This window comes from Calliopsis andreniformis, unplaced genomic scaffold (assembly GCF_051401765.1).
Source record: "Calliopsis andreniformis isolate RMS-2024a unplaced genomic scaffold, iyCalAndr_principal scaffold0001, whole genome shotgun sequence".
Lineage (NCBI taxonomy): Eukaryota > Metazoa > Arthropoda > Insecta > Hymenoptera > Andrenidae > Calliopsis > Calliopsis andreniformis.
The window spans coordinates 76501-148589 of record NW_027480422.1 but is presented as its reverse complement, the minus strand read 5'-3'; the positions used below and the strand labels follow the sequence as shown (position 1 = coordinate 148589).

Here is a 72089-nt window from a genome sequence, read left to right as displayed (position 1 = left end):
AGTTACTCCTCTGATGCCAATATGCAGAACATTATCAGCAAATTTAAATGCATCAGAAAATGTAGTTTCTTTATTTGCAACTCTAAATAAATTCTGATTTGGAATGACAATAAGTGTATCCACGTAGTTTTGCAGTTCTTCAAGTCCAAGCTCTGCAATGCGCATGCGGTGCACACCTTCAAAACCGATCGGTTTAGCTACTACCCCAACAGTCAATATCTTTTTTTCTTTTGGCGCTCTGTCCTTAACTGCAGCTCTTGCTTCTCTGGCTGCTTTTGCAATTACCGGTGCTGCAACGGTTCTAGTACCACTGCCCATTCCTGCTGTGATAAAAAGCATGTGACTATCTTTTATATACTCCATAATTTCATCGATTGATTCTTCTGCTGCACCTTTACCAATATCAGGCAAAGCACCAGCACCAAGAACCTAAGTTAAATTAATGCCATGCTGAATTTTTTTATCATATAACGACTTTTCTAGTGCTTAAGCGTGGGTATTTGCGAGAACAAAGTTCACTCCTTGCAAATTAGATTGGATCATGTTATTCACAGCATTTCCACCAGCACCACCCACATCCATAACGATAATCTTTAGGTGTAATGTAGGTAAATCTGGCAGACTAAGGTCAATAGACATTTAAATTACTCAAATTTAGCGAATTCATTTGATAATAAGTTACCGTTTTTTTAATAATATGCAAATACTTTTCACTTCTATAGGCGTAAACGGGATTTACTTATTCTTAATATTTATACTAATAAGTACTTTACTAAACTTTTAGATGATATTACTTCAAAAAAATAAAAAATATTTATAAATAAAAGGACAGAGACCTATCCCTTTTTATTCTGTTTAAGCTGCTTTATTATGCTGTTCATTCTGCTTCTTTTGGTACCAGGTCAACCACTTTTGCAGTGTTAGTCAAGAACGTTGGTGCATCACCATTTATTTTAAGTTTACTATCATTAACCTTAGGCTTATCACCGTCTTTTTCACAGACCTTAAGAATCTCTTCTTCCACTTTATTAATTTAATCTGCCTTACTATTGTCCTTATATGCAAGCACAGGTACAGCTATTAAAGCTGGCGCCGCAGCAACAACTATCAAGCTAGCAAATAGTGGATCAGCAACTAAAAATACAGATAATGCAGTAATGGCAGGACTAACGAGTGTTGCAGCTTTCGTTCCAATTATACCAACGAAAGCCGCATAAGCTGGGCTCAAAAAATTGCCAATTTGCTCTAGCAACTCCCTTAGTTGTATTCAAGAACCCTTTCTCAGACTTATTATATCCCTTTTTATTAGCTCCAATGACAGAATCTTCTGCTGTAATATTTATTGTCATAACTCTACTCATTAAATAGAATGTTAAAATTTCATTAAGGTCAGTATACAATGAAGCGAATTATCTGTCAAGTAATCTAACTTCCTTATATACCCTTATTCTATAATTCTGCGCTTCAGCCATGTGTCCTCTTTTTACTTTTTCAGTCTTTGCAAGGTCTGCAATGGTTCTTGCAACTTTTAATACACGTGTGTAGCCTCGATTGGAAATTCCTTTCAGTACGTATTTTAGCAATTCTAACCCTGCCTGATTTGGTTCAGTGAATTTATAAAATGCTTCACCGCTTACTTCTGCATTTCAACGAACATTCAATTTACTATAACGCTCAGTTTGAACTTTTCTCGCTGCTATCACTCTTTCTCTTATGCTCTTACTCCCTCGACACAGATTTCAGGAGAAAATATGCTAACGTTTGGCATTTCAATGCATATGTCTATTCTACCAGGCAATGGTCCTGATATTTTGTTTTTGTAATCTGTGCCACACTTTGGCGCTTTGTTGCACGATCTACTTGTAACACCTAAATAACCGCACCTGCAGGGATTCATTGCAGCTACAAGTTAAAAATTGGCAGGGTAGGTTATCTGAGCATTTGCCCTTGCAATTGTAACTTTTCTATCTTGAAATGGTTGGCGCAGAGAATCAAACACAAGTCTCATCAAGGAACAACACGCCATTATGAGCCATGGTAATTTCTCCAGGTTTTGCATTCTTTCCTCCCCCTATCATTGCTGGCATAAAGCATGAATGATGAGGTTCACGAACGGGACGAGTTACTTTGAATACTTCATTACAAGTTTTCGTTATGCTGGAATGATATTAATATCAATCATCTCCTGTTCGGTAAAATTAGGCAGCAATCCTATAAAGCGCTCAGCAAGCATTGATTTTCCAGTACCAGAGTAACCAACAAGAAGCATATTATGCCCACCTGCTGCTGCAATTTCACCTGCTCTTTTTGCAACCACTTGGCCTTTGATATCCTTCATATGGGGAAACAATCTTTTTTTTTTTTTGGGTGCATCACTATAATTAAGAATTACTGGCTTAATTAATTGCTCACCCTTAAAGTGTCTGATAATATCAGTTAATTTCTTTATAGCTAGAATTGAAACATTCTTTACCCATGAAGCCTCTGCTCCATTTCCCCTTGGGCAAATTATTCCTTTATTTGCCTTTTTTGCATTGGCTGCTGTTGGCAGCACTCCTAAAACTGGAATAACTCTGCCATCAAGAGCCAGTTCACCCATGATTATATAAGACAGAACTTTTACAATTGGTATCACATTCATTAAAACAAGTAGTCCAATAGCGATAGCCAAGTCACAATGACTGCCTTCTTTCAGCAAATCCGTAGAGGAGAGATTAACTGTAATTTTTTTGGAGGTAGTAATAGATTGAATTTAACACTGCTCTGATGCGCTCTTTGGATTCGGCAACAGTTTTATCCGGCGACCCAACAATATTACAAGCTGGAATACCATTTGCCGTATGAATTTGTTCATTGACATTTAATGTGCTAATTCCCTGAAGCGCAACGGCATTTATATTTGCAATTATAATATACGAAGAAGTGATGAAGTAAAGGCTACAGCAATTGAAGATGGTTTAACTTAGCAAAAGAGTGCATAGTATTCTATCACTTTGTTGATTATAAAATGTTTATAAGGATAATAACTTTTCGTTTGCTATACTCAAACGCGGTTTTCTGTGGTGATTGTAATTTTAATTTACCATGCTGTGGGTTTAGTTGTAATCTGGATCTATCATATAGAAACTTAAGTTATATAAAAAAATTGTTGAACAACGACGATTAGTTTGTTGCACTTACGTTTGATGATGGGCCTTCCAACAATAGAGTAAACGATATTATTGATGTTCTGGAAAGCTATGAAGCAAACGCAACGTTTTTTATGCTTGGTGAACGTACAAATAAAAAACCATACGAGATGGTAAAGAAAATCCAAGAAGCAGGTCATGAGTTAGGCAATCACTCTTGGTCGCATAGGAAGTTGAAATCACTTTCAAGTGAGGAACAATTGGAAGAATTGGAAAAGACAAATACAGCAATTAAAAGTGCAATAAAACAGGATGTAAAATGGTTTCGCCCGCCATATGGATGTCATGACGATAATCTGAATCGAAATACTAATAAATTGGATATGTATTCGACATTATGGACAGTTGATTCGCTAGAATGGCAAAGGTGATAAACCAGAAGCTTTAGTTGAAATAGTTTTAAGTAATGTACATAGTGGAGCAGTTATACTATTTCTTGATCACAATAACAGACCAAACACAATTGAAGCTTTACCTCATATTATTAAGATACTAAGAAAATCAGACTACAAGCTTGTTACCTTAAGTGAGTGTGAAAAAAGGGTTTGTAATACGGTAAAAGACAGAAGTGTAACAATAAAAGAGGTGGAAAAAGTGCGTTTTGAAGGAATGTTATGTGAACAAAAAACAAAGTCTTTAACCGCAGAGCATTTATATTAGGTGGCATTTAGCTTACCATTTCCGCCATTTTTAGCTATAGATTATATAATTTACAAATACGGAACAGACAAAAGTACGAAGCACTATCTAATAGTAATAGAATAAGGGTCGCTACTATTATGCCTCAGCGGGGCAGAATTTTAGATAGGAATAGCACTGAACTTGCGGTAAACAAAATTTCGTATGTTGTTCTGTTTGATAGGCAAAAAACTTCTGGTGAGGAGGTCGATTTGCAAACAGTATCAGAAGTCGAGTCTAAAGTAGCAGGATCGTCAGAAACAAAAGTAACTGCCCTTTATAAACGTTATTACCCGTTGGGTTCAATATGTTCTCATGTAATCAGATATACAAAGAGACAGCAAGGCATAAACGAAGTAGGAATAAGCGATATTGAATATACATATTATCATACATTAAAAGGCAAGTCAGGAAAATCTGAGCAGGAAATAAATTCTAATAAACGCGTCATAAAATAATTATCAAGCATACTATAACAAGACGGACAAGATATACAGCTAACAATTGATATTAATCTGCAACAGAAAATCGCAAAGGTATTTAAAGATCACCAAGTGTTGGTTTTTATATAAACTTACATTTATTTAATGAATTAGTACAAAAATACTTTTAACTTCTAGAATACAAAATATGTAATAATAATACTGTTCCAAAAAAAGTGAACGCCAGGGGCGCTGCATGTCGCTGAAAATTATAACCAACACCAAGGCTCCGTAGTGGTAATTGATGTACGTAACTGGAAATTATAGCATTATTTAATTCACCTTTTTACGATAATAATCTTTTTGCAAGCAGACAATAAAATGAGACTTGGGAATGCTCGAATGCTCCTTCATTACCACCTGTGAATCGTGCATTGTCGTATCAAATTCCACCTGGTTCAATATTTAAAGTAATAGTTGCGCTTGCGGGTTTAAAAGACGGGATAATAACACCAGAAGAGAAATTCTCGTGTAAGGGCTATATGAAAATAGTTCAGGGGAAATTTCGTTGCCTGAAAAGCAAAGTCCATGGGTATGTATCTTTAAATGAGGCAATGGCATTATCATGCAACATTAACTTTTATAACATAGAAAAGAAGTAAGTGTAGACTCTCTGGTGGAAATGGTCAGAATATTTGGTATTGGCGGTGGGTCGCTGATTGGAACGTTCAAGGAAGAAACTCCGGGATTATTGCCCGATAGAGATTGGCGCGCATGAAAACTATATTCGCAGTGGTATTTAGGTGACACTATCAACTTAGTTATAGAACAAGGGTATTTGCTTATAACACCACTGCAACTTGCAGTTCTTGCAGCGAGGATGGCAACAGGAAAAGAGGTAATTCCCCACATTGAAATGAGTAATACAGTGCAAAATTTCCCTGACACTGATATAGACTATGAGCATTTTAGCATAATTCGAAAAGCTATGTTTGACGTGGTGAATTCTGACTATAGAACAGGACTAAGCGGCATACAAATTGCCGGCAAAACTGGTACACCAGAGATAATTTCTAAGGGTGAAAGACGTAAGTTATTCATCGCTTATGGTACTTACTATAACCCGCACTACGCAATCTCTGTGTTTATAGAACCCGGCAAATTCCCGCGCCTAGATGTTGCTATAGCTAATGACTTATTTCAATATATGTCTGGAAGGTGATCCCTATGAGTATTAGACTTCTTCCATAACCATATAACGAACTTTTCTTGGGAATAGAAACGAAAAAACTTGCTTGACAAACTCCGCCAGCCCTCTTACCATGAAACTGAAGCTATTTATTTATATTCGCAATCTGTGCAGGTTAATGACAAAAAACTTAGCGTATTTGGCGTCTGATGCTTAATCTTTCGCATTACGTGTATCGCATGACTTCATAAAACTTTAGGTTTCCACCTACACAAGCCGTAACGCGCTTGTAAAGCGTTTAAGACAGTAAAAGACGTCAAATAGACAAGGGAAAATTTGAATACTAGCTACCCAGGGATTCTTTTGCCTTGTTTTCCGTTCAGTACGTTTATAATTTGGGTTAGTCGCATTTAAAAGCTGCTAAATTGCAGCCTTTAGAGTAGAAAACGCCAGTATTTTGGAATACATATAAATAACTAACCAACCATGGGGCTTCTTTTGCCTTGTTTCTCACTTGGTAAATTTTTTAATGTTTGTAGCTAAAGCAATTTAAGAGACCGAAAATTGTGTCATTCCAGGGCGTGACGCTGGAAGCTAATCTTTATTATGCAGCCACTTATTTAAAGTTAAGTTTTCTCTATCCCAGTGTCACGCACTGGGATGACACCTTGACAATCGTCATCCCGCTACGTGTTAGCGGATGAGTTACCGCGACGGTATGACGTAGGGGTTGCCGAGAACCTGTTATTGCAGTCTGGAATCCAGTTTTCTTTACAAATTCACCACATGTGCTTCATTCTATAACGCAAAACCCATACTCACCAAACCCAATGCATTACTTGCAATTAAGTTTCCCGGATTCCAGACTAGAATGACACCGTCATAAAAGAACAAGTGTCAACTACTTGCGTGATACCTTCCTGATAGACAATGTTCATACAGTGTCAGCTACTCAGATAACAGGAAGAAGGTCCTGAGATGACTGGAGAAGAAGGCTACTTAAATGACAGGGAGGAGTTACTTGAATAACGGTTCTTATCGTCGGCAAATTTAGAGCTATATTAACTATTTACCTTTCTTCTAATTAAGTTCGGGTTAGGCAAGAAGTCTAATAGAGCGAAATATGGAAGGCAGAAGATAAGTGCATGCTACGCAGCATCGCTAAATAATAATACCTTTATTACTGTATGAGATAGGTGATTTGTCATTATGAATTTGTTATGTGTTGCGCATAGCACAATGAAATAAGGTTTACTGGTTACACGCTGCAGCCAATGCCACAACACTAGGATCTATGTTTGTTTGCATGCTAATACGCGTTGTGATTTTATGGAGGTCTTCTGTTACCTATGCTAGTGAAAATTTGCAGATACAGAGCGCCTTTGATTGTGTTGTCAAGCATATAGGAGCTCATAAGAAGTATAAAGATCTTGGTGCCATAGAGAGAAGAAGTGAAAAATTTAATATCGAAATTGCGCAGAATTCTGACAGGAATTTTGACATATACTCTACTTCAAAGAAGCAAAAGGTTCTGTTGAGTGAGGAGATAATGAAACAGCTATTTCTGTGCTTAATCAGATCATCACAAAGTTTCCTTATCATAAAAATGGTTTAATTGGATTAGGAAATATTTATTACGTTAATAAAGAATACATAAAAGCTGTAGAGATTTACACAAGACTGTTAATAGCATATCCTAGTAACCCTTACATATTGAAAAATCTTCCGACGATAATCTCACAATATGATTCTGATCTGGCGTTGAGTGAAATGTTCGAATTGTATGATATACATAAAAATCATGAGATAAACTTTCAGATTTTAAAAATGCTACAATATTCTACTTCAAGTTGTTGAACATGGCTACAACTTCGGAAGATGTGAGTGAAGAAATACCTTTATACAAAGTGACAGCAAGTCTAAAGTTTATAAGACTCCACAGCACGCAGCCAAAGATATCATAAAAGCTTATAGCCTACCTAAATCTAATTTATCGCTATCTTTGTTTACAATAATAATATTGAGCTATAGAATTATATCTAAACGGACAGTTAGCTCAGCTGGTAGAGCATCTCGTTTACACTGAGGAGGTCGGCAGTTCAAGTCTGTCATTGCCCATTTGCTTAACTGAATGTTAATACTATTAATTACTTCAATCAAAATATAGAAAATGTAGGATAATATAGTACCGATCTCAATAGTAAAAGGGTTGGAAGATTCTTCTCTCTTACGCAATGAGCGTTATCATAAACCGGGCTATACCAGACGTGCGAGATGGATTTAAACCTGTTCATAGGCGCATATTATATGCAATGTCAAGGGCTGGATACGATGCTGGTAAGTCATATAAAAACGCGGCTCTTATGGTAGGGGATGTAATGGGGAAATATCACCCACAAGGTGATGCAGCTATTTACGATTCCTTGGTTAGAATGACCCAAGAGTTCCCTCTTCCTCTACCACATGTTGATGGACAAGGTAACTTTGGTTCGATAGACGGAGATCCACCCGCTTCGATGCGATATACGGAAGCAAGGCTTCACAGAGTGTCGCACTTCCTACTAAATGATATTGACAAAAACATAGTTGATTTTAGGCCAAACTATGATGGAAATGAAACAGAGCCTATTGCACTGCCTGCAGAATTTCCGAATCTATTGGTAAATTTTGAAAGCGGTGTTGCAGTTGGTATGGCAACCAATATTCCTTCTCGCAACCTTGGAGAAGTAATAGATGCTTGTATGTTATATATAGGTAATCCTGAAGTTACTTTGGATGAGTTACTTGAAGTGATGCCAGGGTCGGATTTCCCAACTGGGGGAACGATTCTTGGAAGGTCTGGAATGAGATCAGCATTTGCAACGGGTCGTGGATCAATTGTTGTACAAGGCAAGACTCACATGGAAGACCTGCCACAAGATAGGCAAGCAATAGTGATTGATGAAATACCGTACCAGGTAAATAAAGTAAAAATAAGTGAGAATATAGGTGAGCGTGTAAAAGAAAAAAGAATTGATGGCATAACAGAGATCAGGGATGAGTCTGATAAGTCTGGTATTAGAGCAGTAATTGACCTTAGAAGAAATGCTGCAGCAGATATTGTACTTCCAAGGGAACTACCCGAAGTGATAATCTCCGATTTTGATGCAACTTTGTAGGTTGGTAGAGAGGCCAAAAACATTCGGCACGTATTTTTTTATTTCGGCTATATTCGATGTTAAAGGGGTGAAAACAGCCCCCAAAGTCGGGGGTTGAAACCATATTTGATCTCCAATCTCGAAAACTATTAGCTATAGAAAAAAAGTGTAAACTGGGCAATTACGTATTTCTTAGCAACGAATCCATTTGCATAAATAGTTTTTAAAAATACCTATTTGCTTAAACAATATATTGAAAAATGTCATATTTTTGTTAATTTCTCAGGTAAAATGTTAATCGATTTTCTCGCAAACTTATGTGTAGATACTATATATCAAAATGCAAGATACGGATATTTTGGAATTTTGAATTTTTTGATATTTGAAAAAAGGTGCATACATTGATGTTTGCTGAATTCGTCTTGAAACGTACTATCAATTGATAAAAAAATATATATATAATCCCATTTAAAAAACCAAACTTAACTTTCATATTTCTGTAAACAATAATGATAAAAAACAATTGTTACGGCCAATAAATCAGCCCCCTCTTGCCATTCAATTTCATATAAAAACTTTTTTCGTATATTTAATAGGTTAGCAAATAATCGACTGTCCAGGATTTCGTGGAACATACTGTATATACAGAGTGTAACGAAAATGTCGCAGTTCCTTAAAAGGGGTGATTTAGGGGGTGATTTGAAACAACTTTTTCCTTAGCGAAAACGTAAGATGAGGTTCCGTTAACGAGTTATTAACGAAAAACACCGGCCAATGAGAGTGCGAGTTTGCCGCCCGAGCGACCGCGGTAGCGTTGGGTACGCGCGCTAGATGCTACAGTCGTACTCCGAACAAGAATGTCGTCATACATCGAAGAAAATAGCATTAGTATGAAAACTGAAAGCGACATAATAAATAACACCGAGTCCTTTTTTTGTTTATCACTTGAAGTGAATAATTACTTAAAACTGAGGAAAGCTACGTGCAACGTAAAAATACGAATATGTAAATCTCCTATTCGCATAACGTATAAACGAAAAAGCAATACAACGAAAAATAAAGGATGAAGAGAACAAACTTCACTTGTAGTTTGTAAACCTGTGTCACTGGGTCACTGTACCGATCCTGGTCATCGACCGTCGAAATGGTTTATGCTATGGCACGCGTTTAGGTAATTTATGGCTTTATTGCTTTGTTTTCGAAGGAGACATGATCTCGGAGTGTCCGAACAAAGAAGGTCTGAGGTGCTTAAACTACGTGGGGGGTACAAGGAGCTTATTTGGAAAAATTCTACCCTGCCATAAACCATTCCTGAGGTCGATGACCAGTATCGGTACAGTGACCAAGTGACACAGATTTACAAACTACAGATGAATTGCATTTAATTCATTAATGATTATTATTTTTTAAATCTAACGCAGAATACTTTCAACGTTTCTATCTTCAACGTTAATTCTCCAATTCTCCGTTCATTTCTTTTGTCGCATTGCTTTTTCGTTTATACGTTATGCAAATATTTTCACAATAATGCTATTTCCTTCGACGCATGTCGACTTTCTTGTTCGGAGTACAACCGTAGCGCCCAGCGCGTACCCAACGCTACCGCAGTCGCTCGGACGGCAAATTCGCGCTCTCATTGACCGGTGTTTTTCATTAATAACTCGTTAACGAAGCCTCATCTTACATTTTCGCTAAGGAAAGTGTGGTTTCAAATCACCCCCTGAATCACCCCTTTTAAGGAACTGCGACATTTTTGTTACACCCTGTATATATATTAGATTGCGATCTTGAGCTTAGATGAAGTGATAAAAATCATTCTCGGTGCAAAAGATCCTGCGGAAAAAAGTAGAGAACTTTTAAATAATGAATGGAAAACTTCGAATGAAGTCAACACTGTTATTCAGTTGATTTTAGATAGCGCAAGCTTTTTGAAAGATGGAGTGTATAGATTAACTGAACTACAAATTAAGGCTATCCTTGATATGGAACTGCAGCGTTTGACAGGCCTTGAAAAAGACAAACTGGAAGTTGAGCTAAGTTCAATAATCAACTTGATAAAAGAATATATCGCTTTCCTTGGCTCAGAAGAGAAGTTGATGAAGGAAATAAAAAACCATTTACAAGAAGTAACGAACAGATTTGCTGTGCCGCGAAAAACTGCAATAGAGGAATCAGATACGGACATTGAAGCTGAAGATCTAATTCCACAAGAGGCTATGGTGACAACCGTAACTATGAATGATTATATCAAGCGTGTGAAGCTTTCTCGCTACAAAACTCGGCATCGTGGTGGAAGAAGATAGCTAGGACAGGGGTTAAAAGAAGAGAATGTAATCACAAAATTATTTGTTGGGATTACCCACACTAGTCTCTTATTCTTTTCTAATATTAGCCAAGACTATAGATTAAAGGTTCATACGTTGCCTCTTGCAGAACCAACTGCACGTGGAAGAGCGCTTGTTAACATATTTCCGCTTAGCGATGGTTAAACTATAACTAATATAATACCGTTGCCAAGTGAAAATGACAAAAATCAAAACATAGTTTTTGCTACTGCCTATGGAAACATAAGGCGTAACTCTTTAGCGGACGTTCACTATATTCCAAGCAATGGAAAAATAGCAATAAAGCTCGATGAAGGAGACAAACTAATATCGGTTATATTATGCAATGAAATTGATCATGTTTTACTTTCAACAACGCTTGGAAAAAGTATCAGATTTGTTGTAAGTTATGTACGTCAATTTAAGAGTCGCAATTCAGATGGCGTAAGAGGTATCAAACTTGTAAAGAATGATAGCGTGATATTCATGACCATATTAAAAGGGATAGGTGTAGTAACAGAAACAAAAGAAGTTTATTTAAAAGTTCCACTTGCAAAAAGACTGGGGTCTGCAATTAATAACTCCATTGATTCCAAATTGCAAATGACCTTGAATGATTTAGAAATAAATAACGCATTATTTATATAATTTGCAGTGAATGAGGAGTTTATATTAACTATTACTGAAAATGGTTTTGGTAAAAGAACTTCTGCGTATGACTATGCAGTAACTAACAAGAGTGGTGTTAGTAACACCAATATTCTTACTAAAAACAGAAACGGTAATGTTGTTGTTAGTATTCCAGATAAGCAGGGTGATAATATAATGCCTATTACAGATGATGGAAAGTTAATTCGCATTTCGGTCAATGAGATTAGAATTGCAGAACGCAGCACTCAGGGGGTCACTCTGTTTAAAACAGAGAGTATAGAAAAAGTGGTGTCAGTAGCGAAAATTGAAGATCCTGATTCCACTGAAGATAGTATTTTTGAAGATGAAAACTCTATCTCTTCTCAACCCTAGTACAGGTTAAACAAAAAGCGTAAGTTTTTGTTGATTAATACGCAGTATATAAATTAAAATATATACGTATGCCTATGTAAAGTTCAATGGACAAAAATTGACTAAAAATAAAAAAAACCACTGGCAAACAAAGAGGGTTAAAAAGACACCTCCCCTCAAAGATATTAGTAAAAATAAGAATAGCAGAGATTTTATAACATTAACTACATGCGCTACGGCGGGTATAGGAGCTGCAAGAGGACTTTGGCCACTGTTTAAGTCTATGAATCCTTCTGGTGAAGTTTTAGCAGTTTCCACAGTGGAGGAGAATTTGTCTGAATTCCAGGAAGGACGCCAAGTGAAAGTAAAGTGACAAGGTAAACCAGTATTTATTCGTGGACGCACAAACCAAGAAATTGAGGTTCCAAGTGCTGTGAATGTAAAGAACTTGAGGGACCATGAGTCAGATGAACAGAGAGTACGTGAAGGGAAAGATGAATGGTTAATCATGATCGGAATATGTACACATCTTGGGTGTGTACCGGTTAACCATGCTACAAAAGATGCCACTGGTTGGTTCTGTCCTTGCCAGGGTTCATATTATGACACATCAGGCCGAGTGATTGGGGGTCCTGCACCAAAAAATATGGTTGTACCTAATTATTTTTTTCCCAGTGAGGATGTTGTGGTAATTGGCAAGAAGGCTTAACGGATACAATAATCTCGTTAAGAAAAACTCACAGGATCAACATCTATTAGCACTGCAATACTCGAATTCAAGTTACAATTTTTAATCCAATATTTCAGCATTTTTTGTATAGATAGACTGTGCTTATGTAACGTGCCTCTTCCCTCTCAGATAGCACATTATCGATTGAATACCTTGTGCTTCGAATGACATCATCCCACCGAAATATTGGATACTTTCTCACATGAAACGTGCATCGGATGACATCTCATCTGGACAATAGGATACCTTTGCACACGTTCCCACCTGAACTATTAGACACCTTTGCACACGGTCCTACTGAAATCACAATCCCCTTAGTATAAATATCTCTCGGAGACGCACTCCTGAGTCAGTGATTATTTAATTGTCAATATATTAAGAACATAGGTTTTTGTTAATAAATCAAAGCTATTCATATTCCGGTGTTACGATTATTACGGCCTCCAGTCACTCTTTTTAAAAAGACCTTTCGACGAAAACTTGCCACATCGTGTTTTACGTGACACTTATTATGTATTTTTAGGAACACCCTATACCGATACTTATTATTTAAGAAATTTATTGCTGCTGGTCATGGACCAAGAATTCCAAATTCCTTTTTGTCTGCAACTACATTTTTTTCGTGGATACAAGTAGTTGAGCTACTTAGATGACAGAGAAGAGATTTTACTATTTTATTCGCTTCTTTTTGTGTCGCAATCTGATTCTTACCACAAATTACATTTAAATAATAGCAATCGATATGGATTATATTATCGATATGGATAATATTAATCTGTTAAATCGTGGCATTTTGACTTCGCATCTTGACTTAAGTTCAATTTCATAAAATGAGTCCCTGTTTTGATGTAGTAATGCTTTTATTATTGAATTTTCAGGATTATTGGTTTGCACTATTACCATTCCTTCTTCGTTGAACCTTCCTGACCTGCCTGCAACTTGGTGCAACAATTGATACGTCTTTTCCACTGCTCTCAAATAGGAATTTTCGAGTCTCAAATCTGCATTTATTAATCCAACCGAAGTTAATTCAGGAAAATTGTGCCCCTTAGCAATTATTTGTGTGCCGATTATAATATTCACCTCTTCTTTCAGTACCAAGTCAATTACGTTACTAACCGACTTCTGGTCGCTGCTTATCATCGCAGTTTTTGCGTTTGGTATTAATTTCACCATTACTTCAAGTAACCTTTCAATTCCTATGACGTAGAGGGACAGTTGCTGTTCACTTTGGCAATTAGTGCATTTTTCTGGAAGTTTCAATTGATAAGAGCAATGATGGCACAAAAGAGCATTTTATTTCTTGTGATATGTAAGCCAAACAACACAATTTAAGCAGGAAATTTTATATCCATACCTTTTACAAATTGTCAGTTGTGCATACCGTCTGCGGTTTGGGAAAAGCATAATCGGCTATTTTTTCTCTATGGTTTGTTTGATGCTTTCAAAAAGATTATCGGAGATCCATTGCTTGTTGCTTCTCATATCCACTACTTTAATGAGTGGCAACTCTGCACCACCGAATCGCTTGGTTAGCTTTAATTGATTGTAATTCTCGCTTTTAACATGATGAATCGTTCCAAGCAGTGGAGTTGCTGAAGATAAAATAATCGGAATATTTTCAAATTTGGCTAAGATTATCGCCATATCTCGAGTATTATATAAAAGTCCCTGTTCTTGTTTGAAAGGTGAGTCGTGCTCTCCATCAATGATAATCAATTTTAAGTTTATATAAGGCAAAAAAAGGCGCTGACCATGCACCAATAATTATCTGCGCATTTCCACTTGCTATATTGAGCCAATTACTGTGGCGAGTTTTTGGAGTGAGCCTTGAGTGCCATTCGACTAAGTTTTTCGATACCTGACCGCGAACACGATTTACCAATTGTGAAGTTAAAACAATTTCAGGCATGAGGATTAATATTTGTGCACAGTCTATAGTTTCGACCAATTTTGCAATAGCGGATGAGTAACCTTCCGTTTTTCCAGATCCTGTCTCACCGTCAAGCAAAGTCACTCAATACTCATTCAAACTGCTTATTATTTTATTACTAGCTATCTGTTGTTCAGGGTTGAATTGGCAACATATTTCACTTATTTCCTGCTTTTGTCCAAAACAAACCAATTTATCTGTTTGGTTTACTTTTAACACCCCTCCCATTATCACTTTGGCAAGCATACAAGTAGGCATTACATTATATGGTGCAACCCACTCTGCAAATGCAATCAATTTTGGTCTAATATTTGGTAAGTCGATCTTTTGCTCAATAAATCTTAATGCTCGATCACTTTTACCACTGTTTTTCTAAACAATTCCGATTAAGCGTTTTTTGCCAAATGACTCCACCACGTAATTCCGTGACTGATGCTTCAGTATTTTCCTCAACTGCATTTGAAAATAACTGGCTAATTGGAAGTGGTAATACATCAACTGTTCTTGCCATAGTGATTGAGGTTAGCATTATTTTGAAAACATTTGCTTGATTTCGTGGATCGATTGGTTAAACTGATATAGCATTATACTAAATTAATTTGATTGGCAGAGTGAGTATGATTTCAAAAACTCGTAAAGAGGCGTTCAAGGTATTAGGATTGTCAGAGAGTGCAAGCATAGAAGAGATTAAGAAGGCATATTACGAGCTCGCATTGAAATGGCATCCCGACAAATGGTCCGATAAAAGCCAAGAAGAGCAAAAGACAGCAACAGAAAAGTTTAAAGAAATATCGGTAGCTTATCAAATATCAATAGGCGAAATAACTGAAGAATTCATTTGCCAATAGCCTAATGATGTTTGCATTAACAACTTAGCTGAATATTTTCAAAACTGGGAGAAGAACTTCTTAGAAAAGGCTACGGCTCACATCTAAGTAAAGGAGAGGTTGATTTATTTAAGACTCTTGATGATAAAGATCTAGCCAAGACAAAAATTTTCTTAGAAAAGGTCAAAAATATCAATTCACAAACTAGACCTTTTGATTTATGGACTGGGGAATCAATATTGCACTACATTGTAAAAAATTCCTGTAGCAATTTTGAATCAGGTTGGGTAGAGCTACTTGGAGAAGTTTTATCAAAGTATTGCGCTAACAATTCCATATCAGCTCATAATAATAGTGTCGAGTTATGCTCACAACTTAACGCAATAGATGTTAATATTTTGATGGAGGGTATTGGCACCCCTTTACATATTGCATGTGATATAGGTAATCTTGATATCATAAGTATGCTTCTAAAGCATGGAGGAGATCCTAATTCACGTAGTGTATCTGGATGTATACCATTGTATTATGCTCTAAAAGAAAGCAAAAATGATGTTGTTAAGGTACTGCTAGAAGACGGTGCTAAAATTGATGTAGATTACGCAGAAGAAGAGTTAAAATGCTACATTGGTCTATTTTTGAGACTTCATCGATAAATTGCTGCCCATCTTCTTAATTGCGCTCTTGATAGAATGTAACTTTTTTTAAGGTTATTTTTAGCTGTTTTAACCTATACCAAATTGCACTTATTCCAAAGCCAAGATTTTGTTTCATTTCTGCTAGTGCGTGATCTGGGTGTTTTGTGACATAGACTAGAAGTATTTTTGGGTCTATTTTCCGAATAAAACCAGCACTTTTTGCCCCTTTGAGACCTTGGCCAGTAGCTTTCTTTTTTAGCCATCTATATAGTTTCTATCTCAAAAATCTCTGCAACTTCAACTTCTGACTTCCTTTTTCTACCAAAGACACTGCTTTTTCCCTTAAATCTACACTATACGCCATCGCTTTCCCTACTTTAAAGAAATATATTATACCTTTATCATTCGCTTATGAAAGTACTATAGTTAGCAGTTTGCTTTTTTCCTTCAAATCAGGGTCAAAGTTTATTATGCCTTCTATATCTTTCCCAGTTTGCTCTGATTGCTCTTTTGAAAATTCTATCTGTTTTTCTATATATTCTCTGGCTTTCCCTGTGGCATTCTGCAAGCGGCACTTGTTTGCATATCGCTTAAATTGCGCTCAATTGCTCTTAGCTCTTTTAATTGTTCTTGTTTTTGTGAATCATACACTCTTTTACCCCATCGTTTTTTTGCGATGAATTCAGCATATTTTTCCAACAGTTTTGCATCCAATTTATCGGGTTTTGCAAAGTGATTGCAGGCTTTTGCAAATGCATATAGCCGATTTGAGTGAGCTCTATGAACAGCTATGTTATACAACTTTATTATAAGTTTCTCATAACCTCCTGTTTACACATAACCTAACAAACACGTTGGGCATTTTTGACTTTATAAACTCAGACATAGCTGTCCCTACCTTTTCTACACGCTGATGTTTATTGTTGATCGAGATACCAAGTGTTTCTTTTGAAACATCAATACCCATAAAAACTGTTCTAGCCATCTTTGTACCTATAAATATAATCAAATAATAATGCAAATGCTGTACACGATCGTGATTCGAAGTTTTAGACCCCCCTACTATTCGTACTATATGTTTTCTAGCTAGGAGTGTACTAAGATTCCACCCAATCAATCCAGTTAACAGCTTCCTCCTTATAGTCTTGCTACTTTGATTTAATATACGATCCAGGAAATTTATTAAGTTGGTAAGCATAAAAGTAGCTGTTTTATGTTAAAAGACAACATTTTGATGATTATGAAAAAGCTGGATTCAAGACTGGAATGACAGCATTTGTTGCAAACTCACCATCTCTTGAATTTCTGGTTTAACTTGTCTACCTATTTTGTCATTCTACTGAACGGTTACATCCAAGTAGCACATCCTGTACTTTGTGGGTATACATTTTTTGACATGTGATTATATCCTTCTTGATATAAAGGATATATACTTATGCATTATACATCGTGTCCCAAACCAAGTGCGGGAACCGGAAATAGAAGATTCCTGGTGTGATTGTTAACGAGTTATTAACGAAAAACCCCGACCAATCGGAGAGCGCGAATAGTGAGCCCTCGGCCGACCAGCGACAGGGCACAAGCTACGCGGAGCGTCTGCTATTCACCGTGCTCGAGACTTGTACAAGAAACTCAAAATGTATACGTCAATGCTCAATTTCTCCTAAACTATTGGATGAAAGTTATGAAAAAAATTAAGACCACGTTAACTATTGAGACATATACTATAGACTTTTTTCAGATTTTTAAATCAATTATCCAAGTTGTAGAAAATAAAAAACAAGAAGAAGGAATTTTAAAATGCCGATTTACTAAAGTAATGCCACAGTAAAAAAAATGGAGAGCAATGTTTTCGTAGTTCCTTCGGATTATACGCTATTTTACTGTGTATTAAAACATTGAAAACTGAACAATAATACTTATCTCATAATGAATGAACGAAAAAGGACGTATTAGTTGCTGTAATAGGTGAAAAGTACGGAAACATTGATTTTTATTTTTTTAATTATGACGGACCAAGGTAAAACATGTTTAGATAAATTGAGATTAATAATATGACTCTAGTAATACGAGTAATTACTATCGGTAAAACTCACTCAGTCGGAGAGGAATTCACCAGCTGCTTGAACACTTGCTCCCTTAAGTCGTTGTGCCGATCCTAATCATTGGGGGATGATGCCCAGGTAGTGCTGATCGCAGGTATCCAAACCACAAGAAGACACTTTGCATTTACAACACTTTGCGATCACTAACACTGATCACTTCACTAAACGAACACCTGACACTTTAATGACCGACAACCGATTACTTTGAAACGTTTTGCGGCATTCTGTAAATAAAAAACAAGATGTTAGACAGTTCGGCGGCGAAATTACGACCGATAGTGACAATTCTTTCTGAAGTCTCTTTCCTCGTGCCCTCGCATCCCTCCAGCACGACTTCTCGGGGTGTAGCTTCGTCAAAATACTCGAATTTGATTTGCTAGCTGACACCAACAAGGTTGGATCTTCCTCGGTTACTTTTTGTCGTGGTTTTAACCGGTGGTCAGAGTGGATAGAAGGTAGCGCATTATTGTGCGGAAAAGATTACTGAGGCTTCATAAAGAAACTGGGGGGTGTATGTTTCTGATGAAACCGTTCTCTATTCTCTGGTGATTACGTGAAATAGGTATCTCGTAGTGCGTCACATAATTACGAATCTCATTTACTATTTTCTTTAATTTCGATCCGTTTATCAAAGAAGTGTGTAAGTTTCCTTCTCGTGCAGTATTTATGGCTGTTATGAAATTTTGTGCAGCAGCAATATAACGATTCAAAGAAAATTCAACACAACTTGCGTACTGACTTAGGGTAATAGTATAATTTAGTCGATATAGTCGATAGGTCTTCATCATCTAGTTCTTCAGTGTTGATTTCCGCTCCCAGATTTTTGATCTCGGCATGCATATCCAAAGCTTCCTTTATTCTGTCATTAAGGTAATGAATCCGTAGTATCGAACTGCATTCAAGTTTAAGTGGAAATTTAATACATTGCTGATAAATATCGTTTAAATTTTGATATTCATTCGGAAAGTGCTTAATAAATCTATCCGTATCTATAAATAATGTAACCTGCCAGACAGCCATTTGAAACTTAATATTATGGACTCGTTCGAAGTATAATGCCGGGTTTGCGTCGATTCGGGTCAATCTGTTCGGTCCTTTAGCCATGCATGCTGTCATCGTAGTGACGAAAATGTAGTGGAAGTAGTAGAATAGTACCAATAGTTGATTGAGTCTCATCTTCACTCCCCTGTCTATACAAATTGATCTAAGTCTTGGATTTCATTGATAGCGGAAGGCGTATCCCTTTCCTCTGGAACTTTAGGTTTACCCACCATTCGTTGTTCCGAATGCAGTTTCAAATTTGGCAACACGCTCCTACGTCGACGTAATATTGGAGGCTCTGACGCTTCGTTATTGGAACTATCGTCAGAGGCGCTTTCTGACTGTGAAGATGTCAATGGTACCCATGATGGTTTAGGTGTAACTAATGCTGAACGTGATCTCGATATAGTTCTAGTGGCTATTGCTTCTAAATCTTCTGGTAAAGGTTGTTTAGGTTTAGATTTAGAACCTAATGGTCTACCTATCTTTGGTTTCCCTATGTTTTCTTTTTGAATTACAGAAGCTTCAGATTCTACCTTAGGAGTCAGTTCATCATGCTCATCTACTGGGTACAATTTTTGTGATCTAACTTTATTCTCTTCCTCAGATGAACTGGTTAAACTAAAATCATCGGAAGAATCTATTTCATTTATGATAACTGGGTTACGCGATAAAGCATCCGCATTAGTATTTAGTTTGCCTGATTTGTGAACAAATTCGTAATCATAATCTCGTAATTTTAGACGCCAACGAATTAATCGTTGTCCTGGATCTTTTATTGAATTTATCCAACGTAATGGTTCATGATCACTATCCAATCGGAATTTTCGTCCATATAAATACGGTCGAAAATGTAAAATCGCGTATAATACAGCTAAACATTCTTTTTCCGTTGTAAAATAACTTTGTTCCGGTTTAGTCAAAGTTCTTGAAATATATGCTACAGGCAAATCATGACCATTAAATTCTTGATTAAGTACAGCACCAATGGCATAATCAGAAGCATCTGTTGTCAATGTAAATATTTTATCAAAGTTTGGATATTGTAATATAGGACTTCTGCATAATGCTTTTCGTAATTCGAGGAAACTTTTCTTCTGTTTTTTACCCCAAACGAATTTTGAATTTTTCTTTAATAGTTCAGTTAACGGTTTAGCCTTTTCTGCGAAATTCTTTATGAAACGCCTGTAATAACCTGCAAGGCCTAGAAATTGCTTAATGTTCTTCGGATTTTTAGAACGGGGAAAATGTTTTATGGCAACGATTTTCTTAGGGTCTGGCTTTACGACATTACGACTAATGACATGTCCTAAATAAGTTACTTCTGTTTTTAAGAATTCACACTTATCCGGTTGTAGTGTTAATTTAACATCACCTAAGCGCGTAAGCAGACGACGGACTTTCCTCTTATGTTCTTCCAGGTTTTTAGCGTAAACTACTATGTCATCCAAATAAACAAAAATTTCGACTCCTTGTAACCCTAATAATATTAGATTCATTAGTCTTTGGAAAGTTGACGATGCATTCTTAAGACCTTCGGGCATACGAACGTATTCGTAATGTCCGTGGGGTGTTGTAAAAGCGGTTTTATGGCTATCTCTAGGATCCATTTCAATTTGTTGAAAACCACCTGCTAAATCGAACGTTGAAAAATATTGTGCTTCTCGTAAATGACCAAGTATTTCTGTAATATTAGGTAAAGGGTATGCATCTCCTATCGTTTTCTCATTTAAATTTCGGAAATCTATTACCATTCTCCACCTTGGATTTCCTTTAGAATCTGGTTTCTTTGGGACAATCCAAAGCGGTGAATTGTATGGAGAGCTGGATGGTTTTATTATTCCCTCTCTCAACTTTTGCGATACCTGACATTCTATTACTTCTTTATGCACGGGAGGAAATCTATATTGTCTAGTATGAATAGGTATACCGTCTGCTGTGATAATACGATGTTTAATACACGGTGTTGCTTTTAGCCTATCCCCAGGTAAATAGAATTGTTCAGGAAATTCTTCAATAGGATCTATTACATCGTCTCGTTCCTATTCGTTCAAATGATCTAAACGTAGTCGCTTAACTATCTCAGTAACTCTATCTCTTATGATTGGTGTTTCATCACGATCAAAATTTTCTTGCTCCTCCGAAAAATCATGGTATTCGAAAGGTATGATTTCTTGTGGTGAAATTTCAATTTCGACGTCCTTCTCTAAGGTGTTAATAGCGAGAACATGACGCGTGCCTCTATCATTGACAGATATTGCAGCTTCGCCAATAAACAACCCATCTATTGTTTTAATTTTCGGCAAGTAACCCTCTCCCAAGTCACAATTGATAACATCAATGGGAATTGCTTGTCCAGTACGTGCTTTTATAAAAAGAACTCATGATTTTAAGTTTCGACGTTCAAAATTTTGATTTACCTCTTTTTCCCCAATGAGACGTAACGGTTTAATCGGATCGCTTTGTGTTACTAGTGTACTATGAGCGAAAGAAATTTCTGCTTGTTCCTATATAAGATAACTCTGTCCTAGTATACCATCGCAACGTAATGGAAATGAAGATTTCACAACATGAAATTTTACAGGTTGTCCTAGTAAGTTAACTGTTGTAGTACGTAACGTTTCTATTCTATCGGGAGTTATTCCAGAAATAGTAACCGATTCATGAAGTTCAACGGTAGAATTTTCATCCAAAATATTTAATTTTATGATATCAATATCTGCACCAGTATCTACCAGAAAATAAGCTGAGCCTGATCTTAATTCCTTAGCTTTCATTTTTACGAATGGTGATTCATTTAGTTCAATTGCCCCGATTTTTCTTAATTTTCCAAGAGTTTCACTGTCGTGCGACGCTCTTTTTCCCGCTGACTCGTCGTCGCGTCTTGCCGGCGAGTCTTTTCTGAGTTTAAATGCTCGAATTTTGAATCATTGAATTTGGGTTTGTTATCATTACTATACGAAGAAACAGGTCTTGATGGAGAAGGCGATCTATTCCGCGAATAGGTATTGTTTCCATGAGTTGGAGTTGATTGTTCAAAATGCAAATTAGCATAGGGATAGTAAGGAGGATATGGTACAGGCGGATAAAAATGTGGAGAGTAATATGGATGTGGCACATTAAGTGGATATTCAGAATGTTTACAAGGTTGATATTGATGTGGAGGTTCTAAAATTCTTACTGGTAATTTTGTCGTACTCGGAGTTGGACTTGAAGAACGTGAACTGTCGTCATGTTGGTTTTCAATTGGATAATTTTGGTAGTTAGAATATCTCATAGGTTGAAAATGCGAAAAATTGTGATAATTCGGAGATGCTGATCGAGAATAGTTGTCGTTTTGAGAAAAACTAACTTTCTGAGGTTCGCCGCATGGAACTATTCCTTTTTTCATTCGCGTTTCTGTACGAACTGCGACTTTTACTGCTTCTTCTATAGTCGTAGGATTACGTGCTTCTACTGATCGCGCTAGTTCATCAGGTAATCCTTTAATAAATGCTTCTAACGCGCATTCTTTTAGTGGCAATAACATTCGTTCCCAATTATCTGTATAGGCATCCTCTAACGCAACCTTAGCTCCACTAATAAAGATATTTAATTTGCCATAAAAGTCATTCACTGATTCTCCTCGTTTCGTTTGTGTATTTTGTATCTCATGCCGGAAAAAGGGGTAATTTCTACCTGGTGCAAATCTATCTTTCAAGTGTTTAATTAAATCGCTTATAGAATTAAACGATTTTCCATAAGTGCTATCGCGAGCAGAATCCTTTAGTTTTCCAAATACTGCCTTTAAAAACGAACTCTCCAATGCTGTAGGTACTAATGCCGCGCTGTTCTTAATATCTTGTAAGAAATCTACCAAAGGAACATTTTTACCGTCAAAGAAAGGAATATTCATTGTACTATTTTGAATTGTCAAGCACTCTGCCATTGAAGTCATCATTGCGCTTGTTGAATTGAGTTCAACATTTGAATTAGCGGAACGATTAGGATTAGACATTGTTTTGTAAATTAATTTCAAATAGTCTTAAAGGGAATTCAGAATAATTCACAAATAAATCAAAATAAGCGATACAATAAAGTAATGAAATATATAGACACAAATAATGTATATAAAATAGACACAATAGAAAAACGATAAACAATTCAAGTATAGAATACACAATAAAATTCACAAAATACATACAATATTTGATATGGCAATAATATTCACCAGTAAACGTTACCATAAGATAATATCACTGACAGAAAAGAAAACAAGAAAATTTCAATAAATTCAAGCGTCAAAGAATCCCGGAAAAACAATATGATTTTTCCTTTCCCTATCCCACTTCTGACACCAGTTCTGCTACGGCGGGCGACGTAACATAATTATTTTATATGTGAGTTCGTTGACGCTTTAGTCAGGAACTGGACCTTTATTGAAATTCTCGCACCTGTCTTACCGTCTATTGGAATTCGAGGCTTGTTATAGAGAAATAAAAAAATTTAATTGCAACTGATGTATTATAAGGAGTTCAAAATCCAATGACACTTTCTTTATACAGTATGAAGCAACAGAAGAGAATCTTCAGTCAGGTAATCCAAAGTTAATAATAACTACTGAAGATTACTATTCCCATTGATCCCATTGATTGGACAATAAAATAAAATCCATATCGGAAGATGATTGGAAGATGATAATGACTGAAAGAACTCACCCTGTCTATACATATTAATGGGATTTTCGTATAATTGCAACTTCCTCTTTCTTTCTATAACCCTTTTTGCTCTCTCTCTCTCTCTCTCTCTCTCTCCCTCCCTCTGGTCGGCTGACTATCCTGTACCAGGGACAGAAGACAGACACACATATGCACACGTTGATAAAAATAAAAATAAAAATACCAACTTGAAATAAAGGAAAAATGAATTTTAAAGGAGAAAATATATATATTTATGTAGTAATGAATGAGTTTGCAGAAACTATAAACTAGGCTTTACGTGAGCCAAAGTCTTTTGCACTATCGTACAAACTCTAGCTTAACACAACTCACGGACCCATCGACACGCACCTCGCGATTATTCGTCAAAGAGTGCCGCAGCTTCGCGCGTCCGGAAGCGTCCAGAGTCGGACCGCTCCGATTAAGGCGTAACCGCATTGTTCTTTCTCATTAGCTAATGAGAGTAATTTTTTCGGCACTCGATGATCCGTGATTGGTCAAGTCAAATCACATCCAAGACAAAGAAGTGTGCGCTACTATGCGTCCATCTCCCTCCCAGGCTCCCAGACTCCCACACAGTGCTCATTCATATGGTCATTACACATACATATATGTTCGGTTTTAGCTCAATGCACATATACCACTTCGTTCACTCTCATACACCTGATTATAATTTTATACTTAATTTTTGTTGCAATAAACCTTGATGGTTCGCAATTTTCTTACGTGTACTGAATAATCTACGAAAGGGAGGCACTATCAACATCGCATTGTTGAGAGGGTCCCTCCTTACATTTTCGTTACATTTATAATAGCATTTGTAACATTTCCGAATTGTATTGGTTCGATCATTCACACGAAAGTACTATAATTTAACAGACTGAACTGATTGATACGTTACAATAATTTAATGACACAAATTTTCCGTTCGCTCATGAAGGTTCTCACGGCGGTACGCGCTATCGCGCCACGTAGTCGCCATTGGAATTCGTAAATGATTTTACCGCATACTACGACCAGAGTTTAGGCTATGGACCACATCGGCGACCATCATTTCAAAGAAGAAAAGGTTTACAATTTGATATCTACATCCTGTACGTTTGATAAATCTATTGCGCACGTGTTCAACTAGGAAAACTCCACAATGCAATGCATTGTTGAATCACGCTGCTCCATATTTTGATGAAAAATTTGTTAAAACTTGATCGAAACGTAACAATTGGCAACGTTTTGTCGGGGTCGAAATAATCACGATTTTTGTGGATGTACTTGTCACAAATTTTTACACTCACAGTGTTTTTGTTGAGATTTAATTACTTTTTAAGAAGTTTACCCCCTTTGTCTAATCTACACGAATGTGCTAATACGTGTGTGTTAATATATGTACATATAAATTTGTCGCTACTACTTACTTATATAGGTATTTAATGCGATCATACTTCTATTTAATAATTTTTGATATATTATCTCATGATAAATTTCATAGTACCATATTTATTACAACGCTGTTAAAATATGTAACTCTTCTACTTCGAACATCTCTCCAAGAAGAATATATAAGCGTTCTTGGCACCTCTAGGCCATTTTTCTTCAGTTACAAGAGCATCGTTAATATGTAACGAAGTAGAAATCCCGACTCTTAACATACACGTATAATGACCCTCACGTGCATCGTTTCCATGATAAAACACAGCACTTACAACTTTGTAAGGTTTTTCGTTTACATGTATTTTGGTAGATCAGAATCTTTATTGTCGAATAGCAACATCTGAACGACCAATACATCTCTAGATGAAATTATTTCCACTTTTTACTATTCTTTGAGATTTTTTGCAACTATAACATTCACCATAAAATTTACACCAACTTGAAAATTCTTTTTCAAGCAATTTTAGTAAAGTTGAATTTGTTTTGTTAATACAAGAAGTTATAGGAAGCTGAATTATGCAATTATGTTGCAAAGTGACGTCACTACAGCCGCAAATTTTACAGAGAACAGTTACGAACATCTCATGCTCTACCTTACTTTTAAGGTATTTCAACTTAATACATAAAGGCACAAAAAATTCAGAAGCATCTTGTTGTACATTTCAAGAAAATTTTCTTCTGACGAAATATCTTATATTCGTAGTATCTGAACTTTTATTTATCGCAAAATAAGAAGTAGCCAATTCACTCAACGGATCGGAACCACGTACCCGCCATAACAATGTCCTTATCAATACACATCGTAACATGCATTGCAGTATCGCACTTGCGAAGCAAGACACTTTATCCAAATTCAGAAATCCACGTACATTGCACTTCATACCATTATCAATGTTCTTCTCATCAGATCCTTCTTGCACACGCAATATCGCATCACTCCTAGCCCACGTAAGATCCACAACTTTGGATTTTCGTTTTTCCGTAACCTTCAGAATCGGTGAATTAGGTTTGCAATTCCGTCTCACTCGATTACACTCCAGAATTGCTGGTTCACTGGCTTTTACAGCGTGATGATCGAAATTAATCGGATGAAGACCATTCAACGACGTAACGCGAGAAAGTGCAACATAAACCTGTCCGGAACTAAAAACGCTGATTCCAACATCCACAACAGCATTGTCAAGACTAAGCCCTTGACTAAGCTCTTATGAATAGTAATTCGATAACTGCGCGATACGGGAAACTGTTTTCGAAATATAAAAGCCGTATCTATTAGTTCAAATTTCACGGTAATCCTTTCGATCATGCATTCGGATCTCGAAGGTAGAGTAATTTTTATCGACTCAACCTTATTCATATTGTCAATAGATCTGGAAACAGAAGACACTGTTTCGAGCCGAGGGCTAGATAGTCTGACCGAGGGTTAGGGTTTTGGAATATTGTTATTGTTCCGTGGATGAACCAGCCAGTAACTTTGCACTTGCCAGGGGCCACGGGACGTGGACAAACCAGTGCACAATGGCCAACACCGGGAGCTACTTGTAGGTTATGAAAGGGACCTTCGCAAGGATTGCGAAGACGTTAGTATAGCCTTGTAACTTTTAAATTTATAGTATATCTCGAGCGGTAAAGATATATTATTTGTGGGATCGTCATGCGTTGGCTTCTTATTGGATTTAGAAAAGGTTTTGATTGAACTAAGTCCAATCTAACGAACCTTATAAAAATGTATTTTTATTACACGTTTAAGTTGACTCGAAGGAATACAATTGTCGATGAGTTCAACGTGTCGCGGAACTAAGTCCTCTCTCTCTAGATTACGCACAGAGGTATGCGGGGGACGCGTCATTAAGACTACGTTACAGTGAATTTACTTGACGTACTGTACTCTATGATTCTGCTCGAAGGAGAACTAATGCTTGATCTTGCTTCCAGTCTAAGCTGCGTACTAAACTCGAACTGGATTACGAATGAGCCCGCTAGACCGAATTTCTTGGCCTTTTTATAGTGAAAAATCTATGGGAAAAATGGTGGGGACTCAGTTGCACAGCAGAGTTTCCGAGAAAGGTTGAACGATATTAGTTTCAAAGAAATCTATTAATTGGGTGCAACGGAAATGCCTATCAGCCCTTACACGATGACTTCCAGGCAAAGTCAAAAGTCAACGGAAGGAGCTTTAAATCGAACATTTTCATAGTTACTTTACGTAACTTGTCTGGACTCGTAACAATATATAGGGTGCTAAAAAAAAACCACTCAATATTTACATGGTATATAGGATATACTGTACTGAGTAAAAAAGCTTTAGTAAACATAGGTCGAAAGGCCAACCGTTTCTGAGATATAAACATTTTTGTTTGTTATTATCATAATTGACTTCCTACCGAATTTTCGATGTTTACAGAAGATTTTCCACGTGTCCACCTTCCATTTCTACACACGCTTGGCATCTTCGTTTTACAGAGTTGCGAACTCTCTCGAAAATTCCACATTTCTGTCGAATTGATTGACAAGCATAGTGGATTCGATTACATAATCCTTCTAAATCATCTATCGGCGAGCAATACACTAGGCTTTCTAATATCTCCATAAAAAGAAGTCCGAAGGGTTTAAATCGGGGGATCGAGGGGGCCGTGCAACTGGTCCACCACGTCCAATCCACTTTTGACCGACTTTTGACCATTTTTAAGTGGTCTCTCACATTACGCACAAAATGAAGTGGCGCCCCATCATGCATGTACCACAGCGATAATCTTTCTGCCAAAGGCATTTCGTCCAAATACTGAGGTAATGTATTCACCAAGAAGTTGAAATAAGCAGCAACTGAAGGCCGATTTGGGAGTATTACAGGGCGAATAAGGCGATCTCTCACAATATCCATCCAAACATTTAACGAGGAACGGTGTTGGTGTTTTGATTGAATAAATGCATGAGGATTCTCTTCCGTCCATACTTGATTATTATGGAAATTTGTAATTGCATTTCGCGTAAATGCAGCTTCATCAGCAAATAAAATGCGAGATACGAAATTCGGATTCACAGAACATTTTGTGAGTAGCCACTGTGAAAATTCTGTTCTTGCCTGATAGTCCGGTAGAGTGAGGGCTTGTACCCGTTGGGTATGGTATGGATAGAGTAACTGCTCATGATACGTCCTCCAGACCAGAGTAGTACCGATTCCTGTGGCATCGGATATTCTTCTTACGTTGTTTTCGGGATTTTCTTCTACAAACCATAAAATACGATTCTCCGTATTAGGTATCGATACAGATCTAGGTCTGCCAGAGTTTCGATGGCATGGTGTAAGTGACCCCGTTTCACAAAGACGTTGGTGAAGTTTTTGAAGCAGCATGTAAGAGGGAACCCTTCGATTAGGAAGTTTCTTCACGTAAATACGTCGTGCAGATAAAGCACTTCCATTAGCACGGCCATACATTAAATGCATATCTGCCATTTCTTCATTCGAATAATTCGCTGACATTTTCACGATACTTAGTAACTGTGTAATATCTACAATCGCCGATTCACAACTGACTGGTTCTCAATGAAATCTGCTGCTGGCACTTGAATAAGAACATTCAGAACGCGGTTTGTAAACACTAAAGTAAACATCGCATGCGATAGGAGCAATTAAGTCAATCGTGATACTAGCAAACAAAAATGTTTATATCTCAGAAACGGTTGACCTTTCGACCTATGTTTACTAAAGCTTTTTTACTCAGTACAGTGTATCCTATGTACCATATAAATATTGAATGGTTTTTTTGAACATCCTGTATATGAGCACGCGTGTACACACATTCATGTATTTATATACACAGATGTATACGCGTTACGTATACCGAATTTACTAATGTGCCCTCAACACATCCGTCGGTCATTCGCAAAACTAACTCTGACAAATTCATTCAACTTGTGAGAAAATATTATTCATATCGTTATTTATCGATCAATACGACAGAAGGGCGCTAATAACAATAACACCTTCGTATATGAAAAATCATTTATCCGTATACGCATAGTGTATTTCTTCAACAACGTATTCCCGTACACATTGAAATTCTTCAAAATTCTTCAAGAATCGAAATACTCGATATCTTATTTTTGTTTTTAAACTCGAGAAAAATACTATAATAAATTCATAAATAAGTACATAACACAAACGCGTAAAAGAATTGTTGCATTGAACAATCAAATCTGCATTTTAAATCAATTTAAAATATCTCTAAGGGAATGCACCGATGAAAAACGTCGCACGAACATCATGCAAATTCTCTTTTAATAAAATTATCAACACATCGAAACTATAATATTATATACCGTAAAAGTTACTTTATCGGATAATAATAATAAAAGGGCACTATGCTTCGAATGCAAAAAAGGGTATAATCGAATTATTGTTATACTCCGTATATAAATCATGCAAAAAGCAATTATTCGTAAATACTCTCAAGACAATTATAATAACTGATGATAAACGCGATAACTTTAAGGAACAAATTCGTTCATTATCTCGACAGATCTTGTACCCTGTACATCAGCCACAGTTTCGAATACATAGTAAACTTCTCATTCCTGTCGACCAATATTTTAATCATACACCATTGATAATACTGTTACGTTCCGGTTAAATCATACCGTAATATGTATAACATTTCAACAGAAGTATTGCTTCAAACCGAGTGTCCGTGCAACCTGGTATTTTAATAACCTCAGCGTTACACTAACCGAGCTGGTGTTAAAAGTGTGTCCATGACCAACTTAATATATAATTTGCATTTTAAGAATAGATTTCGCCAGAGTAAGCATCAACTGCGGCAGATCATTCGGCCCCACCATTCGAACAAAATTCCAATCAACTCCTTTAAAACCTGCCGTAACCTTTGTCTCACACCGATTCCTTTATCGATATGCGAGTAAGGAATATTTCGCCCATCGCTGGTCACGCGACGTAAACCTGCGAGTCAAAAACCTTTGTAAATCTCCTAAAGCCGAGCCATTAGGTCTTCGTTAATCGCTACCATCATAGTTATAAGGTTAATCAATTATTGTAAATCATACTTGTAATAACGTCTCATCTTATCTCCGAAACGAGATATAATAAATTAAACTATTGGTACACTTATACGTAAGGGGTTAAGTGACAACAGCCTGATCAATTCCCGATTTTCGAACATTGCGACGATCCCGAGGATGGCATACATAGCCTAAATCTCATAAATACTGTATATAGTCCCCCGTAGCGTACTCGTGACGCAACAATACATACAGTTTCAAAAAATTACAGTAAAATAACAAGATATAAGACGCTGTAACCTATGTACACGCATCATTTGGATAACAAACCGTTTCGTTTAATCGAATTTAATTTATTGTTATTGATCTGTAAAATGTAAAATAGTAATTTTTAATCGCATAATTATGATACGATCACATCAATGATCCGTGACAGCAAATCCGAAGAGAATTAGTGGATACATTTTAACCTTAGAATAACTTTTACAACAGTGAACTTTGCACATTTGAAAACTGCTTATTCTTCAGGTTTTATGAAAACTTATACAAGAGACTATATTTGCATTCCATGAAAAATGTTATTAGAATACCAAACACAAATTTATATACAAATTTATATACAAATTTATCAAAACTGATTAAAATGTCATTTATTTTTGTTGAATAATAATTATACGCGGTTCGCGGTATTAATTGTTTTCCGGTTATGGAGAAATTATTTTTCTGTTACCTGTTTGGTATGTGGCGCCGCGGTGCGGAGGCGCTGGTGTGCTCTGTGCGAACGCTATATCGAACGGGGCCTCAAATGTATACGCGTGGCGAAATTTTATTTTTGTAACGCTGTGTTTCTTTTCACATTATAAGCTTCATTATAGCAGATTCGTATAATGTCATCATTCACGACATTCAAGTTTTTTTTCGTTCTCTCGCACTTACAATATACAGATGCAAAGGATTGAAAGGTGTATTCATTGTGCTACCACGTGTCCTAGTAAGACGACTCTCCCATACCTATGAAAATCCAACAATTTTAGATCCATGTTGTACAAGTTATGAGTTAATAATTCCTAATGTGATAGAAAAAATAAAATTACAATCCGTGTTTGGCGAAACCTTACCGGATTTTATTAATAAAAGATCTTTAACGTTAAATATAATTCTATTTCTTAACAAATGGACATTTGTTACATCTACTGTATAAAACATTAACTACCGACTGCTATCGAGCCATTTATAGATTGACAATTATTACTGTAATCCCTAAAACGTGAAATTGTCGATATACAGTCGATCGATCGAAATCAGATTGCAGTTTCGAAGGGTAAGTTAAAATGTTGTGTGATGTCGCGTTCTTATATTCTTAAATTATTTGAACTTAGGTAGAAGTCTCAAGGTGCGCCATCACGAAGATAGTTTCGAGGGAGATCTAAATGAATCGATTATCATAAGCTATGAATGTAAATCATAATGTTGTATTTTAAATAATTGTACATTTGGGTTTAAATTTCACCCAGTAGAAAAACAAAAGGAATATTAATTGTTAGCAACAATTGAAAAGAAGATCATTGCATTCCAGAATTGTAACACAAACAGACAAGATGTACAATTAAATAGCACATTTTCTCTTCCGATCCAATAAGTTCATTCAGTTTTAAATTAATAGAACGTTTCACTAAATAACCACGCAACAGTGACAACGTGTGACACTAACTTCAAGGCGCGAAGTTCAAATTGAATGTAATAGAGAAGGCGTCAAAGGTGAAGTTGGAATAAGTTTATATGCTTGAAACCAGTTATAAACATTACTCTACAGAATATTTCAGAGATATTTAACGAAATCACGAATTGACTGCCCTGCGTTGTACTTTTTTCTATCGAATGAACCCATTCCCAGTTCAAAATGTTCTCATATAAGGACGAAAAGTGTCAGGCCGTAACACCAAACCACAGTATTGCTTTTGGCTGGATTATCGACAAAACAGAGCAAAAAATGTGACAAATTTAGTTGAACTTTTGCGAAACAGGCGGCGCCTAATTTGAAAGGCTGCCGATGTGGAATCGGAATCTGTGACACCCAAATTGGCGATGCGAGTTACTGAAAATTTCCCCCTCCACTACACACACCACCTTAGGAGCCGTGTGTACGTGAGTTCGGCGCTTCGGGTCACTTCGGATAGCTTCGAAAAGTCAAAAGAGAATGCAAATGTGAAGTGAACCTTACTCTGTTGCTCTTGAAATACTGTTCAAGTTGCCGACAAGCGAAACAAACCGCGCGCGGTATTTTCATTTACCCAGACATATTTACGAAAGCTCATGAAGACAAGAATACGGAGCCCGTTTTTGCTATCATACGGGTTCAAAGTAGTGACATTTTTATTTCATACTTAATTTCTTTTTAGTTTTTTAGCTTTAGAATACCTCGTTGCATATATTACTTAATTTATGAAGTACTGCAGAAAATATAATTCATATTTTAGCCATACAGATAGCCATAGGACACAGTTGCACAGTTCTCATTTTTTTACAACCAGTCTTTTATAGAATAAAATAACAATTTGAGCCAAAGTAATATAAAATCAAATTTATATAAAGATTGGAATTGTATATTAAAATTACTTGTAGAATAAAAAAAAAGTTGCAGCTTTGAACGGGATCCGAACTCGAACAATGGTAAAGACATAGATGACAGGTATAGGATCCGTGCATCTTGACGTCCATCGTTTCATTACACTTACGAGGTGAGATTGTGAGATCCTATACACGTCTGATGTCGCAGGTACATTGTGTATAATGAAGAAATAAATGCAGTAGATCACATGTATATTTAAAACAGCCTTGTGCGTTTGGATATAGCACCAGACACGCATAGGGAATTGAAATATCACAATACGGTCGATTAACTGTCGCGATTTCGAGTAACACTCGGTCATGTTCAGCTCGCGTTGCGCTTCGCATCGCTAGCTCCTAACCTAGCGTGTTACCACCTATGTAGACGTACAGGGTGTCCCGCGTACGCTGTACAGTCCATTATTTCCTAAATTGTTTAAGATATAAAAAACTGTTTATATGAAATTAGCATGATATAAGGGGGAAAATTTATTGGCTATAACAAATTATCTCTTAGATTATTATTTTCAAAGATATGATAGGTTCAGTTTTTTAAATTGAACTATATACTTTTTTTCAGATCACTTTGTCGTTCGTTTCAAGACAAATTCAACGACATACAAATTATGTATCTTTTTTTAAATGGTTTCCGAGATATTGCATCGAAAGTGTAGTGCTTTTCAACACAGGAAAACCTGCTCGAGTAGACAGTACCGCAGGAAGTCTCGCCTGCGTGTCAAGTGCCACATGCCATACATTGTCCTCTAAAACCGATACGGGAGGATCTGCTGCAGGAACGGTAGGCACAAATTCTGAAAATGGTTTTCCTGTGAACCTGACTATCATATCCTTGAAAATAATAATTTAAAAGAAAATTTGTTATAGACAATAAATTTTTCCCTGTATTTATGTAGATACAGTAATGTTGCGGCCGAGAGCCGTTTCGTCTGCACCTACACTCTACACGGACGAGATCCGCAGTCTATCCCCATTACTTCGTATGATATGTGCCTCCGAGAAACCAATTCTTGGAACCATCGCGACGAGCTCGACGCCCGAGAAAAAGGAGGCCATAAAAAAACAAGGATAGCATTAGGGATTTAAATAGGAAAAATTGAAGTCTCTTATTCGCCAACGGATTTTCACGCAAGTAATACCAGTCAATTCCTTGTGCTCTCCCGATGGAAATGATATCAAACACGACATGATTAAGATTATTTACAACATACATAAAACTTTATTTGTAGAATGAAAGAAACGTCACGTTCATCCACGTATACAGTAACGTTACAGGTAGTCTATTGAGTAGTCGATTGACTCGTACTCGATTCGATAGCTGTGGTTAGACCCGAGTGCAGCTCTCGTCCATGACTGGTAGACGATTCGGGTTCCTTTGCTCTCGGACGGCGAGATATGCAGAATGCTACGAAAAGTACTCCAATCCACTACAGTGATGATGCGGATACTGCGCTTGGGTGTGGTTGCGGCTCTTGTTCGTATGGACGAAAAGGCCCTCGATCGTATTATTACTGTCTATAAAATCTATCGATCCTAATCCAAACCTGACTCAAAATATAATATTATTATCAATCAAAATATATAATATTATATAATATTAATGTTATATATATATATAATATTATATAATATTAATGTTATATATATATAATATTATATAATATTAATATTATATAATATTAATATATATATATATATATATATAACATTAATATATATTATATATATATATATATATATATATATATATATATATATATATATATGATATATATATATATGATATATTCTATCAAATATATATATATATTTCTATTTAGAATTGATTTGAGTTTCATCAGTACCTACTTATATATGTAAAATAATATATTACGGGCGTGCAGATTTGGCCACGGCGCGTCCTATGCCTTGATTTTTCCGTGGTCGCCAGCTATCTTTCGATACCGGCGTGGAACGCGTCTCCTGTTTTCCGAAACCCGCGGCCCAGGCGAGCTCTTCGCGCGGAGAGGAGCTAGGTCCTTTCGAGCGCAGGGTGAGGAACGCTTCAAGATTTCGGGTTCTTACGGCGAGAACTCCAGTCAATACACGGTTTTCGCTGGTAATAAAAGATATATTTCAGCGAGAAACTTGCAGGACTTGGTCGATTTCGTACACGCGCTGTCCCACGACACGTGACCGCGGGAAGTTACCCGTTCGCCACTAATACAATCACGTAGCAAGGTTTCGACCGACGACGAGGTTGAAACGCACGTTCGGCACGCGAAGGAGAACCGCCACCGTGGCTGCTGTTGCACCGAAGTTACATCAGCAAGCCGAAGATGTATCCGCACGCTACAACCGTTAGCTAACACGCCGCTAAGCCGCAGACTCGCCGTTTGACCGAGCCCGCAGGTTTCAAGAAACCCGCACGCGAAGGCTTTCGTCCTGTACCACGGCCTATACGACCACCAGGAGTCGGCCCTCTCGAGTTTTCGCTTGCGAACAATCTAGTCCGAGTCAACCGGGGAGAACAATGGAGGAAGACTCACCACCTGTGACCTGGTCAGCGTCCCGTACAAGAAGAAGGCCGAGATCGCTGCGTGCGGCAGGATCTCTGCACGCGACGCTTCCCCCACTGTGCCCCGATTGGCTCGCTCAGTTTGCGCGGTCTCGCGACCAATTATTCGTCGCGCTGTTCGAAGGTTGATGGTTGATTGGCAGGTCCTCCCTGAGTCCCCCTGGAACTCTTCCTGCGGCGTGGATCCGAGGCGCAGTAGTAGAATTCGCTCTTCTGGGGTCCGCTGCCATCGTCTGCCCGGGAGATGGCCCCCGTGGCTTCGTACCTGCGCCTCTCCGTCGAGGAACTCTTCCCGGGAAGCGGGGTGGGGTGGCCAACCTCGCCCGTGTCGGCTGGTCCCCATGTACCGGTGCGTCCTCACACATCCGTGGGGCAGCCCTCCCATCGTGTGTCCTCCCTGAGTGTCACGATGGGTTCCGACCTTCTTTTTTGCTTCTTCGGTCGTGACCAAGAGCAAAGATGCTAAATCGGCTACCAGTCACGGACGAGAGCCAGGACCAGACCCGAGTGCGGCTCTTGTCCGTAACATAACTGTATATGTATACGTATATGTATATACACGCACACATATGCACGATCTTCATATTAATATAAAAACGATATTTGGAGATAGGGTCTATCTCGAGAAAGGCATCGATGTGGGCAAACAATGAATAATATGGATGTAGTGGTATTTAGAATGGGACACATGCAAAAGTTATACACATACAAATATCATGTGTCGTTTGATAAATACCACTACATTCGTACGATTCAATGCTATATTGAATTATTAAAAATACCTCAGCAATCGGAAACATCGCGCGTGGCTCGTGCCGCTTGTAGGGGTTTGAACAGTTGAATATGGCGTTTCAAGCGTGAGAGAGTAAGACTCATATTACCACTATCTCTACTTTCCGCAAATGTCCGGAGTCGGTCGCGAAGCGTCAAGTTCATGTACACATAGCTTGTATAGTAGTGTGTGCGGTAGAGGGGGAAATTTTCTAAGCTAGCTCTCGAATTCGAAATCATAGAAAGGCTCCACCTTGCGTTCATCAGGCAGCCACGTGTCTATGGGTAATACTATTTCTGTATCGAAAACTGTAATAGCAGATACCGACCTGGCAATCTCGAAAAGTCACGTGACTACCGTACCCCCTTAAGAGATCAATCCCGCACCCTCCTGCAAATGACAACCATCGAAAGAAGGTGACGGGGGAGGGTAGGCAAAAAATAAACGTTCTATACGCTGTATAATTTTAAATTCATTTGATAAAAACGTTTAAACCAGTTTATTTAAAACAGGCAAATCCTTTTAGACTAGATTTATACACAAAACGCGAATCACTTAAACTTTAAAGAGTTTGATTGGGAAAGAATGCTTTCAATCTTTCGCTTTTTTCCAATTTAAAATAACATCTGCGACGCGTTAAGTCTAAACCTGATCTTCGTTGAGGATAAGTTGGTTGAAGAAGGGAAATCGCACAAGAGCCGTCTCTATTATTTATCATATAAACTAATATCACTTTACACAATAATTATTAAACAATTAAACAAGACGTTATAATGTTTTAGTGCAACCTCGCTTTACATGGACGATAGATTCATAGCAATTCTGCTATTTCTACTGCTACTGTTGGAGTAAAACTTAAAAATAGATATCGAAAGCAACATGTGTTAACTTATTTCGTTTGATTCATGAAGAGTATGATACTACAATATATTTTAGAAGTACCACTATATAATAGTTTAAGAATTTGCAAACATTTCGTAAGTATTACTAATATTTTACTATATACTATAATAAATATTGAAATGTACCAGCGATGACAGTAACTGGTAAGTATTAAAAACCGCAATGACAGAAATTGATGACATGTCTAAACCCGTATTTATTTTTCCTACAAGTTCGAAGAGTTCCTTATAATTTGCTACTCGTCTATTAACTTCAGGTAAGTTTCACACCCTCTCGTATTCCTGCGTGTATCTGTAAAAGCATTTACACATTAATTTCTATTTCCAACAATATTGTAGGTGATTTTGGTACAATAGCAGTTTTGCCCCTTTGCATATACAATCTTATAGGTAAATATACTATATTGGAAAAAAACTAGATGTACATACGTATACAAAATTAATTTCTCCTACGTCAAACTAATAATTTAATTAGTTTCATGATTAGTAATTTTTCAATTTAACATCTGTTCACGTGCACTTTATAGAATTGATCAATCAATTCGACTTCTCATAGTCCCAAAATCGCGTACGTTATGTTACGGTATAAGTATTCTGCAGAAATATACAGCAAGAGAACCAAACTATACGATCGAGACTTCGCCTTAAACGGAGTTCGTTCCACGCGAAAGCGGGCACGGTTCGGAGCAAGTTCTTGTAATTTGCTCAAAGTTCAATATATTGTACTATGTATTTAACGATATTTAAACATACCCCAAAGGATTTATCAAAATTTTGAAAATTGTCGATTTTAAAGCAGTTTCAAGTAAAGTGCTACCTTTTCTTTAAAAATTATGGCTATTGAACTAGTAAGCGGATGGAGATGAGCTTTAAGGCGCTTATAGAGAAAATATGGGAGTTTGTGAATAAAATTATTTCATTTAAAAAAAATTGTTTTTTAATCATCTTTTTTGCAATTATTTTAAACAAATGCAGGTTTTGAGATGAAAACTATACCTTTTTTACTCACTTTTATTCATTTTTTGGTACATTATTATAATTAGTTCATTTATTTGGTTATTATTGCGAAATAATTTTAGAAACACAGTTAATAATAATTCAAATCTTATATTTCGTATTTGTGATGTTCAAATTTTGCGCCATTTTGGTTCCTGGAGGCACTCGAGATGTTGACAAACAAACCGCGGCAGTTCCTTAGGAGAAAATAAGGGTAGTGCTCGCAATCCATACTTCTATCCATACTATTCATTCATTAATGCATTCCATTCATACTACAAAAAGCGAAGAACTAGCAAAAAGCGAATAGCTCGCAAAAAAGCGAACAACTCGCAAGAAAGCGAACAATCCGCAAAAAAGCGAATAATTCACAAAAAGCGAAGTAGTCACAAAAAGCGACCAACTCGCAAAAAGCGAAGAATTCGCAAAACGCGGACAACTCGCAAATAGCGAACGAATCACAAGAAAGCGAACAATCCGCAAAAAAGTTAATAATTCACAAAAAGCGAAGAAGTCACAAAAAGCGACCAACTCGCAAAGAGCGAAGAATTCGCAAAAAGTGCTTTAAGCATAAAAACACAAGAAGGTCTTTGACCGCCTTTTTAGGTGTAACGTTAAAATTGTCATGTAAATACATTTTTTTTATCGATATTGAAGATTCAAACCCAGGATCATGTAAACTAAAAATGCCACGTGGCAGTTGGTGGTAGCAGCAGGTAATCATTATTTTATGCATGCATAGTTGGGTAATTTATCCTACAAGGATTCATTACACTTCACATAAAAGAAAATACAAAATTGTAATTTTAAATTATGCATGCGTTTTGTTATTAATAATCTTTGATTACATATATCATTTCTTTTATCCCAGCTGTTATTTATATTTCTACAATATGCAACGTAATGTGTCCTGTTTGCATCATATTCTAAAACCCCACAGAGTGTAAACTTCTTATATTGCAATTGGAGTGAAATGGGTAATTCTTGAAGGGAAGTTCTATAATTATTACTACCACTTCCTTCCTTTCCAAAATGACGATTTCTATAAAGATATTCAACATCGAGGCACAAATATGGACGAATTACTATCTCGACAGATAAGCAGTACTTATTACATTGTACACATAATCTACTTTTTTCTTGCAAATATTAATTGATATATACACCCAAATATTTGAACCCTTCTGTTCAATAAATAGTTCCTTTGGCGATTGTCAACACTGGTAGTGGTAAATTATTAATAGTGATGTTACACTCTGTATTTGTACATATTCTTTTTTCATAAGAAGATGTATGATGTTCCATTAAAGTTTCGAATAATCTAACTACATTACATTCACAATTTAATGCAAAATTATCGAACTGGAATAATTCATTTCTTAAGTGATACAAGATTTGTGCTCTTCGCTTATATACATGATTATTTTTAACACCTTCTGTTGAGTAAATATCAACTAATTTGTAATAATTTAATAAATTATTATCTTCGGCTAAATTATCAATGTAAGTTTTAAAATCCTTTATGTTGGAATATCCACTTATCAAAATTTCTGGTATGCTGTCAAAAGCACAAATTCCACTAAATGTAATGAAATTTCCAGCAATTTCTGTTGGTGCTAAACACATTGCATTTCGCATAATTGATATGCTTTTACCACTTGATGGTTTTCTAAGTTTTAGTACTATTTCTGGTTGTTTTCTAACATAATACTCTCGTTCAGGTTTAGCATCTGTTTTGCATGTCTCTGCACTTTCATATTGTTCAGTTATTGTAGAGTATTGAGGTATATCATGAATGAAATTTGAATAGTTTAATTGTTCATTCATATTACCTAACTGTTTCATATTTTTATGATCATGATTTGAACAATATGACTGGTCAGCAAACTAAATGTTAAATTCAGAAGAATCAATAACTTCAGTTATTTCAGGAATTTTTTCCTCCAATTGTCAGTTGTTGCAAGGTGGTCATTGCTGTGTCTCCTTAATTTTGAAGCAGGCTGAGATGTAACTGCATTGTATGTAGGAGCAATTTCCCGACTGTAAGTAGCCATACTTAACTTCACCATTGCATCAATCAAATTGCAATGCTGAACTACAAATCTGTCTAATGTAGTAGGTAATGACATCGATTCCTTAATATCAGCAAAATATACCTCAGATCTGGCTGATGTTGCAACATCATCTGTATGTTGAAAATAATTCTTCATAACTGAAGTACAGCAGGGAAATTCGTAGCATAGTCTGCGTAATTTGGGAACTATTGCTGGTAAATAAAAGTCATTATTTTTTAATTCAAAATCTGTTACATACTAAATTCTTTAACTTTTTCTGAAGTTTCAGCAAAGAAGCCATCTATAAAATGAGAAATTTCATCATCATAACTTGGCTCGCGTTCATTCTCTACAAGTTCTGGTTCTATGTATCTATCAATATCTTCATTTCCTTCTTCAGAATCATATTTTTTGTTATACTCATCGTTAAGTTCTACTTTATTGAAAGTTCGTATACATTCAATTAGCTTATTTCTGGAATTTGTAACTTCTGTAGTATCTGCTTCTAAGCTACTTGAAATAAGCACTGCTTTTAATACAGTTGTGAATTCTACTAACTTACTTATTGTTGTAATAAATCCAATGCAATGCAGATAAAAATTTTTTCTTCTAATTGTTTCTTTATTATTTCTCACTTTGGAAAAACAATCCCAACGTGACACTGCATTCATTAAATGTGCAATGTCAATTCGAATCCAGCAGTTCATACTTTTTATACTGCTTCTCTTATGTTGTAACATTAACAGGCAGTTAATATTATAATCTCTAAATGTAGTAATATTAAATGACATGCTTACTGCATTTTGTAATGGTTTTCCCATGTCAGTTACAACAACGTATGCAGTTTTCGCACCTGATTTCTTCCACTCGTTTAACCAGTAAGTTATAAAATTAGCATCTTGCTTCTCAGATAACATTTGGCATACAGAGAATATTCTGTTGTTTCCCTTTTTGTCCATGCGACTGTTTACCTTTATTTCATTCATGGGTTTATCACCTATATGCATTACAATTACATATAGAAAAATGGCACTCGTAGCATTATTAGGTCAATGGATACTTCTCACAACGCTTCCTGTTGCGCCTATGGAAATTTGGGTTCGAAAACTTTTAAGGACATTGTTATATAGATTTGTTTGGGGTGCTGTGACCAATAGAGAATATGGCACTTATTAAATCCAATGTCCCTAATATATTTATTAATTTCGACCTTTTCTTTCAGGTTTGTTAAAGATTCCCACAAAAATATAGGGGAATCAATGCCCAGTTTTTTACCCCTGCCTTCTTGACGAGCTTTTCGCAATATCTGAAGCTTTGGAACATGAGCTGGCTCAGGATCACCATAGCTCATTTCTGTATTTGCAGCTTCTCTATAATATTTTAGTGCCTTTACATTCATCAATTTCTCTTGACATTTGTTTCTTTCTACCCGACGTAATTGTCTTTTCTTTGTATGAGGTAAGTCGCATGTATTTAATGTTACAATTTTAAAAATAAAATCTGCATTTCCTAAAGCTGGCTTTTTACATTCGCCATACAAAGGGTTGTTACATTCTATGCATTTACCCTTTATTTTAATGAATGGGTGGTGTGAAAATGTATTAAAATTATTACACACATAATGCGAATAAAATGAAAAGCACTATGGCATCTCTTGTTCTTGCCAAATTTTAGCAGTGAATATATTGGTCCAGGGCTCTTGCGATCTCATTTGCGTATTGCTACTTGCATAATCTACTTGCACTGGCCTTATGGTAATCCACTCTTCTTGTTCAATAGTAATACTAAGTGTTAATTTTTCTAAATGTTTTATTTCTATTGGTACCAAGAGTGGATTAACTTCATAATTTCCATTGCTGCCAGAACTATCATCTAAATATAAGGTCTTATGCGGCTTTTCATTTTCAATTATATTTCGCTTCTCTTTATATTTGGTTTTTAAACTGTTTCTATCTAACTGAACAGACCTGAAAAGAGATAATGCAGCCCTAGGTCTATTATTTTTTGACGCTGCAGATATCTCTTTCCAGACTGGATCTCCCCTTTGTTTCAATAAATTATCACCATCAAATATATCAGTTGAGGACCACGTTTTCTCTTGATGGGTACCATGATTCTGAAATGCTATTATTCTAACAATATATGAAAGGTACTATTAACACCTTATGTAGGGGGTTAGAACGTTGGTTTCCTACCGCTAAGACGGGAAGAACATATATATGCTTATTTCTTATAAATGTCTGTATTTAATAAAAAAAAAATAAAGATTTCTTACATGAAGCTATCAAAAATAAAAAATTTTATGAAAAATAAAACATAGATATATGTACATATATTTCACAATATAACCGTAAAAACAAAAATTTATTCCATATAAAATTACAACTTTCATATCGATAAATCAATGATTTTGTTTAGTATGATATGCATTAAAACAATTTTCAATGTTTACTAAGTTAAACATCGTTTGCTAAGAGTTTAACTGAAACTAAGGTCGCGGCTATTTTGTACATTCATATGACGTCTAGCGGCGTCATCCGTAACAGGTGACAGTTTTGAATTTGACGCCAAACGGCGTCATCCGTAGATAAGGTGTTAAAATAGTGTATTCTAAAAATACAAATGATTCCTGAAATTATTCTGTGTACGATTCTTTTTTTTATACTAATCAAAGAACAATTAACTTTTTACCCACATATGCTTTTACACACTGAATATTATTATTGAATATTATTGCACTTACTACTTTATTAATCCCACGTAGGTGACACAAACAAAAAATAAAAAAAAAACAAATACTACTAATTATATAAAACTACTATCTTAAATATACTAAAAATTGCTTGTATTGTCGAAGACACAAAGACTTGCAGCCAAAGATCCACGCCAACTTTTGCTACGGATGTTTCGCCTTTGTTTCGTTAAAACAGTTGAACGCTCTGAAGAATGTCTTTTGTTTCTGTAGCCTTTTAGTTATTTCCTAATTTAAAGCTGGGTTTTTGTGATTAAAAAAAGTTAATACTCAAACTTGTATTTAAAATGAAAAATATAATTACATGTCTGTACAATACAAACTCTAATTAACAAGCACAACAATTTTCAATGTTATGCAGCTTGCATTACAAAACATATTTTGTTTTACAACGAGCGTTTTCACATATGTACTTAGAAAAAATAGATGAAATTATAATTGCACTGAGCAAATAATTATATAGCTTTGTAGATTTGTATTAAAACAATGATTGTAATTACATAAAAGATGCCTTGGTTTAAATTTCCCTCAATATATGATGAAGCACTTAAATACATGTTCATCAGGCAACAAGATCGAGAACAGTCGCTTATCCAAAAATATCGTTCGTACATAAAAAGTCAATATATATTGAGTTACCCTTTTAAAACAAAAATTACGGATTATAGCATTTTCCAATACGAAACAAGGATTTCTCAAAGAATCCGACAACTGAGTCTCAGACAACTTTGCTACGATAAAAGATACATTTCTCAGATTTTATGCGAAGAAAAGTTTCGGATGCTCTGAAGTTAGATACATAAATTGCAAATACACCCGTCAAAATTAAAGATTTACAATTTTTACTCAATTATAATTTTCATATATAGCATGTCAGTTTTTCAGAAATTTCTCGAAAAATAAGGGGGAGCAATTAAAAGTAATTACAGGGCAATAATGGGCAAGAAAAGAGTAATTCTTTAAGCCATTTTGCAGTAAGATAGGGCAATTTTTTGGAAACTGGTATAACTGTAAACTGATATGTACTGCCAACTGAACGCAGTTGTAATTGCAAGAGCATTTTTTCGAAAGTTCTAGAAGATTGCGAGTTAGCAATTAAAAGTAATTACAGGGCAAGAAAGAGCAAATAAAGGGCAATTGTTTAAGTCACTGCGTAATGTAGTGGAGCAAGTTTTAGAGTTTTCATCTGGAGGCGGACGTACGATCTGTATTAATGTTACTAAAGATACGCGCATGCGCACTTAGAAGTTACTAGGTTACAGTTTCATATTTTTATTTATAAAATTTGTTGTTTATTGGCCTAATTGTTGCTTATTAACGGTCGAGCAATTAACTCTGAGCAAAAAGCAATTTTTTGGTAGCTTGTGTAGTCCGTTTTGTACATTATTTTACAAGTTTCAGGATAGTGTATGTCGTTACTAACTCATAGAAGTCCCTAGATACCCCAAAAAGTATTTTGATAATATTTCGAAAACGAAAGGTGAGCAGTTAAAAGTAATTTCTGAGCAATTATGAGCAATTAAAGAGCAATTTTTTGACCTATGTTTTATTGGATTCGGTTACTAGTGTGAGCTAACTTCACATGGGTCTCGCGCCAAGTACATTTACACCACGAGTGGAGGGGACGAACTGGCGAGAGGCAGTGATGCTAAAATCGTGGGCCCTTGGCGCTCGGTGTTTCCCTCACTATGACCTACCGGCGTCCCCCACTCTGCTTCCATCAACGCGCACAGAAGCTACGCGTCCTCTGTACGTGTGCGGTCCGCGTTACTCGTTGCTTTCGGGCAATGTACCATGTTTCATGTTGGCAGAGGCGAAAGCTCGAGCAGAGGCACAGAAGAGGGCAGAATGAATCGCCGATCGCCGTCGCCGTCGTCAGTTGCTAAGGTGAGCAGCGACTCGCAACTAGGCGACACCCTTCAAATCCCAATAATGCAGATTTTAATCAACTCATAATTTTACGTTATGACTTCACGATAAAGTAAACTACTACACATTATACATAGTCTGACACTTTCATTGCTAAAGGGTTACTACGTTCTTGGCGTCAGAAAATTGATGGTTTTTGGGAATTTTTTAAGGAGGGAGTGAAATAAACCAAAAATGTTATTATTGTATCTTATTTTCGGAACCTTTATTTAAATGAAAAAAGTTTTTCCATAGACATTTTCCCTAATTTACTTCTATTTTCCGTGGCTGCAGTAATCTCTGTACCAAAAACGACGCCTCCTAATCAGTACGGTATTTGCCTACTGGAAAGGCACACAGTAATAAATGGACAAAGATGTTATAAAATGGTGTTTCAACAATAGTCCATTAAGCTTGGAATCTTGTAGAAATTATGAAAATTATGCTATCTTGTAGGAAAGAATCAATTTTCTGTTTGAAATTTCAACTTTGAAATACAAAGAAAAATATCGATAATGATAAATTGTAAAAACGCATTTAAATTGCACGGTTTCAACAGCGTTACGTTTCCACGCAACCGCCTAAAACAAAAGAACATTGATTTGAGCGGGAATAGATGCTATGTGCGTCAGTATTGACAATTTGTCATTTAAATCCCGCGTTTGCGACACGTGCATCTCCGAGTATAAAAAGCGTTTGTAGTTCTTGTATATAAGAGAATAGTGCGTGTGCGCGTAAGTGGTTCCGGAGGGGTAATATATTCAACTAAAGAAGAATTGCAACTGCTTTAACGATGGATTCTGGACCAGCTAAGATGTACAAAAAAAGATTACAGCAACATTGGTTTGATGCTGACGACTCTTTAAAGGTTTGGTTGCAAATTGTTTCCACGGACAAGTCAAAATGCTTCTGCAAAGCCTGCAACAAAGTCTTCGATTGCGGTCTTTCAGAAATACGCAGGCACTCGTTTACACAGTTGCATATTAACAATATGCAGCAAATATGTATTAATAATACTGAAAGTATCGGTTCTACCACAACCGGAGAAGAACGGTTACCAACACAAAACCAAACCGAGGAGTTCGTCGCGTCCTCTTCTTCATCGACACTCGATGAAAAAATAAAAATAGTGGAGGTCAAATATGCCGCTTTTTTCGCCGAACGTAATGTTCTCCTATCGGTCGCGTCTTATTTCCTTCATCTCGTGCAAGACACAGGCAAGAAGCCTAAAGTGTAACAAGGCATGAAAATCAGTCGCAGTAACTGTAGTAAGTTTATTACTAATGTTTCAGCCGTTCGCAAAAGGGAACGCATTATTGACAGTGTACGGCATACTGTTGTGCCCCGCATGGTGACTTCGCAAGACAAGGAACGGGATATGGTCTTAGGGTTCGCGAGCGGTTAAAGGATTAGAATGCACCGGGTAATTTTAACAAAACTCCGTTTATTGAGCAGAAGTACTGAACAGTTCGGGAGGTTACAGTGATCGCCTCGACCAGTTCTCGGCCGTGATTTTCCTCGAACTCCTCGATTTCCGACCCTCTCGGGTTCTGTTCGGCGTTTTTGGTCGCACGTTGCCATATATGGTTCTGTTAGCAACAACGTTGAGATGTCGACGCTGAATTAGCGGAACGTGCTTAGAGGAACGCGTGTCTTTCTAGAGCGTTCTCGGTTGACGCAATTATGTTACGCGGATGGGCGTTGTCTGGCACAACAGTACTAAATTTCCAGTTTACGAGGATGAAAACTTGGATTCGACAAACGATAAATGGCTCACTCTAGCAGTTAAGTATGTTAAACCATGTCGTTTGTCAATCAGAACCGAATTATCCTGTAAAGTTCTCAAATTCTGTGATACACGTTGGCTCGCAAGGCACCAGTGTGTTCAGAGATTTTCATTTATTTCGGACGATTTAGTCCGATTTCTCTAGGAGCAAAAATTTTCTGAAAAGCCGGAAGCTGCTACAGAATTTCTATCTTCTTAAAATTCAAAGTATTTTTCTTAAACAGTTGACTGTTTTTAAACCAGTCAATGCTTTGCTGAGTAGCGACAGAGATTCCACTTTTGCTGATGTTGCTGCTGTTGCTCGACAATTCGGAATTTCTAGTACCGATGAACTACAAAAAGAATGGAACTTTTTGTACAGCGGTACAACGCAAGCCCAAAAAGATGACTGGGCAAAAATGTTCTTCGACGACATGTGGGCAGACATTTGCAAATCCAGACACGCGGTAGCGTCTCGACGCCAAGTACACGAAGAAGAACACCCTGTATATACATGTCGACTGTCGCTGCCGTGTATCTTTACAGGAGAATTGGCGATTCCAACCTTACCTGAAAGTTATTTTATTAATATCTCATCACACGGGCCATATTTTCTAAATTTAAATGCATTTTTCTTATGTAAACAACATCTGAGCTTTCCAATAAGACCAAAATCAATAAAATCGGTCAACCTATGACAGAGTTATCGTAATATCGTGTCATGGATCAGCAGAAAGTTGTATGATTTTCTTCTGACTTTTCTCATGATTCTTCTTATGATTCTTATCCTTCAGGCAAATTACCGTCAACATAATACGTATACGCGTCATATGCACACACTCAGCCAAAAGGAAGAAACACATGTTTCGTTCGTCGACTCTCGGGATCATTCGGCAGGGCTCGGCGGCCGTCATTGGATGGAGAACCTGTCGAGTGACATTTCGAACGCAACCGGCATGAAGCTTATCTGTAGTAGGTTATAGAATGAAGAATTTAATTTCAGTTTGTAAATTTATTCTTCTGTGGTTCTTTATTACGTTTGTTATAGTATATTATATGGTCCGAAGGCTTTTCTCACGTTTCAATTTTACAGTACGTAAATTTGAAGTAACTTCTATTATTTATTAGTGTTTATTACAAATTTCTCGTTTTTTATTTCAGCTTTCTGTTACGTCCCGGGTACGCTACCGGAGCTAGTACAGTATTTTGTGAGGTTTAGGCTTCGATTGCCTTCCTCGGGATCGTTCGGAAATTCAGGATTGGGTTCACTTAATTTCTCACGTATGCATGTACAATTAGTTTATTTAGAATTCTCGTATCGGAGACTTAAACGTTACTACAAGTTGAACATAAATTACAATGTCTTATTGCCTTAATTTTGGAGGTACGAAATCGGGAGGAACCAATGGCTCGGCTTCTAGGAGACTTACAAGTTCCGCTTCCCGGTTTATAGTCGCGTTACACTACACAGGTTATAGACTGTGACCTCCAGGCGTATTTCTTACTCAAGTTTAGTGGACGGAAAAGGCAAGAGTTGAAAGTTCCGACAGGTTTTAATATATACTGTATATATATTTATTTATATATATTTATATTTATATATAGTATATATAGTATATACTATATATGTATATACTAAACACACACACGCATACACACACACACGCGCGCGCGCGCGCGCGCGCGCGCACGCACACGCGTGTGCTATTGCATGTACAGTATATATATATAAATAAATTAAAAAACCAAACATAACTTTCATATCTCTGTAAACAATAATGATAAAAAAAAATTGTTACGGCCAATAATTCAGCCCCCCCTTGCCATTCAATTTCATATAAAAACATTTTTCGTACCTTCAATAGATTACCAAATAATCGACTCTCCAGGATTTCGTGGGACATACTGTATATATTATATAATATATTATAAATATATTATAAATATATACGCGCCGCCGCGCGTTTCGCCAAACTGTTTTATTTCTATATTGAAAACAAAAATAATTTTAGACATTGGCTTGATGCTTTCCTTAGTAGAAAGGTTTGCTTTATCGCGTGGTATATTCAAATTTCCTACTAGACCCTTACATTTTAAAAGAAAGTGAAAAATATCAGCAAAAATGGGTGTGTTCTGGGTGTCCTTTTCACTTTAATTGTTATTTAAACCTATTTCGATGTTTATAATCTCATAACTATTTGTAGTATTTTATGCGGGAGAGTCCACTGAATCATTTCGTGCAAAGAGCAACTAAATAACTACTATGGTAAAAGCAGAAAAAAATTCCAAAGTTGAAAATTTGTCATTTTCTTCAAAATTGATTTTTTCAAAAACTGTAGGATCTGGAAAAAAACGGTTTGCAGATTCATAATCAGCATCTAGAAATCTATAAGAAATGTTTACTCACGCTTACAAAATCGAAGAAAGGTCAGAATTTGTCGTACAGTGTAACCAAGGCACGTGTTATGTTCTGGCCATAAATACTCGGGACGCCGATATCGATGTAGAAATTCCTCCACAAGAACTTGTTCCTTCCGATCATTGTACATTCTCAGACGAATCAGAAATGTACTCGAATGACTGCAATCTTGGAATTACATCTGCAAGTGATAGATATTCCGCAGTGATAGAGCGTCTCCGTTTAGATCATTTAAATACAGAAGAGCGTGACCAGGTTTTGGGTATAGTCAAAGATTTCTTATCACTATTACATTTGCCTGACGAAACTTTACCTTGAAGTTCGCTAACTCAGCATAAGATTCCGACCCGCGATGCTGTCCCAGTTCATACTCGACGGTATCGTTCCCTGCTGCACAAAAACAAGAAATAAAACGACTAATAGATAAAATGTTTCATGATGGAATAATAATCCCTTCGTCCTCTCCAAACAATTCTCCTTTATGGATCGTTCCCAAAAAACCTGATGCTCATGGAAACAAAAGATGGCGAATAGTTACAGATTTCCGCGCACTCAACGAAAAAACTATCGGTGATACTTATCCCCTTCCTAATATTACCGATATTTTAGACCAATTAGGGCAAGCTTGCTACTTCTCAGTGTTCGATATGGCAAGTGGGTTCCATCAAATCGAAATGGACCCCAACGATCGTCATAAAACTGCTTCCTCTAGAGGCGATGGTCACTTCGAGTATTCTAGAATGCCTATGGGTTTAAAAAACGCTCCCTCAACCTTCCAGCGTCTTATGGATAACGCAACACGGAGATTACATGGGGTAGAATTACTTGTTTATATAGATGATGTAATTGTCTTTGCCTCCACTCTAGAAGAACACGAACGAAAGATTCGCAGATTATTCCAAAAACTGTCGGCAGCTAAATTATCTCTACAACCTGAAAAATGTGAATTTTTAAGAAAAGAAGTCAGATATCTTGGTCATATAATAGGAAGCAACGGTGTCCAGCCAGATCCCAAGAAAATCTCAGCAGTTGCAGAGTTTCCTGAGCCAAAGCACCCCAAACATATTAAACAATTTCTTGGATTAGCGGGATATTATAGACGATTTATAAAAGATTTTTCGGGAATTGCACGCCCTTTAACGCAATTATTACAGAAAAATGAACCTTTTAAATGGGGGCAAGAACAAACTAATAGTTTCAATACCCTTCAGCAAATACTTTGCAGTAAACCTATCTTACAATACCCCAACTTCAATAAACCTTTTACTCTTACGACGGACGCGTCTCATTTCGCAGTCGGTGCAGTTCTTAGTCAAAAAGTAGACGGTTGTGACATGCCTGTTTGATATTTCTCGCGAAGTTTAGGAAAAGCCGAACTCAATTATTTCACAACAGAGAAGGAATGCCTCGCAGTAATTTATGCCATCAGACATTTTCGACCTTATCTGTATGGACGACCCTTCACATTGGTAAGTGACCATGAACACCTTCAATGGGTAAGATCAATTAAGGACCCAGGTCAAAGGTTGATAAGCTGGCGGTTGAAACTTCAAGATTATGAACACACTTTCAAGCATAAGGCCGGAAAGTTAAACTCAAGTGATGATGCACTTTCGCGAAATCCTGCCGATTCCCTTAGAAACGATTCTTGCGCAAAATTATTTCCCTTAACCCGTCGGGCTGTCAACCATAACATTGCACCAAATCCTTCACAATCGGCTGAACCTTCTGTACCTGCTAGGCAAGGATCTTCGAAATCAGCCACATCCCAAGGTAACCCTTCGATAAACCCACCCATGGTTAAACGAGGCCAACCAATCGGATCCAAAACTCGTCCTGAGGTCTCTGTTCCTTTAAAAGAAAGTTGTATAGTGAAACGAATTATTGACAGACGAAGACAGCAAAACGATAAGCCCCATCTCCATCCACAAAATTCCATAGATACAAATAACAGTCCCGTTGAATCTACCGATGAGGATTCCTCAAATGAACCACCGCCTATTTTGCGACAACGGACAAGTGTTTTCCAAAGCCTAAAACATCCACATTTAACTAAAATATTCATTCCATCTCCAGCTAAAAGCGCTCCCCCGATTGGTAGTTCTCAAGAAGTTATTCCTCCTACTATCAGAGATACTGCCGAACCAGAACGTCCTACTATACTACAGCAAGATCTTTGCGTGATGATAAATCCCTCATCTGATGATTCATCTGACGACGAAACAACAAATTCGAAGCTAACAACAGACGAACTACAAGAATCTTTTTCCAAATTTGACAAATCTTTAAAAGATCATCAAGACTGGATTAAGAAATCACCAGAATCTCGATCTGGTACTGAAGTTCCGTGCACCTTTGTATCAGATGGAGAAAATGATGAAGAACTATTAGAGACTTTGGAAATCCTTGACCCTTATACTGATGAGGACGGAGACAGAGAGTTAAACAATCGAATAGATAATCTTTTGAAAACGATAGGTAATGACACATCTCTGCCTGGTTCAGACGCACCTCCTGACTATTCTAAATTACAACCAGAAGATAAGGATTCCGACGCCGGCAGCAGTCACTATAAAGTCACGATACCAAATTTGGGATCCTCCACTCCTTTCCCGTCTTAACAATCGAGGATGCCGCGCTATATGGAAACCCCCGAACTTTCAACTATCATTCAGGAGGAGGAACCAGAAAATGAGGAAATCACCCCTCCTGATCAGTCACTAGTAACCGGAAAAAATCATACACCCTCTATTCCATCCGAACAAGAACTGCCACCTGTAACTATGTCGACAAACAGTAGAAACTCAAATTACCCGTATATTACCCTAAATGAAAATATACCTTTCAGCACTCCGCGTATGGATAGCACGTCTTATATAAACTCCCAATGTGAAGTTTCTAACACCCGAGAAGGAATTCTTTACCATAGAGATAATATTGTGCATTTCATATCCGCTGATGGTGAGATTTCCTCGCCAATAAGCAATCTTCTAGTAGATACAGGATTAATAGACTTTGAAAATATCCGTAGCACTCCATTAACCTTGGGTAAAATTATAATAACACCTCGAGGAAAATACAAGATATTTAGTATTATTGTGAAGCAAAATCACTTTGATGAAATGGATCCACTAATTCTTCACGACTGTTTAGGAAATTTTCGTATGACATTATTAAATAATCATATAAATTCTTTCCGTATTACAAGACCCGATACGCCATTTACCGACTTATCGACTCACGAACTAACGACGTTACTATTAGACACCTTTAATCAAGACGAAATCGCCATAACTGTATGTTACGGTAATACACAGGTTCCACCGGACGAGTTAAGATCAGAAATTATTTCGGAATATCATTATAGTATGGTTGGAGGACATAAGGGAATCACAAAGACTTACAGGCGTATACGTGAAAGATTCACATGGCCAAACATGAAAAACGATATACAAAATTTTATTCGCGAATGTAAAAGTTGTCAGGAGCAGAAATTAGTTAGAGCTCGCACAAAGGAACCTATGATTACAGATACACCCGTTAATGCATTCGATAAGGTCTCTATTTATACCGTAGGTCCTTTACCCACTACACCAGATGGAAACCGTCATATTCTAACCTTACAAGATAACCTAAGTATTGTATAGCTGTTGCAATTCCTGATATACAGGCCGAAATCATAGCTGACGCAATGGCTCGAAATCTAATTGCTATCTATGGAACTCCAAACGCAATCCTTTCCGATCGAGGCACATCCTTTATGAGCAATCTTATCTACCACTTATGTTAAACCTTCCGAATCAAAAGATTTAACTCGTCAGGTTATCGTCCGCAAACCAATGGCTCACTAGAACGTACTCACATAGTTTTATCTGAATTCATAAAACATTATACCAAGTCCTATGATGACTGGGATCTCCTTTTACCTTTCGCCATGTTTTCCTATAATACTTCTGTACATGAAGGTACACAATTTTCACCGTTCGAACTAATATTTGGGAAACCTGCTAGAATTCCATCGTCCTTTGAAACAGATGAACAATTGAAAACTTATGGGTCATATCTTTACGATCTAGTTACACGCATTATCGAGTTACGCAATATAGCAGCCATAAATTTACAAAACTCTAAGGCCGAATCAAAATTACGTCATGACGCGAAAGCTCGTCCGTTTGCAGGAAAGCCAGGGCAATTCGCTTACGTAATCCAAGAACCTCTTATAGGAAAATTTTCTAAATGTTATCGCGGTCCATACAAAATTATTGCGCTCACTCAGAATAACAATGCTATACTAGAATCCGAACCGGGTTCCAGGTTTCAGAAGCATGTCGACAAACTAAAGCTTGCGTATCTTTTACATCTATATTCAACGTGTAAGAAATGGAAATCAAGCTAATCGTCTGGATTATATGGGGCACCCGACTGGTCGCTGCGGGGAATGATTACGTGCTTACGAAATTCGACAACAATCCCGGATTATATTATGAAAAACTGAAGGACCTCCGTCTCACAAGAGCACATTGGCGGATCGTTACCTTTGTGAACGTAACGGTTTTCCAAAGGCAACGACCAGAAAGCATACAACACCTCGAGAGAATCTACGAGGATTCCAGGGAGCATTTGGATACTCAATGCGAGGGTATCCTCCGCCCGCACTATTTCCGAGGACGAGCAAAACAGATACACGAGAAGAGAGAAGAAATTCAAGAAATTCTCGAAGAACTCAGGTTAGAAGCAAGAGACCCTATGAAATTACTCATGTCCATAACGATGAAACTACACGCACCCTTGTCAATAATTGGAGATATTGCACGAGCCTTGTTTGGTACCTTAACAGAAGACGATGCTGACTACATAAATCAAGAAATCGACAATTTATACTCCGATCAAAAACAGATAGCACATCTACTGCAAAATAAGATGCATCTCATCCAAAATCAGTTTCAACATGTAGACAACACAGCAACATGCCATAGCTATCAAAGAACTTTCGGTAACAGTTACAGAAATGGCGAGAAACCTATTCTTAATAAGAGAAAAGGGAGACTTTCTGAAATATACAGCAAATTTGAGTCGATGGATCAGTATGATTCAGGCAGAGCTCGACCGATTCAAGGAAACCACAGATGAGACAATAGCCATAATACATGCCGCACGAGGAAAACGTTTGAACCCAAAACTTCTTACTTCTCAACAGTTACATGATATTACGAGCTCCATAATACAAACCATAAAGAACCTTGATTTTCCTTTATCAGAGTCTCATTTTACAATTAAGGACCTGACAGAAATCGCTGTAGTTGACATCGGATACCACCAGGGACGTCTCCTTCCTGCAGTCTACATCCCACTCTTGGATAGGCAGAGTTATTATCTTTATCGCATGCATTCCTGGCCACACCCACAGAAGCGAAGTGGAACTGGATCGGCATATATATCACCCCGGGCACCGTATCTGGCATTACCCAAAGATTACCGAAATTATCTTTTAATTACTAATAATTATCTATCTGGATGCGTGAATACTCCGCACCATCACATCTGCCTAGCTGATCAACCTGTCTATGAGACCGCCACTACTACTTCTTGTGAGTATCACCTTCTTATACAACCATCCATGCAAGCTATTCGTCATTGTGACATCCGTGTACTCCAACACCACGATCCCTATTGGGCTCGCGTGCGTACTTTAGATGGCTGGCTTTTTTCCTTTGATGATCCAGAACCTCTTCAAATTTTATGTGATAACCAAAAGAGCACACAAATCATCCTAAACGGAGCCGGTGTACTACAGCTTCGAAACGGATGCGCAGCCCGTTTATCTCACGTCAGTCTTTTTGGAATGAAAATATATTCTAATGAGCAAGAATACTTTTACGCACCGAACATTACATTAAATCTCAGCATGATATCACCTGTTCTAGAAACACATGCCGAAATAATTCCATCTGTAACATTGCCTATAGGACCAAAGTACGGATCAACGGAATATTGGCACGAGGTTGATTCTGGGAAATCCTTGTCTGATATTGAAAGGGATATCGGACAAATTGTGAAGCACCATAGAACGCAAAGACAGCAACACGCAACCCTGTACACCGGCCTTAGCATAACAACGTTACTATTTCTTCTGAGTCATACTTTCGTGTGGTATGCAGCACCTCGGCTAACTAGGAGAGTATACAAGTGCATGCGATCTAAGGCGGTCAACGAAGTCCACATGGAAGAAAGAGAAGTATTATCACCGGAAGAGATCCTTTCTCCTGACAGACCTGGTCCAGCGCAATAGGAGGAGGTGCATCAAACATCTACGCGTCAAATGCCCCATCAGTCCGTACGATTAGCATGAGTTTCGTATGTACCTCTCTTATAGAAAGACCACAATTTAGTCTAAGTAGCGAAATAACTAGGCCACGGGTCGACACAAGAGTTGTGCATTATTTGACACAATTCAAACATTTAGATTCCATTCTTCACCTAACAAAATGGCTGAGCCCGGCCTGTGGGCACAAACAAAAATTTCATTTAGTCCAAAATACCACGTTACAGAGACATTACGGACATGGCATACAAGGCAAAATTTTCATTATTCATTCAAAACAGTAATTATATCACCGAGGACGGTGATTTCTTTTAAGAGGGGAGGGATTGTTACATTCCGGGTAAATCATTCCGAAACAAAACGCGCTGAAGCCGAATGCCCCGGTAACCTGGTATTTTGACAACCTCCGCAGTGCAATAACCCGGGAAGGTGTCAAATGTGAGCCGGCGACTGACCTAGTATAATTCGCGTTAGAATAATATAGGAAATAGACAGCGAGAAGATTAGAAACAGCGACCTCGTTAGTATACATTACTTGAGGAATATCGTAGTCCAAAATTACTAAAAATTATAGATGGTAACCTCGTGACTACAGATCACGCGCTGTAGATTTCGCCGAGGTAAGCATCAATTGCGACAGGACTTTCGGCCCCCTCCATTTGAACAAATTCCAATCAACCCTTTAAAACCTGTCGGAACTTTCAACTCTTGCTTTTTCCGTCCACTAAACTCAAGTAAGGAATACGCCCGGAGGTGACAGTTTGTAATCTGTGTAGTGTAACGCGACGATAAACCGGGAAGCAACACTTGTAAGTCTCCTAGAAGCCGAGCCATTGGTTCCTCCCGATTCCGAATTTCCAAAATTAAGGTAATAAGACATTGTAATTTATATGTAACTTATAATAACGTTTCAGTCTCCGAAACGAGAACTCTAAATAAACTAATTGTACATGCATACGTGAGAAGTTAAGTGAACCCAATCCTGAATTTCCGAACGATCCCGAGGAAGGCAATCGAAGCCTAAACCTCACAAATACTGTACTATCCCCGGTAGCGCACCCGGGACGTTACATGTGATTAGAAAATTTTTATGTTTTCGTAGTTCAGTGAGTTTTTTACTGGTGAATTTGTCTGTTGAGTTGAAGGGTTCAATGGTAGGTACCGTACGTGTTTTAGTGTGGTTGAGTGCCTATTGGAGTTTGTTTAGTCCTTCATTTATTTCGTTGTTGGGTAGGTTTCTGTTGTGGGGTAAGTCGAAGTGCTTGATTATTTTTGTAGCTGTTGTTTTAAATTTATGCCAATTTACGAAGTTTGTGTAGTTATAGATTGTGGCTGATATTTTTGGGGCGTTGTGGTCACTGTCGAAGGGTAAGGTTTTTAGTTTGTTGTTGGTCAGGTTGTGGAGTTAAATTCTGTTGTCTATGAGGCAGAAATCTATGTAAGAGTTGCTTTTAGGGTAAGAAGGGAAGTGTGAGTTGAAAAGCGAGGTTTTGAATTTGGTGTCGTTGGTATCTAGCCAATTTTTAAGAGCTACACCACGAGGGTTATTGTTACTATTTTTCCAGTTAGAATGACGATCATTTAGATTCCCTGCTACTATATAATTAATATTGGGTGAGTCTAAATCCAGTTCTGAAAATAGCGCGTGGGTTTCAGGTATAAATTCGTTTCTATGATTACCGGCTGCGTAGACAGCTATTATGTATAGTTTGTCAGTTTGGTTAATTTTGATTTCAATTATTATTGATTCCAGAATTTGGTTACTTGATGATATTTTGGGGTATATTCTCTTGTTACTGATAGTATTTTTAACTAGGATTGCTGTTCCTCCTCCTTGTTTTGAGTTGGACCTGTCCGTTCTGTGTATGGTGTAGTCGGCGTATCTCGGGTTGTGTTTGGTGTTTAATTTGGTTTCTCTCAATAATACGATGTCGAGCTCCTGTCCCTGCAGCAATTGTAGAAGACTGTTGCGCTTTTGGTTGGTGATAAGGAAGTTTATGTTTAAGGATATAATTGAAAGTTCCCTCTTTTTATTGTGGGGATACTGGGTTTAATTAGCCATTGAGGAGGGGGTGAGTTTGTTGTTGATTTATTTGGAAGAGTTGGTTTACCTTCTGAGCGTTGGATTCTATTATTTTGGCCAGTGTGCAGATTTGGTTATTAATATCATTTAGAATTATATGAATATTTTTGATTGATAGGGTTCGGTCCAGATGCGGAGTGGGCGTATGAATGATGGTTGGGTTATGGTTGGCTATTGGGTGTATGTGGTGAGATATGTTCTTCGTGTTCTGTGTATCATTTGAGTTGTTATGTGTGATTTGGCTATATGAAATATTAGAGTTAATTAGCTTTGCTATTTTATTAATTTTCTAGTCTCTATTTAGTCTTTGGTACAGTTGTGTTTTTCTGTTTTCTTTTTGTTTGCTTAAATGGATGGGGCATCCTCTGTAGGACGCTGGATGGCCACTATTTCCACAAAGAACCCAGTGAAGCTTATCTTTGTTTTCGATTAGTTGTACAGTGTTGGAGCTGTCGATAAGGCACTGTTCGGGCTCGTGTTTTTCTGTGCATTTTACGCATCTATAAGGTAGGTTGCAGTTGTTGGACGAGTGGTCAATGCCCTGACAGTTCCATCATCGAACAGTCTTGTTAGTTTTTAGTTTCTCTCAGCGGATTGTTTGGTGTAGTATTTTGTTAATGTGGTTAAGATTACTTGCGTTGCTGCTAGGTGATAGATGTACAACAAACACTGGTTATGTGGTACTTGTCGCTGTTGATTTTCTTGTGAGAAATCAATTTACTTTTGTGAATTCTAGGTTTTCGGTGTTGGTGTTGATTAGTTCTTTCAAAAGGTGATCCTCGTCGAAATTCCCTACTAAATTCTTAATTAAGTAAAGCTGGGGTTTTTCGTATCTGGGAGTGTAAGTGAAGAAGTTTATATTTTTTTGTTTTAGGAGATTAATGATTAGCTTAAAATCAGCAGGATTGTCAATGTAAAGTATATGTTGGTCTTTAGTGTTTGTTTTTGGGTGGAAGTTACCATTTAGCTTGCATGGCAGGGTTTTGAGGATTGTGTGAATAGTGACCCGAGCATTTTGGCCTACAATTCTTATGAGGGGAGATTTTGTTAGATTTGGAGATTGCTGTTGTTTCTTCTTTTTTCTGTATTTTTGTTTGAATGGTGGGAGTTAATGGGTTTTTTTAGCTAAGCTAGATTTACTGTGTATACAGGGAGTGAAAACGACGTTTCCTTATATCTATTCTGAAATCAGATACCTCTAATATACTTATGTAACAGCACCTAATTATTTAATAATTATATATTTTACGTGTAAGTCCAACATTTACCGTCAGAGACCAACCTAGCTTGCACTAGTACAAATAACACTTCATAAAATTCTGTCAAGTGTTTTAGTTATCGCGAAAAAATATATCAGTAATGTCGCTCACAAGTTTGTGCCACATATAACTGTTTCCTCATCATTTCACCAAGGACAAATAAGGAACTTTACATTGTAACGTCTTTCACTCGCGAGAGCCAATCAACGTCCCCACTTTCCATTGAATCTGAACCTCTCATACGGTCGAAGAGCTGCTATTTCATTCTGAATTTTATGCTTTTGAAGTCGATTTCTGCGGTCCTAGTTGTCCGATCTGGTTGAGCAGCGCCTGAAACTTAAGCCTGGGTTGTCCGGTATTAGGTTATTTTGGTTATTACCTAATTTCACAGTTTACTATTGTTTATATTTCAGTTAATTTAGTTGCATTACTTCTAATCTCTTCTAACCTCTTTAGATTACATTAACTACTAAGGACTCTTATGTACTGATGTTGTTGTAAGACAATATATCACCTTTATTATCTCACAATCTCGCTATTTTTAATTAAGAGTAAATTATTATCTATATTTTAATTAGGTTAATATTTCTTTCTTGTGTCTACTTTGGGGACGATGCTGTTGAATTATATTATGTTTATCTTCCTGAGGGTTTTACTTTTAACTTGTTATCCGTAGATGTGTATGTAGCTTATTCTTAGAGTACAATAGTTTATCCTATTGTAGTGTTTTCTCTTTCAGTCTTTTGTATTAGTCTTTCATCCCACTGTTCTTTATTCAGTACTTTTGGATAGAAACTTTGGAATGAGTTCAATTTATTTTGATTATTACCTAATTTCACAGTTTACTATCATTTATATTTCAGTTAATTTAGTTGCATTGCTTCTATACTCTTCTAACCTCTTTAAATTACATTCATTAATAAAGACTCTTATTGTACTAATATTGTTGTAATACACTATATCACGTTTATTGTTTCACAATCTCTCTAGCTTTAATTAAGCTTAAATTATTATCCTTATTTTAATAAAGTTGATATTTCTTTCCTGTTCCAGGTTTGGGTGCACTTCTGTTAAATTATATTATACTTATCTTTCTGGGGATATTACATTTATCTTGCTATCCACAGATTGTATGTATCTTATTCTTAGATTACAATAAATTGTCATATTGTAGTGTTTTCTACTTCTGTCTTTTATATTAGTCTTTCATCGGTCTGTTTTTTATTAAGTTCTTCTGGACCGAAACTTTGGAAGGTGTTCCATTTATTTTGGTTCTTATCTAATTTCACGGTTTACTATTGTTTATGGTGTATTTAATTTAGTTGCATTGCTTCTAAACTCTTCTAATCTCTTTAGATTACATTGGCTAGTAAGGGCTCCTATTGTACTAAAATTGTTGTAATACAATATATCACGTTTATTGTTTCACAATCTCTCTATGTTTAATTAAGCATAAATTAGTATCTACATTTTATTTGGGTTAATATTTGCTTCCTCTTTCAGCTTTGGCTACGCTTCTGTTAAATTATATTATAATTATCTTCCTGAGGTTTTTACTTTTATTTTGTTATCCACAGATGGTATGCATCATATTCTCAGAGTGCTGAATTGTTTTTACTGCTTTATTTGTTACTTTGTCTATATGTGCTCTAATGTTACCTCTTTTATCGGGTTTTATCCCTAGACAGTTAAGGTTTTTCTCTAGTTTTAGGACTTTGCTTTCGAAATTGGTTTCAGAATTGCTGGAAAATCTTCTGCTATTTAACGACATCATCTGTGTTTTGTTAATCGCTAGTTCTAAACCTGCATCATCTAACCAATGCTTAATTGTATTTGTAGCATAGGTTATGTTATCTTTAAGTCAGTTATCAGTTCTTTCTTTTATCAGTAGGGCCGGGTCATCGGCAAAACCAATGTGTATGCAGTTCTGTCTAAGTAGTAAATTTAAAATTTCGTCGTAAATTAAATTCCAGATGATTGGCCCTAAAACAGAGCCTTGAGGACCTCTCACTTCTACTTTTTTTTCTAGACTGAAGTCTTTTCCATGGTAAATAATATTTTTATTTTCAAAAAAATGTGAATCTGCTACGTTTCTCTGCGTTCTTTTATAATCTTTCTGATCTTTTCCCATCTAAGGCTATTGGAAGCATTTTTAATGCCTAGTGTAATTATAACTGCATGTTTGTTTTTTATTTTGCTCTATTACCTCTATCGATGTATTCTTGTTTTTATTTTCGTAGGTACTTGGTTCGTTATCCAGGTTGGATCCTGCTACGCTGGAGTGCTCAATCTATTGGATGCAGCTTTAAGTCTCCTACTATATTATAGTTATTCTAATACTTATGTTTCTACACTCTTATTTATCATCTATCATTGAATAATTAATTTAATATTCTATTTAATATTTAATATTTATTTAAACGTTGTACATCGTATTACTTAACACAAATAACGTTTATCTTATACTCTAAATATATAAGTCTAAGTTTTATGCTTATTCTGTCGTTTCCTAGTTTACTCTATCCTCATATCTACCATTTTGTATCTGTTTCTTTATTTATGTTTGGGACAGCCAGCGCAGTTTAGTTTTATACATATGTTTCTTGTGAAAGTTTGTGTTTTGTTTAAATTTAATTTATCTTCTGTTTCAGAATAAGTACAACCATAACTAGTTTCTCAAGATTCTGCGATTATAACTGTCTTACATATCTTAAATGTCCTTAATTCTTTAGTCTGAGTCGTATCTTGGACAGTTCTTGACGTATTACTTTGTTAACTTATCTAGTCTCTTTGTCACTTTGTATCAGGAGTCTCGGTAGAGGCTGGCGCCAAGTACATACGTACCACGATGGGTGGGGATAACTGGCGAGAGCTCGCCGAGACTACCTATACAGGAATGTCTGGAGAGCAGATGTTGGAACTTTTGAGGTTTTTAAAAGCATGTTAGAAGATGCTTTCTTCATTGAAGTTAATTTATTATAATTCTATGAACCTTCATCTACGTATTGATGCAAATATTAATGAAATTAGTGCATGCATTATCGAAAAAGCAGCATATTAAGTGGCTGATGTGCCCCAGAATGGGTAGTAATATTCTAGGAATATGTCTGTAAGACCTATATCACTAGCTCTGTCAGATCGAGAAAGATAGACTTATGTAAATTTGCGGGAACGAGAAAGATGCCAAATGCGATTCTCCTAGTCCTAAATCAATTTAAAAGTGTGTCGACATTGTTCGATTAAAGTGATTGGTAACTTATAAGAAGTTTTAGGAGAAATTCGCGCCAGGTATGAATAAATAATATGAATAATATCCTGAAAATTCTTAGTAAGAAATGTATTTTTATTGGATGAATGAAAATTTTTATAAACTAGCGGTGTTATTTTTAGTAATCGTGTGCTGATTACCGGTTTTTTGAAATTGCTGTGATTATTATTTTAAACCGTGTAAATTTTATGATTATATGATCTTCGTTCGACAGTTTGTTCAGATAAAGGTTATATATCTGTGTTTTATTATCTCTATGACTGTGTATTTTAAATGAAGGTAACAATGGTATTTACATATTTTGAGTTTAATTTATTAATTAAGTTTATTTTATGGTATCAGTTATCTAGGCATAAGCATTATTTATGCGTTTATAGATTTTTATATTTATAGATAATTGAAGTAGAAATTTTTGTGAATCAAGCACCAATTAATAAACAAATTAGAAGCATTTTGTGCTTACAAGTATGTAAGTGATATACAGTTACTAATTATTACAATTCTTTTAATGAAATAGAAATATCGTATGCACAGTCCGAATTGGAATAACAGCCTCAACTATCACGGTTACAATAGCCATTATAAGTACAAAGGACACGAAACGAAAATCATAAGTACACATATTTTAGTAGAAAATATAGTATCGTAAAAGGGACGAAAATAAAAACACAAAAAGTATCTCATCGATAAATATATTAATTGTAGACAGTAATTATTACCTTTGCAGGTACAATTACAACAACAGCCAGAACTGTCAGGATTGCAACAGCCGCAACTACCAGGATTACAACAGCCGTAAATAGATATAGAAAATAAAAATCGTAAGTAAACATGTATATTGTTAATTACCGTATATAGTTATAAGTTACAGTTATAGTTATAAGCATAAGAAGCTTCTAATTTGATATTCATTTTACTCTTATATGACTGTAATTTACATATCACATGATTATTCACGACATCTCTTTTCAGGATTTATTTCTGTCTTTTGTGATTTTGATTCCAATGGTGGCGGCTGTGGTTGTTAATCCTCCTTTTTCTCCCAAGATCATAACACGGCAAAAGATACGGGATTGCTTTCATAATTATTGCTCCTTTAACAGCTGCAGAACTATTCAACGGCGTTTCTCCTACCGCACCCAACAATTTGTGCTTGTTACATGCAGAGTAGTTTTGTATAATTGTAAAATATTTCATTCCATTCCGCTTTAACAAAGTTCTTAAAAGAGTTATGCATCCATAACTATCTTCTATATATTCCTATGTTACACATTCATAATCGTCTTTGTCTCCTATATCGTATAATATAAGTTATAGATACAAAACGCAACGAAAAAAAAAAAAAAAAAAAAAACAAAAATGGAATAATCATCAAAGTTTACGAACTTGTTTAAAAGATTCTCAACAGCTACAACAAGTAGACGCTAATAAAGATAATCGTATTTAACCGTATAAGTTTGAACTATATGAGTTACAGTTAGAACAACAAAAATATAGAAATTAAATAATCAAAGTGTTAGCTTCTCGTGCTTATTTCAACTATAACTTACAACTTGCCACGATGTAAGCGGTGGGTGTAAAAAAGGAAACTAATGATCGGTGTTTTCTACGCAAACCACCCTATTAAAATTCTTCTAACTAGCGATACAGAAATACCGCCAACGCAATAAACACGGTCATACAATAGCTGCCACAATTCCTCAAAATGACGATAACAATATTCATACAGGGACTCGTACTCGCACACGTTACAGGGTGATCCTGTAGCTAGGAGACTCAAAGCAGTGTTGCCATGAAAACATCGCAGCTGGATTTCATTGTGACGCAAGAGGTTCACCATGATTCTTACGAACTTTCCTGTTGCGGTGTCTTCGTGGCGACACAGCTTTTGAATCTTCTAACGAGTGGTTAGAAATAAGCCATAAACTCTCTATAAGTACAGCTCTAGTTACGTAGCAGAGGTGCAGTTTGAGTTGGCTGTATGAAGTTTCTCTACGTAAGATGAGGCTATCGGACAGGACCGAGCTTTCATTTATTCTTGCAGGATAGCTATATATTGTAAGGTTTTGGTTAATAATTGTTGAATGAACAAGTTATATGAATTTATATGCTTAATAGTTATTACTTACTTTTACTGTTTGTCTCTTTTTTTGTATCGCCATTCTCGTTTCAGGTTTATAACCTTGTAAAGGGTGCGGGATTTCTCCCGTAATACCTGGAGTGTCGCCCAGCGACGGTTTTCTTCCCTAATCCTCCACCCCGCTCGTCGTTCGAGGGGTGGTTCTGTAATTGATGAATTTATTAATAAAATACTTTTTGTTTTTTCTATGTTCTTATATTTTCAGTTAAAAGATATTTGCTTACTATTTTCTTGTTGTGGCGTCACGTGTAGCAGTTGTGACCCCGACCCGGATGGTTGGGGTTCTTCTGCTTAGAGCTGTTGTTGGGATTGCGCCTGGAGTCCTGGTTGTGCCTCGGATTGTGGTTGTGCCTGTAGTCGTTGTTGTTATTGGGTTTGCGGTCGTTGTTGCGACTGTGGTTGTAATTGTTATTGGGAGGGTAGCTGTGGTTCTTGACGCCGTTCTTGCTGTAATTGTTAGTGTTGTGTTTCTTGTTGTTGGGGTATTTCTATTTGATTAGGAAAATTGGAGTGAGTTTCTAACTGTTAGTTAGTATGTTATTTTTTTTTATATTTGTACTTAATAATAATAATAATGAAACTTACCATTATCGGTAAATTCGTTAACATCGAGCAAAAGCATTTCTTCCCGATAGAATTAAAAAGGATTGAATTAGAATAATAGAATGTTTATGTTTATTAATTTTTATTTAAAAATAGAAATTTTATGTAAAATAAAAGAGGGAATTATAGGGAGATCGAGAACAGTAACAATAGTTTGTTTTGATTTCGGAAAATTAAGGAATTTCGGATTTAGAATTTGGAATTCGGTATTTGGAATTGCAAATTCAGAATTCAGAATTGTAAAGAGACTTTTAAAATGGGTGCGTCTTATATGTTTATGCCTTTGCCTACGTGATGTTTGATAGCGATCGTATTAAGATGTGTATTTACTAATGCGTATTTATATGTTACGTAGTATATCATCCTGTATATGTATTATTATTTAATGATATGGTACGGTGCTACGATAAATAATTTTGTCCTGTACCGTTACTGCATATAATAAAGGACATAGTTATATATTGTTGTATCGCATTATTTCATTGTGCAATACGTAAAATAATAGTTTCTTGTTGTAATACGTAAAATAATTACCTTTATAATTTTTGTGAACTTGAACTATTTGTAGTAATACTATTATCCTGGTACTATTACTGTTCTTCATCTTCTATAAAAGAAAATGTAGAAATAATTTATAACATTCCTTTTGACTTCCATTTCTTGGTATGTTTAGTCTGAAAATTAAAGTATAAAAAGTTAATACAACGCTGATAAGATAATATTATGCTATATAAACGAAACAAGTATGTTTAATTATTTGATTAAAATTTTGTTTGAAAAGGATTATATTATAAACACAATGACACGTTCCTTTTTTCTTCGAGCGTATTGCGTTTATATTGACTGACTGGCTGCCTGAGTGGCGCGATTCCCTTTTGTCAAAGCTAACAAAAATGATTTAGCTGATTTGAAAGCTAATTATTCTTATCATTGTTGTGCCCCGCGTGGTGACTTCGCAGGACGAGGAACGGGATATGGCCTTAGGGTTCGCGAGCGGTTAAAGGACTAGAATCCACCGGGTATTTGAACAAAACTCCGTTTATTGAGCAGAAGTACTGAACAGTTCCGAAGGTTACAGTGATCGCTTCGACCAGCTCTCGGCCGTGGCTTTTCTCGATTTCCGACTCTCTCGAGTTCTGTTCAGCGTTTTTTGGTGAGGTCGCACATTACCATATATGGTTCTGTTAGTAACAATGTTGAGGTGTCGATGCTGAGTTAGCGGAACGTGCTTAGCGGAACGCGTGTCTTTCTAGAGCGTTCTCGGGTGACGCAATTATGTTACTTAGATGGGCGTTATCTGGAACAACATCATTACTATTATGATTATTACGATTGCTATGATAATTATTATAATTATTTTGATTACTATGATTATTATCATGATTGGTTTGATTACTATGATTATTATATTGATTGTTATTATTATTGTGATTATTACGATTATTACGATTATTATTATGATTACCATGATTACCATGATTATTGTTATGATTCTCCTTATTACTCTGATTAATATTATGATTATTGTTAATATTAATGTTATTATTATGATTATTATGAATATTAGGATTAATATGTTTATTATGATTATTCCGATTATGATTATGATTACTAGGATTATTATGATTATAATGATTATTACGATTATTATGTTTATTATGATTATTATTGTTACGTACGGAGAATATTTTCCGTCTACTCTCCCAAATATTCAAATCTCTGCCTGTTAAGAGAAAACGCCATAGTACTCTCATTTTTTTTCGTTATCTTAATGTAAGCGCGACTCCGAACAGCTGGGTAGCAACCACGACGCTGTACCTACCGTGAGAAATTTCCTTATATGGATATTTCTAATGAACCCCCACTCATTTTTCGGCCTATATGAACTCAGAGATTTTAGCCCTAACGAGTTCAGAACAGTACCGCCACATTGATAGTCAAGTTCGTCAGAGTTGGTTGCTATCCAGTTAGATCGGGCTAAAGTTCCCTTTCGAGTATACAGTTAACCTCATATAATCCGCGAGTCGGCATAAATTCTATCTGACAATTCCTACGACCACTCTGTAAGTCCCCGCATCGCCAGTGCGTTAACACCGTGAATTAATATCATACACTTTATGCGACAACACTACACTGTACACTTGTACGTAAAGACTGATTTAGAATATATTTAAGTATTCATTGTAATTTTTCGTAGATTGCTTACAAACCTATAGCTACCTCAAGCGATCCCATTCGAAGTTGACAGATCCACCACGATACAGCTTAACCGCACAAGTTGTATCAATTAATAATTAAAAAGTTACGAGGCTCACTAACATCTCCTGCGGCTCTCTGATATTACATCAGTTTCGTCCGCTTACCCTTACTTCCAAAGAAACTGCATTCAACCTAGCGGCTCCTCGATTTATTCGAGTTCGTCCACGAAAGCTAACCTATCCTGTAGCTAACTGATTTTTACATCAGTTTCGTCTACTTCCTACAGCTACCTGATACCAGGTTCGTCTGTACATTATCCAACTTCCTTACAGCACCCTGATTTCGCATCAGGCTCGTCTGTTCGAATTCGCCAACCTCCTTAACAGCACCTCAATTTAATTTGAGTTCGTCTGTAAAACTGATCCTAGTGACTCCCTGATTTCGCATCAGGTACGTTCACAAACTCACTCTCCTGCGGCTCACTGATCATCGATCAGTTTCGTCCGCAAGCACACCTATCCTCAGAGGCTACCTGATTTTACATCAGGTCCGTCCTCGTCTACAATAATCCTAACGGCTCACTGATCTCGCATCAGTTTCGTCCGTGTACCAACCAACACATCAACCACTATATTCTTTGGAATTATACCTATCTTCGATGGTCTCTCGCGCTGCTCGCCTCCCGTCTCGTAACAATATAATTATTGAATATTTCTTTTTTAATAGAGATATTAGAATTACAATATTTTGTATGTTTTATATATGTATGGTGTTTACACTAAGATACTCATTTCGTTTAGCTTTATGTATCTTTTATCCTTTTGAATTTAAAAATTTTACCTATAGAGTATATTATGAACCTTTATATACTAATTTATGTATTTCCTTTTTGTTTATTATAGTTATTCTTATGGGAATACTTAATTTTTATCTAATCTTTAAAGTTTATATTATCTTATTGAATTTTTATGATGAATTATTTATTTTATTAATTTATTTATTAGGGATTTATTTTGGTTATTTATTATTTTATTATACAAATAAACACCCCCAAAAATTTTTATTTAATAAATTTATCTTTTTTCTGAAAAGAATATATTTTTTATCATATTTTTATAAGATTAGGTATACTTTTTTACTTAAATCGATGTATAAAATTAATAATGAAATTGAGAAGGGTCTTTCCGAATCAATTTTGACATTTTGAATGAAAACATTTACAAATTACTTAGTAAAATTTATCAAGTGATTAATTATAAATGACACTCTGATGTTTATCCTAAAGCCAAATAAAACTCAACACGAACAACAAACCGCTGATTATTTAATGATACTTATATTTTATATATATTTATCAATATTTATCCTAGTTTATTCATTATTTCTGTTGTTGTATTAAACTTACACCACTTACTGAACGAAAGAATATAATTTATTGTATTATTACCTATTATTGTATATTGCATTAACTGTAAATAATAGTCAGTTGGAAAGGCGTGCAGACATATCTTCTAAAAATCGAAAATTAAAAACTTTTTAATAGGAACTAGATTTTCAACGATGTTCTTTTAATTTCACTTTTCTTAAAACATCAATTTTGATGTATATATATTCAACTTATTGTTTTCAATATATCGCAATTGGTGGAACATCGTGAATAATACAAGTAGTGTGAAAGGCAACAGGAAAAGAAACGAAGTTTGTACCGATATTGAATGTCAATGATTTTACATGTGAATTTTTAAAGAAATTTCTAATATGGTTAAATTTTTGGCAAAATTTAGAGACAAATAGCCACTTAACATTGGATACTTCCAAAGCTCTGCATCAAAGTACTACAGTTCTTTTACAACTTACAGAGTACGTACTATTTTATATACATTACAATAGTACATTAGTATGTACAATTTCACAAGATTTATGGTTTTACTGGTAGTATTTCAAGAGTACGTTTTGTTATGTTTTCTTATTAATATTATTCAAGATTATCTATTATTATTATTTCAAAATGTAATACTTTATTTTATAATGAATACAAAAATTACGTTTTTGTTATGTTTTATTCAAAATTAATTTCATTTTTGAAAGTGGGATGACATGACTATTGGCGAACCACCCATTATAATAAAAAAAGGGTAACGCGCCATGATAAATACCCCTAGGGTTGTGAGGAAATCTTTCACAATTACAATACAATATATCCTCTAACACGATTTTATAATTAACTGCATAATTGTTTCTTTCAATATCTAATTATGCTAACCTCTTTAGCCTGTTTCAACTGTTCACATAACCTATTTGGCTCCGTACCAATAATTTTGTCTATTTCACGTCTCTATTTTAACTTATACATACCTTTATGAATTTTTAAATTCTTCAGTTTGATTCAAGGATAGTTTTATCTTGTTTCACACTTATATTTCCTTGAAATCTCTGTAAATATTTAAAATATAATTCATCACAACACCAAACACTTTCCTAATTTTATTAAATCTAATACTATATATGAGTGCATTCCGAATTATATCTCGTCATCATTGTGCTATAGTAAATAATATAGTAATTAATGATATTGTTGCGTGGCCTTCAGGGATTTTTATTTGGACCCGGGAAGGTTTCGTGCCCGTGGAGCGCTAAAGCACTCTGCTCGTAAAGAAATGAAACAAATTTAAACTCAAACTAAAATGTTGTATTTGAACCAAGGGAAAGCACGTCTTATCAGTTCACAGGACTGGGACGAAGAGAGCGTACCAAAATGGTTTCTCCTAAATTTTTATACATGTTTGTTAATTTTTGGTATCTTAGTAACTAGGAACCAATTACATAATTATTATATATTATAATTAATAAACTCCAATTCGTTAAAACTATCGTCAGCATTTATTGATTTCTAGCTTTCGAGTCTTTTACATCTTGGCGCTGGAGATAATTCCTTAGAGAACGGGAAAAAGGTGAGATTTGATTGTTTAAATAAGTGTTTCTAAGGAGATATTGATTTATTCTTTACTCTCAAATATTATGTAGAGTAATGTTTATAACTGGTTTCAAGCATATAAACTTATTCCAACTTCACTTTTGACGCCTTCTCTATTACATTCAATTTGAACTTCGCGCCTTGAAGTTAGTGTCACACGTTGTCACACAACAATATAAATAGAATTCAATTAATTTTAAATTGAAAAATTATAATAGCTCTTATTAATAAATTTATTAAATTAATAGATAATATTATTGGTCAAGGTCTGGGTGTTACTAGATGAAATGGATAATTTTTCATTTGTCTTAGTGTTTATTTAAGATAAACAATTTTTTTTTAATTTAATGATTTTAATGATTAGAGTCATTAAAGTATAGAAGTCTAAAAATGGAAATTACATACGATTGAATAAATAAAACTGAGATTTGTAGAAAAATAATATATTTTGAATAATGATTATAAATGGAATAATAATTAATCAGGAACTTCCTTTTGATGATCCTAGTAAAGTTAAAAGTAAATGACCTGCTAATATATTAGCTGTTAGTCGAATTGATAATGTTCATGGACGAAAAATGTTTCTAATTGTTTCAATTAATACTATAAAATTTATTAATGTTATAGGTGTATTTAGTGGTACTAAATGAATTAATATTTTTTCTCAATTTATAGTTCAACCGTAAAATATATATGTTAATCATATTGATATTGGTAATGATAAATTAATTGATAAGTGACTTGTAGGAGTGAAAATATATGGTATTAACCCATTAAATTATAAAGTATAATTATTATTAGTATTCTTAAGAAAATAATTATATTAAATATATATTTGTAACTAATTAGTAATTTAAATTCATTGTAAATTGTTATTATAAGTTTAATTCATAATATATTTAAACGAGAGGGAATAAATCAATATATTATTGGTATCATTATTAATGGTAGTAATAAACTAATTCAATTTATTATAAGTATAATATATTTAGATGGGTCGAAAATTGATAATTGGTTTATCATATTCACTTTCATAAATTTTTATTCTTATTTTTTAATATTCTCTTTTTATTTTTATATTTAGAAAAGTTAATAAATAAATAATGAAGATTAATGATTATAATGTAAATAGTTCTTAATGTGAAAAATAGAAGAATTGATCATAAGATTGGTTTTATCTGTGGTATAAAAAAATATTTAAATATTGGCCATTAGAAGTATATCGAATTTATACTATAATATGGTTTAAGAGACCAATTCTTTCATTTCAGACAACTAATGATTAAATTATTATTGTTAAATAAAACATAAATAAATAATATTAAAAAATTAATAATTTTAAATTGACAATGTAATGTTATATGTTTAACTAATTTTTTATCTTAGGATTTTATAAAGTTATTATTCTAAGTAATCAATTTCCAAAATCATTTATTGATGTTGATTCTACTACGATAGGTATAAATCTATGATTTGTTCCACAAATTTCTGAACATTGGCCAAAAAATAATCCTGGTCGGTATGTAAATAATATTATTTGATTAAGTCGTCCTGGAGTTGCATCTATTTTTATTCCTAAGGATGGAATTGTTCATGAGTGAATTACATCAACGGATGTTGTAACTAAACGAATTGGGGTTTTAAATGGAATAATAATTCGATTATCTACATCTAATAGTCGAAATAATCTTAAATTTGAATAATCATTGATTATAAAAGAATCATAATTTAAATAAAATTCTGGATATTCATATCTTCAATACCATTGATGACCAATAGCTTTAATTGTAAAATATGAGAATGTCCATATTTCATCAACAAAATAAAGAGTTTTTAATGATGGAAATGCAATAATTATTAATACAATTATTGGAAAAATTGTTCAAATAATTTCAATTAAATTATTTACTAATAAAACTCGATTTCCAAATTTTCTTAAATTGATATTTATTATTATAAATAATGTTATCGAAATAATTATTGATAATATTATATATAGTAATATTATAAAATACAACTAAGTTATCAGCAAAAGGAGAGTTAGGATCTTGAAGTGAAAATATATATTTCATGTAGCAATTTTTAATAAAAGAAATATATCTTTATATATGAAGCTTAAATTCATCGCACTAGTCT

General features: G+C 35.8%; 2 protein-coding genes and 1 long non-coding RNA gene across 3 annotated transcripts; 1 reads left to right on the top strand and 2 right to left on the bottom strand.

Moving 5' to 3' along the window:
* The first annotated feature begins 7789 nt into the window (after positions 1-7789).
* On the top strand, positions 7790-12446 carry LOC143186548 (DNA gyrase subunit A-like). The gene is made up of 13 exons (XM_076390234.1): positions 7790-8578; positions 8636-8665; positions 8713-8824; positions 8901-9006; positions 9335-9341; positions 10393-10842; positions 10918-11098; positions 11159-11446; positions 11499-11537; positions 11594-11920; positions 11962-11966; positions 12044-12304; positions 12408-12446. The coding sequence occupies exons 1-13, from the start codon at positions 7790-7792 to the stop codon at positions 12444-12446; spliced, it is 2634 nt and encodes an 877-aa protein (XP_076246349.1).
* A 1637-nt stretch (positions 12447-14083) lies between these two features.
* On the bottom strand, positions 14084-15188 carry LOC143186547 (replication restart protein PriA-like). The gene is made up of 5 exons (XM_076390232.1): positions 15151-15188; positions 14969-15106; positions 14723-14907; positions 14432-14662; positions 14084-14370 (listed from the first exon to the last, which is right to left on the bottom strand). Exons 1-5 carry the CDS (start codon positions 15186-15188, stop codon positions 14084-14086), a joined length of 879 nt encoding a protein of 292 aa, XP_076246347.1.
* Positions 15189-30838: 15650 nt separating this feature from the next.
* On the bottom strand, positions 30839-36343 carry LOC143186546 (uncharacterized). The gene is made up of 5 exons (XR_013003074.1): positions 36320-36343; positions 31292-31366; positions 31086-31203; positions 30946-30989; positions 30839-30877 (listed from the first exon to the last, which is right to left on the bottom strand). It is a non-coding gene; the product is annotated as an uncharacterized LOC143186546 (long non-coding RNA).
* Positions 36344-72089: the final 35746 nt, after the last annotated feature.

What these genes read in the sequence shown, in the direction of transcription:
- LOC143186548 (XM_076390234.1), top strand. Translation starts at nt 7,790, where the DNA reads ATGTCAAGGGCTGGATACGATGCTGGTAAGTCATATAAAAACGCGGCT. An exon ending in AGGCCAAAAACATTCGGCAC is followed by an intron (nt 8,666 to 8,712) that starts GTATTTTTTTAT and finishes GGGTGAAAACAG; the next exon opens with CCCCCAAAGTCGGGGGTTGA. An exon ending in TCTTAGCAACGAATCCATTT is followed by an intron (nt 8,825 to 8,900) that starts GCATAAATAGTT and finishes TTAATTTCTCAG; the next exon opens with GTAAAATGTTAATCGATTTT.
- LOC143186547 (XM_076390232.1), bottom strand. Translation starts at nt 15,188, where the DNA reads ATGCTATATCAGTTTAACCAATCGATCCACGAAATCAA. An exon ending in CAATCGATCCACGAAATCAA is followed by an intron (nt 15,107 to 15,150) that starts GCAAATGTTTTC and finishes CACTATGGCAAG; the next exon opens with AACAGTTGATGTATTACCAC. An exon ending in CCCTGAACAACAGATAGCTA is followed by an intron (nt 14,663 to 14,722) that starts GTAATAAAATAA and finishes ACGGTGAGACAG; the next exon opens with GATCTGGAAAAACGGAAGGT.